Here is a 72,089-nt window from a genome sequence, read left to right as displayed (position 1 = left end):
TAAAACCCATCAGGTACAACATGGCTATCTTAAAAAGTTATCATGCAAACAAGAAATAGATTTTGGAATTCTACAGAATCTTTCAAATGAAGATATATGCATAGCTCAAAAAACACCTTCACTACCTGCAAATTTTCATTGGGAAAATTATAAACTCCTAGCAGAAGGACACTACTTACAAATTTGGTCTCATCAAAATTGGCATATGCTCTTGCCATTCAGCGGTGAAGGAGATACACTATTGAGACTAGAAGATATCATGAACAGTGAAGAACAGATTGACACAGAACCAGGATCACCGATTTCTATTGACAGTACTCATTGGGACTTTTAGCAAGTGATGATTTTTTAGCAAAGGATACAAAGTGATAAGTTTGAGCAAATTTAAGGGCCATTTGTGAAAGTAAGACAAGACATGACAAGTTCAAAGGCAATTTATGAAATTATAATAGAATTATTATCGTTGTCGTTTAGAATCATTATTTTCTACTTTATGTAGGTGTGCAATCGTTTTCTACTTTATGTAGGTGTGCAAGTCATTTTCTACTTTATGTATTTTCAAGTGTCTGTCTATTGAATTGTAATTCTTACGCTACCCTTTGCCTATTTAAAGGGTTGTAAACGATTGTAAAAATCATCGAAATCTCATACGAATAAAAATTTTGTTGTTATTAATTCTCTCATGTCTCTCTAAATACTTTCTTTCCGATTCTCTTAGCCTATCTCTTACATTCCTAGTTCTTTCAAGCACTTCATATTATATCCCTTATACATAAAAAAAAAAGAACTGCTACAACTCTGGTTGCTTCTCCCCTCGTAACCTTCCTTGTAAGAAAAAAAAAAGAACAAGAATTAAAATCAAGAAGAGTAAACTTACAAGGAAGGTTACGAGGGGAGAAGCAACCAGAGTTTTAGCAGCTCTTTTTTTTTTATGTATAAGGGATATAATATGAAGTGCTTGAAAGAACTAGGAATGTAAGAGATAGGCTAAGAGAATCTGAAAGAAAGTATTTAGAGAGACATGAGAGAATTAATAACAACAAAAATTTTATTCGTATGAGATTTCGATGATTTTTACAATCATTTACAACCCTTTAAATAGGCAAAGGGTAGCGTAAGAATTACAATTCAATAGACAGACACTTGAAAATACATAAAGTAGAAAATGACTTGCACACCTACATAAAGTAGAAAACGATTGCACACCTACATAAAGTAGAAAATAATGATTCTAAACGACAACGATAATAATTCTATTATATTTTCATAAATTGCCTTTGAACTTGTCATGTCTTGTCTTACTTTCACAAATGGCCCTTAAATTTTCTCAAACTTATCACTTTGTATCCTTTGCTAAAAAATCATCATTTGCTAAAAGTCCCAATGAGTACTGTCAATAGAAATCGGTGATCCTGGTTCTGTGTCAATCTGTTCTTCACTGTTCATGATATCTTCTAGTCTCAATAGTGTATCTCCTTCACCGCTGAATGGCAAGAGCATATGCCAATTTTGATGAGACCAAATTTGTAAGTAGTGTCCTTCTGCTAGGAGTTTATAATTTTCCCAACGAAAATTTGCAGGTAGTGAAGGTGTTTTTTGAGCTGTGCATATATCTTCATTTGAAAGATTCTGTAGAATTCCAAAATCTATTTCTTGTTTGCATGATAACTTTTTAAGATAGCCATGTTGTACTGTTCTTTGGGTGATGAAGATCCTTTTTCTAGCAGGTCTGTATGTATGTTCATCCGCTGCTGGAAAAGAAGAAAAAATTTTGCACCCAATAATTGGACTGATGCTGTGAGAGGCGATGTTTCCGGCTGTTAAAATAAATTTTTCTCCTAATTTATTAAGAAGACTTTATGTGCTGCTATTGAGGCAGAATTCTAAGTAATCTATCATTCCATTGTGATAAAAATTAATTATCTGTTCTTCTGGCATGTCTGTAGTTTTTAGGTTTATCTGTAACAGGAGTATGGGAGTCTCTTCACCTTCATCATTCAATCTTTGGATTACTGTAACTCCTTTATAATTGATTTCTTGAAAAGCAATCTGTACAATCTTCTGCTGTAATTCATATAGAATTGCTGGAAATTCTATACAAATTTTTTGAGACACCATTTGCTCAAATTCTTTAAACTGATCAAGTACTGGTCTCAACGTTTGTCTCCAAGGGAGATCCAAAATGCGAGCTTTAAAACATTCATAGTTTCTGTATATTGTTGTTTTTAATTTTTCATCTTTTTTCTCATTCCTTTGTATAAGCTGTACATTTTTTGCTTCAAGAATTTTTATTTTTTGTTTCAAAATATTATTTTCAATCTGGCTTTGTATATACTGTGTATCTTTTCCAGATTGCATAAGTTGTTGTTGTAACTTAGCAATAATTTCTTCTTGAGCTTTAATCATTTGCTCTGGACTAGTTTTTGCTATTTTTGAAAATGTTTTCACCTGTTCGGGTTCTATGAAAAAACTGTTTAACCCAAAATGTTCTCGAGCAATATTCATAGCTTCCTGGAAGCTACAACATCCCTTGTAAAGGGGATTTTGACACTGTATATATTTTATGACTGTTGCCCAATTATTAAAAATCCCAACTTTAGTGCCCCTGATGATAACATAATGCGTAAACTTCTTTATTTGTTTTTCTGGGGTCAATGATGACTGTTTATGAAAGTAAAAACTTAAAGCATTGAGGATTTGAACTTTGAATGATGAAGCTTGTGGAACTGTCTGAATATGCCATAAGTTGTCTAGCAAACATTGTTGGTCTTCTGTCAAGTTTACTCCAATCATGGGCCTAAACTTTTTACGTTCATCGAAGCAAATTGGTAAAGTGCAGTTACCAAATGCTATAACGGCTTCTCTATTCTGTGTATATTGTGTATTTTTTGAAGGTCCTGTCCAATAATATGCATGTTGAGTATTTTGAGATTGTGGTCTAGATCCTTGCAAGAGGTTATTACGTGTAGCACTTGCTATTTCCATATGTTGTGTGGGTTTATGTAGATATTCTGTTTTTATTGCTGAATCCAATAATTTTTATGTTGATATTGTGTTTCTATCTTCTTCTGAAGAAATGCTCATGGAAGAGGAACTCCTTTTTTGCTGTGTAGGGTGTATTAATTTGTTCTTTCCTTTGTTTCGACTATCCATCTGCAGAAAATAATCTGTTAATATTTCTGGATAGCATATCAGCTATTCCATTATTTTCTCCCTTTATGTGTTCAAAATTTATTTTATATCCACTTCCTTGTATTGTATTTTGTAAATTAATCCATCGTGTCCTATTTATTTTCTTACTTTGATCATTTTTAATAAAACGAACTATAGCTTCACAATCTGTTCTAACTGTAAATTCTTTATGTAAAAATATCTTAAATTTTTCTAAAGCATTTATTAAAGCTTGTATTTCGTAGTCTATAGAAGTCCAGTTCATTCCTGTCTTATTAAAGCTTCCACTAGCATATGAGCATATTTTTTCTGTATCTTTTGGGCTATATTTATCGGGTTTACAAAGGAGAACGGCTCTCCATCCTTCTTTGCATCCATCAACTTCTATTATTATGTAATCAGTAACTAATGGTAATTCTAATGATTTAATATTTTTAATTGCTTCTTTAATTACTTTAACTAATTTAATGTCTTCTTGGTTGAAATGTCTTTGTCCATTTTTTGTTGTTTTACTATATAATGGTCCTACTAACTTTGAAAGATTAAGAATAAACTTTCGTGCATAATTAACCAATCCTAAAAAAGCTTGTATCTGTTTTAGACTTTCAAACTTTTCTGGGAATTCTAAAATTTGTATCGATATATGACTTTGTAATTCAATTTTTCCATTTCCTATTTCTAAACCAAGAAATGATATTTTTCTTCTAAACAATTTCATTTTTCTTTTAGAAATAACAATACCATTCTTTTTTATTTCTTCAAATATTTTCTGTAAATGCTTCTCATGTTCCTGTACTGTTTCACTGGCAACCAAAATATCATCAATATATACTAAGCAAAAATCATATTTTAGAAAAATACTGTCCATAAACCTTTGAAATATAGATGGAGCATTTTTAAGCCCAAAGCTTAAAATATTCCATTCATATTGTCCTTCAGAACATGTAAATGTTGTCCATGGTTTAAAGTGTTCTTCAAGCTGTAACTGATTATATCCATATTTTAAATCAAATTTGCTAAAAACCTTTTTTTTGTATCAAGTTTATTAAAGAGTCTTTATTAGGGATATTGTAACCATCATCTTCTGTATTATCATTTAGTCTTTTATAATTATAAACTATTCGAGCTTTTCCTCTTTTTATTTCAGAATGATTTCTTACTATAAAAGTTGCTGACCTATGTGGACTTTCCGATTTTCTAATTAATCCATGTTCTATCATTTCTGGTATTTGTTTTTTAAATTCTTCTTTATCTAAAGGACTATATTCTATATTTGCTGTTCTTATTGTAATATCAGGATTTTTTAATTTAAATTTACAAATATAGTTAACTTTTGATTTTGTAATATCTTCTCCTATGAGTCCAATTTTCTCTAAGTGTAAAATTATAGGATGATTCATACTTTTGGTTATATCTTTTCCTTTTTCTAACTCATGTGTTAAAAATTCTGTTAATAGCTTAATTGTTTCATTTTCAACATTTGTCTTGATTTGATTATGTTTTAAAAAGTGTAGTTTACCTTGTCCACCGCGCTTTTGCGCAAACTCTGATGTATTGGTATATTTAAGTGCTGGAAAACTATATATATGTTTACTAAGTGTGATAAAATTACGTGTTAATGTGGTAGCGCCATTTAAGGCAAAAATAAAATTTAATTCGAGAATAAAATCATTAGATTTTACATATTCTAGATTGATATTAACATGTGGGATATCATATTTCATACTATAGTTACCTGCAAAGTCTAAAAATTGAATACCTGTTGGTTCTAAGTAATGTGTGATAGTTATTAATCTGTGTTCGATTGTTCTTGTCATTAGTTTATATGATAACTCTTTATGATATGGTTTTGGTGCTAGATAATAAGATATAACACTCTTAGTTGCTCCTGTATCTACTAATGCTGTTAAATCTAAAAATTTATTATTATCTAACCATAATCTACATTGTAGGTTTATCATGTTGGGTGATCCATCTGTTTGTATTAATGTAGGTTCATTTGTTATTTGAGACATTTGGTTTATTTCATTTACTTCGTTTTCCTCAATATTGATCTTTTTCTTTTTATCTAACACATCTTCTAAAATACTTACTTTATTTTCTAAAGTTTGTATTTTTAATTTATGTAATTCGGCTATTATATATATATATATATATATATATATATATATATATATATATATATATATATATATATAGAGAGAGAGAGAGCTAGGTTCAAATGTTTCTAGCAAGTATTGTGTGCATGTATGCACCAATGAGAATTCAAAAAAAAATCATTAATGTAAAAAAAGGGTAGATGAGTCATTTTGTTTTTATAAACCAAAAATAAATTCTTATATATTTGGTATATCCCTTAAATCACGTCTACTATTATTTGACTTATTTCAAACCATCATCTCCACAACCCTAATGCAAATCATCGACCTCTTCTTTTCCCTTTTTTGTCCAATGCTTCACTTAACTTCTCCTCTACCGCCTCTGTTTCTTGAAACCGAAGCCTTTCACCCCAAATATCAACTTATACACCCCAACCCCACTGAACTGAAGACTTGAAATATTCTTTATTTTGATTGTGGTTTTCCAGTTTTTTCTTCGACATCTCTGCTTTCTCCCAAATCGACACCTCTCACAGGCGATGGTCATAGTGGACGGAGGGTTTGTTTTTGCCAGTCTGATTCTGCCGTTTGTTCCCAATTTCACAGTCCTGGGGTATTGAAGGTTTTGTGTATATCAATAACAGGAGGATAGTATGACAACTATATCCATACTCGATCATGCTCCATCACTTGAGTTGGGATGTGCATCAATTGAGAAGGTTTTGTTTTCTTAATCTTGTTGTGGGTGTTATATACATTTCATATTGTGTTTATATTAATTGATTCATGTGGCTAATAATAGTACAAAATGAAATTGCTCAGCAACTTTCAGTTAGAAGGATGCATAGAAAAAGATGTAAGTTCGTATGGTTCCAGCTCTTGTATCAGGGCCTTATAATGTAAGTAACATTCTTTATTCATGTGTTCAAGTTGATGAGTTTCAATTTCTCTTATGTGGATGCTCTTCTTTCTTACAATATAATGTTTACAAATCTTATATGAAAACCACGTTTCTATGCAAAAACAAACCCTCCGTTCACTTAACTTCTCCTCTACCGCCTCTGTTTCTTGAAACTGAAGCCTTTCACCCCAAATATCAACTTATACACCCCAACCCCACTGAACTGAAGACTTGAAATATTCTTTATTTTGATTGTGGTTTTCCAGTTTTTTCTTCGACATCTCTGCTTTCTCCCAAATCGACACCTCTCACAGGCGATGGTCATAGTGGACGGAGGGTTTGTTTTTGCTAGTCTGATTCTGTCGTTTGTTCCCAATTTCACAGTCCTGGGGTATTGAAGGTTTTGTGTATATCAATAACAGGAGGATAGTATGACAACTATATCCATACTCGATCATGCTCCATCACTTGAGTTGGGATGTGCATCAATTGAGAAGGTTTTGTTTTCTTAATCTTGTTGTGGGTGTTATATACATTTCATATTGTGTTTATATTAATTGATTCATGTGGCTAATAATAGTACAAAATGAAATTGCTCAGCAACTTTCAGTTAGAAGGATGCATAGAAAAAGATGTAAGTTCGTATGGTTCCAGCTCTTGTATCAGGGCCTTATAATGTAAGTAACATTCTTTATTCATGTGTTCAAGTTGATGAGTTTCAATTTCTCTTATGTGGATGCTCTTCTTTCTTACAAAATAATGTTTTCAAATCTTATATGAAAACCACGTTTCTATGCTTTATTGGGTCTGACATATATTTTTTTTCTTTCGGTTATGGAATACAATTCTAGGTTGTTTGTGCCTTTTTATTTTTCATCAACACAAATTAATTTACTCCTTGAACCTTGAGGTATGCATTCTAAATCAAATATGTTGCTGAAAATTATGTTTATAGGTAAACTATTGCAAGTAAATCAAATATGGTTTTTGGCTTGTTTGATTATAATGCCTAACAGGTGTTTGTTGAAATGTCTGAAAGAGAATTTAAAGAATTTAACCTTGTGGTATGCATTCTGTCAGAATTACTAGCAAACACATGTTTTATGTAATTGTTTAAAAAGATAATTAACTTGTCTGTGTATTATTTTGGTTCAATTTGTGATTTTGAATTCCAATTTCTATTGTCCCTTGTTATTGTATATTTGAAATCTAAAATTATATTAGCACTAAATACAATACTTTTGAATGTATTCTATGTATTCTATCAGAATGTATTCTACCAGAATAAAATCGATGTATTCTGCCAGAATGTATTATATGTATTCTGTCATATTCTATGTATTCTACTAGAATATATTAAGTGATAGTTAATTGCAAGTAACATGTTTTTAACAATTATTAGTTTTTGTTGTATTTGTGATAGAAATGGCTGGAAGAAGGCGTTGAATACCTAATAGGAATAACTTGAAGAATGAATAAAGTTTGATCATACTCACAATTTAAGAATGTTGTTATTTTTTAAGAATTTTAATCATTTTTGTTGATAATCTTTTAGAATATATATAATTATATTAAAATGTATAAGGATTTTAGTCTGTAAGAATATGTATGAATTTGTATTTAAGTTCGGATGTATAAGAATATATTAGAATGTTTGTTATTTTTCAACATCTGATTCAAGAATTTTGTTTTTCCTTCAATAATATTCTATTAGAATAAAATTCTGAAAGAGCATCATTCTAACAAAAAATATTCTGACGGAATAAAATCGGTAAAAATTGAAATTGAATTAATTAAAAAATTCAGATTTTTTTAAATTAGGAGAATTAATCATCCCTAAAAATCCGAAAATTTCCTTTTATAAATGTAGTTAATTGTCCAAAATACCCTTTTGCTAAAAATTGTGTGATTATATGGTACATGTTACCCCATTGTAATATCATACACTCTCAAATCATGTCCATTGATTAATTTCATCCGTTGGTCCAGATTTGTGCATTCTGGCACACAATACTTAGTAAAAACAAAATAACCTAAGCCTATATATATATATATATATATATATATATATATATATATATATATATATATATATATATAATATGGAGGCAAAATAAACATTTTAACTTGGACTTAACGTCAATGTTTTAACACCGTTGGTTTCGGGGACAAACTTTGGAGCAAAAATATACTTTAATGATCACGGTGCTACAAATCAAACAAGTTGGCTATATTAACAACTTTTGGCATACCATAGGGAGTAAACTTGCATTATATTCTGTATTGAAATGCATGAGTCCATGTTATATAGTTAAAATAACAATTTTGGTCCAAGTTTTTCTTTTGTTACTTTTTTTTCATGTGGTTTTATTTTTTTACACGGTTGGCGCCAACAGCTAACTCCTTTATAAAGCGATCGCTAAATCATTGTAAACTAGGTCAAAGTCAAAGTCAACGGTCAAAGTCAACGCTCCGAGTTGACTCAACTCGTCGAGTCACCCCCCTGACTCGTCGAGTTCCCATGCTACTCATAGTCGCGAAACCACGAACCAACTCGTCGAGCCCCTTCACAGACTCGTCGAGTTCTTTTTGTATATAATCGGGACAAACCAACTTAACTAGTCGAGTCCCTCCCCGGAATCGGCGAGTTCTTCAGTCTGTTAAGCCTTTCTTAATGGATTAAGCCACTATTCTTCATATCTAAGCTCCAAACTTCGAATACACTCTGGAAATGACCTTAGAAGGGTAAAGTTTCCAACTTTACCCATTAATACCCTCACTTAATTGATATAACTCAAACATTAGTCCTTTAAGACTTAGATATTGATCCAAATTTCACCAAAACTGCAAGATAACTCATGGGGTTGTAGATCTGGACTCTAGGGGCAAGAAAATCACGTAAAGCTTCAAGCTTTATCTACATGCATGGCCTTTTGGAGCTAAAAAGACCAAAATAGAGGCTTAGAGGTTGCATGGGACTTCCATGGCCATAAAGTTGGCACCTTTATGCCATGAGAGTCCCTCTAGACACTAGATCTGAAGAGTTCCTTTCTTGGGACGTCCAAATCCCAAGAGTCAAGCTTCTTGGACCAAAACCCACTAGAAAAGGTGTTAAGAAGATCTAAGTACTCAATGAGCAAGGTGGAGACTTTCTTACCCAGAAATGATGAGAAAGGCAAGATGTTTCTGGATCTACTAGCTTCTTCTTTATTCCCCCAAGCTTCTCTTTCCTTCCCAAGCTTCAACACTCACAAGAACACTCAAAAATGGCTCACTATAGTATTAGGGTTCGAGATCTAGGGTTTAGACAATGGAGGCTGGTAATGAGGCCAAGGGAGGGAGAATAGGATGCTTAAATAGGGTACCAAGTCCCAGATTTGGGGTTTCCCAAACCCAGAACAACTCGTTGAGTTGGTCCTCCAACTCGTCGAGTAGGTCACTTAACCCGCGACCCCAAAATCCACTCCTACTCGTCGAGTCATCCCACCAACTCGACGAGTTGCCTTCTTGTCTTGAGGTTTTCCTTTCCTTTCTTGGTCTTCTGGATTTTGGGTGTTACAACTCTCCCCCACTTAAACTAGACTTCGTCCTCGAAGTCCGCTACAGCCAACTACCCTGCAACCTCTCACGACATTCCTATACGATGCATACTTTGCCTGCTTGTCCAATCCTCGAAGGACCGCTTCTATTGGCCTTCCGCCCTGCCTTCCTGAGCGAAATTCTAATCCTCGAAGGTATCATCCTGAGAACAGTCCAATCACTATAACCTTGAGTACATCGCCCTTACCCAATCGGCAATCCTTCTGGTACTCCCCGAGTACTGACACTGGATATCCAAGGGGTTCACCCCTTTACCCTGCACAATTGTTGGCCTTCCCAAGGAAACTTTCCATAAGTAACAAACCCTTCGCTGCACTAAATCTCCAGCCACTCCCAGTGTTGGTCCCTTCGATGTTACCCATTGCATGCTTCCACTTACTATGTCCAGATGTTGAACGCTCAACTCAGCGTGTAAACCAGATAAGCCTTCGAGTAAAAGATTCGTCTCTGCAACGGTTAGACTCAAACGAGAGTTGCGTAACAGAGTCAAACCCCTTACTCTGAGATTATGTAATCCTGTTGTGAACGACTTTGCATCTCCCGGTCAACTAGCTGCTCCACACCAGAGCTCTCTTATCACTACCTGTCCAAAGATCCTGTTGTCTCTTATCCGCTTTCCGGATGAACCGATACCACCCTGGTCCCCCACTGATCTGTTATTATCTGGAATACCGGATTCTCACCGGTTACTGAACTAAAGAACACTTTTTCAGTCGCTCCCAGCGACTTCCGAAGAAACTTCGGCTATCGAAAACTACTCTATCCACTTTTCCACTCTATCCACTTTTCCACTCATGGCTCCATTATTCCTGTTGATCCTCCCGATCACACCGTCCGACTACCCGTTGTCACCGAACCTACTACAAAAGGTGAATGCTACCAGAACCGTTGTAGCCTTACATCACTCCTGATCTTCAACGACATACTGCTTCCCGAATCCAATCATACGGTGGCCTACTCACATCCGCTCGGGCTATCCTGCCCTGGTCTAACCCATCTGAAGAACTCCACAAGTGAACCACACATCTGATACATTCTTACTGTTGATTAGGGACTGGAGAATGCTACGGGCCACCCCGCAGTCCTACGCTCCCATACTAACTGACCACTAAGGAATGCTACGGGCCACCCCGCAGTCTTACAATATCAATATACTAACGGCTAACTGACGAGTGCTACGGGCCACCCCACAGTCTTACAACGTTCCTACTCTATCTGCTAACTAGTGAACGCTACGGGACACCCCATAGTCTTACAACACTTCTACACTATCTGCTAACTAATGCTACGGGCCACCCCACAGTCTTGCCACACTTCTCATGCTATCTGGCCACTGGTGAATGCTACGGCTATCCCGCAGTCTTACAATACTTCCCCCGCTGACTGGGTACTAGTGAATGCTACGGCTATCCCGCAGTCTCACAACACTTTCCACACTAACTCAACCGCTGACCATGGTCTTTTGCTGACCACTAATCCGATCACACCCATAATCGAGCATTCATGCACGGTCTAATATCCTAAGCTGAACTCATGTCCTAACTGACATCCCCATCCTGATTTCTTAATACCTGCTATCAATTATCACAAGAACACGACCTCAATGTTGGCAAGTTTTCCGAACTCCCAACTTACACTATCCTCACTCCACACAGCCGCTTGGACCACCTTTCTTCCTATCTTGGATGCAAAACTTATCCCAGTTTCAAAACTGCTCATGCTTCTGTATACATGATTGTTTCTCCCCTACTTAGATTCGACTAAGTCTTCATGGCACGCGAGCGTTGGAGGATTCCCATTCCTCCTTCCTTAAACGATAGACACACTGACTACCCACGTTTAGTCTGGCTAGTGATCCATTACTAGCCCACTCTAAAGATCGCACAATTACTGGAGACTAGATGAACGCTTTCTGAAATCCCAATACTAATGACCCCAAAAACTTAACCTGATGTCCCACTCAACCTTAAAGTCATATCATTCGATGCTCAGAGCAACTTCTTTAGCGATAGATTGCTTCTCTTGATGCTTCCAAAAGCTATCCATAACACGAAGACTGAACTTCACCAAATCCTGACGATGGTGGATAACCGCCCTGCTGAACCCTGACTGCAGATCGTCACGTAATGCTCCAGAACCGGCCTCGACCGTAACCAAAATAATTCTAAACACTTCCGATCCAACATCAAGGGAATAACTCACACTAACTACTAATAATTCTCGGTATGCAATTGGCATATGACATTTCTTGAAAATATAATCCAAACACCAGCAGAGGGATAACTTATAGCTACACTACTCTCAACTAATGCGGGGAAAATAAAATCTCTAAGTACAGATAGAACCGAACCGAGTAAAAGATACATACCTGCCACATGGTCTGCTAGAATCCTAATCCCCCTCGTCTGTCACTGCAAGGCCCTATCCTCTCGCCCATCAGTAATCCTCAAAGTAACTGGAACAGACGCACTCCATGCTCCTCCCTTCATCGTCGGGCAATCGACCTTCTTGTGGCCCACCTGATCACAGTGAAAACACAATGGGTTCGCCCCTGAGGGCAATCCATGCTGACGTGACCAACACTACCACACTTGTAGCAGCCTACACCCTTGGAACGACAAACTCCCTTGTGCAGTTTCCCGCACGTGTTGTACTGACTCCAGTCCTGATGACCTATCGCATGCTGGTCAGAAGTATTTGGTCTCTTCCCGGGACCCTCCAAAATGTGCACCTGATCTGACTTCCTCTTCTCAATGTGCTCCAAATCAATCTCTCGCTCTCGGGCTCTAGAGATCATATCATTCAGGGTATCGCACCCTGAAATACTCATAAACTTCCTGATGTCATCCCGCAGCATGTCGTGATACCTCACTTTCTTCATCTCCTCGTCTGCTACATACTACGGTACCAATAACGCCCTCTCCCGAAACTTGGCAGTGATCTCTGCCACAGTCTCCGTAGTTTGGCAGAGATCTAGGAACTCTCGTGCCAACTGTTGTACCTCAATTGCTGGTGCAAACTCAGCTCAGAACCTGGTCGAGAAGTCATTCCACGATATAGCATCGATCGCATCATCTCCTAACTCACTACTGACCTCTTCCCACCAATCACGTGCCCGATCCTTCAACAGGTAGGAAGCATATCTGACCTTCGCCTCCTCGGGGCAGAAACTCGTCCTGAATGCGTTAGCCACCTCCTACTGATAATGGGATCCCTCTCCCCATGAAACGCAGGAGCCCCATAAGCACGAAACTCCCAGAAAGTCAGTGTGCGAGCTCCAATGATATCCATAACCTCCGTATGAAATGCGCCCAAGCTCTCATCTAGTATCTCTGAAACACAGCGAGAAATCTCCGATGAAATGAATTCTCGCAACTGCTCGCTAATCGGCTCAGCGTCTGCACCTGAGCCAGAACCCGAACCTGGACCATCTCCCTGAGAGCTCATCTCCAACTGAAATGCAGCATTCCAAAAGTCAAAACATAACCAAGGGTCCTTTCCCCATAAGCTTCTTAGATTCTCCAAGACTCTCACCGACTCGAGTATGGATCCTGTGCTTTCAGTAGTACGGGCCCAATACTACCTTCCACACCTATCCATATTTTCCTCAGCAATCATCCTGAATCCTCTAAGTCACTTTCTCAAATAAAAGCACCAAATCTCACTACACCGCACTGCTAGGCTTAATGAAGCATATCCTAGGCTTTCCTAGGTTCCCGAACCCACCCAGTCCTCAGCTGCTGAAAGACTTTTCATAATGCCATCACATGTGACGAGGCTCGGATAATCCTTCGAGTAAAGGACTCGTCCCTACAACGGTTAGACTCAAACGAGAGTTGTGCAATAGGGTCAAATCCAGCACTCTGAAATTATTCAACCCTGGTCACATGTGACTTAACGTATTCATCTAGTAGCTAACTCCCATCACTCGAAGTCCCACAAAGCACAAAGCAAGCAACATTCAGACAAACGGAAAATCTAACCAAACAAGTCATTCTATCCTCTTTTCAGGAATCTATACTAGCATGTAATTCAAAGGCTCGCACAATCAGGAATAACCTAAACAGGCCATCCTATCACTGGCTGATCAGTTCTAGCATGCAATTCTACAAGCTCATATAAACATACAAGGCATCTTTCCTAGATCCTTAGCTCTAATCTAGCATGCAAATCACATAATCATATCATATCACATGACAAACATGTATTGGTATTTTGGGAACCACTTACTTGAGCTCGGTCGATTGCACGCATCACCCCTTTTTCTCTTTTTAAAACTGTTTTTATAAAAATGATTCTCTTTTGAAAATTTTCATACCAAGTCCTCAGTTTCAGTTCAGACACACCCGAAAGTATGTCCGAATCCCTCAAACCAAGGCTCTGATACCAACTTGTAACATCCCAAAATTCAAAACCAAAAATTTTATTTGTAATATAAGAAAACACTTAGTAACTTTGTCCCAAACATTGAAAACATTTCATTTAAAATAAATATCATAGTCTAATCCCAAAGATCACGTAATGCGGAATAATATGGGTGAATGCGATGTGATCGTCCCGAGCTCATTATCTGAAAACTGAAGATACCTGAAACCAAAACTGTAAACCATAAGCACGAAGCTTAGTGAGTTTCCCCAAATACCACATACCATACATATCAATTGGGTCATACATGTCATACATACTGTGAGCCATACATATCAATCATATATCAAATAAGGTGTTATGTGTCGCACATAGTCTTACTGTTATGCCACAGGCCGCCACGTGGTCTTTCTTGCCAAGCCGAGGGCCACCCCCTGGGTCTTACAGAAAAGTGCCAAGAGTCGCCTCTTGGTCTTCATTGCAAGTATCACAAAGACAACTATCATACATACTACTCTACTTAGCTAATGAGCATACAGTGTTACAGGAGCCACTTCCTGGTCTTTCATACATATTGCCCAGTGCTAACCCCCGGGTCTTCCTATCATACATAATAGCATACTGTGTGCCAACACCCACCCATTGTCTTTCATACATAGTGCCTAGGGCTAACCCCCGGGTCGTCCTACCATACATAAACTAAATGGGCTGGCATTGTGGCCGTAGACCCATACAAACAGTGATGAGACTCATCTCACAAGCTGACTACCGAATCCCACGAATAAACCCCTCGCTGCTAGCTGGCAGATCCCTGAACTGTTGATCTCTCGACTCCCCGAGCTACCGATCATCATACAACTTAGATAAGTCTGGGATTCTTATAACTTGACCAGAAGTCCTCACTGGGGTAGAAGACCATTCCACCCCTCACATACTCTTGTCCAAATGCCTTCATAAGTCAAACTAGGTCAACCTTGGTCAAAGTCAAGTCAACAGTCAAAGTCAACGCTCCGAGTTGACTCAACTCGTCAAGTCACCCCCTGACTCGCCGAGTTCCCATGCTACTCATAGTCGCGAAACCACGAACCAACTCGTCGAGCCCCTTCACAGACTCATCGAGTTCTTTCTGTATATAATCGGGACAAACCAACTTAACTCGTCGAGTCCCTCCTCGGATTCGGCGAGTTCTTCAGTCTGTTAAGCCTTTCTTAATGGATTAAGCCACTATTCTTCATATCTAAGCTCCAAACTTCGAATACACTCTGGAAATGACCTTAGAAGGGTAAAGTTTCCAACTTTACCCGTTAATACCCTCACTTAATGGATATAATTCAAACCCTAGTCCTTTAAGACTTGGATCTTGATCCAAATTTCACCAAAACTGCAAGATAACTCATGGGGTTGTAGATCTGGACTCTAGGGGCAAGAAAATCACGTAAAGCTTCAAGCTTTATCTATATGCATGGCCTTTTGGAGCTAAAAAGACCAAAATAGAGGCTTAGAGGTTGCATGGGACTTCCATGGCCATAAAGTTGGCACATTTATGCCATGAGAGTCCCTCTAGACACTAGATCTGAAGAGTTCCTTTCTTGGGACGTCCAAATCCCAAAAGTCAAGCTTCTTGGACCAAAACCCACTAGAAAAGGTGTTAAAAAGATCTAAGTACTCAATGAGCAAGATGGAGACTTTCTTACCCAGAAATGATGAGAAAGGCAAGATGTTTCTGGATCTACTAGCTTCTTCTTGATTCCTCCAAGCTTCTCTTTCCTTCCCAAGCTTCAACACTCATAAGAACACTCAAAAATGGCTCACTATAGTATTAGGGTTTGGACAATGGAGGCTGGTAATGAGGCCAAGGGAGGGAGAATAGGATGCTTAAATAGGGTACCAAGTCCCGGATTTAGGGTTTCCCAAACCCAGACCAACTCGTCGAGTAGGTCACTTAACTCACGACCCCAAAATCCACTCCTACTCTTCGAGTCATCCCACCGACTCGACGAGTTGCCTTCTTGTCTTGAGGTTTTCCTTTCCTTTCTTGGTCTTCTGGATTTTGGGTGTTACACCAAGAGAGGATCGTGTGCTGCCCACGATCAACTACAACAAATACGCACAACATACTTGAACCATACATAGAAACATACAATATCCCTTTTTCTCAAATACTATAAATACCTCCTTCTTAGGAGGTATCATCAAGTAAAAATTTACTCACATGTTCTTTCTAAATCTCTTAAACACCCTCTCGAGTAAGACTCTCATAACTTGGACGTCGGAGCGCAATCTCGGGTGACACCCCCAGATTGCGATTGACCCTAGTCATTTCTGTGTGATCAACATGTCTTTAAGTAGTTGATCTAAGCAAGAAAACTATATCCCTCAACTCATATCATCTCAAGCTTATCCTTCCATGAACTGATTGCAACATAGTATATAAGAAACTATGAAGAGCATGTGGGACTTCTAATCTAGCTTGCAATTAAGGACATAATGGTGTGTTTATATGTATACATGTGTTTGTATAGATCTAAAACCAAAGCCCTAGAAAAAAAAATCCATAATTCATATATGAAAATAAGGATTCATATATATTTTCAACTTTTTATCTGATTCACTATTTGATTTTTATTTTCAAAAAATCTTTTCGTATTTCTATTTTTTTAGAAAAACCATTTGTATATATATTTTTTTTCAAAAGCATTATTTTTTTAAACAATTGTTTTTTTTCTTCAGAATACAACTTAATTTTTTTTACTATAAAACAAAGTTTGTTAACCACTAGGGGTGAGAATTGTTGTGTTTTTTTACTAAAACCTAAACTAAACGAAATTTTTCTTTTCTGTCTAGAAATCCCAAAGCATCGATTTTTCCGTTTTCAATTTCTCTTTTTTTAATTTTGTTTTGCTTTTGCAAGTTTTTGTTTTATTTTTATTTTTTATGGGTTTCTTCTTCAGTAATGTTGCCAACACCAAATCGAACAAACTAGTAAACCCATTCTTTTTATTTTTGAACGGTTGTATGTATTGAAAAGGCTAGCAACAAAAAAACCATTAGTTCATGAAGGATTTTGCATCCACTCATTTCAGTTCATCCTAACTTTACGATTTCTATTACAAAACCAATTGAACGAAAAAGAGACAATAGAATCAAACATATACTCTTTCTTATACTTCAAGGTGTCGAAATGTAACGCGTTTCAATACATCCACATAACCCAAATCAAAATGACGTCTCCATAATCACCATATGAAACCGAGCAGTTCCTTGGCCATCAATCCAAATCAAAGTGACACAAACTAGTAAACGCACTCTAACTGGTCAAGAGTGACTAAAGTGCAAAGTTACAAAAATTTCAATAGTTTTTTTTCTAAAAAATATAATGACTTTTAAAGTAAAATACGGTTTTTCTAAAATTTTCACTTTAATAATGTTGTATTTTCCATGACACCCCGACATATAAAGCTTATGGTATGGCAAGTTGAGATTTCTAACTCTAAAGATTAAAAGTAATTATTAGTATGGATGTTAACTAGACTAGTCATATTTTAAAGTTAGTATTAAAAAAAACCTAAAAAAGGTTTTTTTTTTTTTTTTAATGACCAATATTTTTGAAATTCGTTACTGCGGATCACTAACCAAAAGTTTTATTTTTTTTTTTTTTGACAAAAAAAAATATATTTCAGATTAATATTCCGGATTTCAGACATATATTCTGGTTTTCGACAAGTTCAAAATCCGATGAATAATTCCAAAATTTCAAAAAACTATTTTGTTTTTTATTAAAATCTAACAAAAAGTTAGGAAAACAAAGACACACAAGATGGTTGCAAAAAAAAATCAGATCAGCTAATGGCAACAAACGATTTACAGTTTTTGGCCTCTTTAATAGATTAACTATTCTTTTTATAAGTTCTTTAAAATTCATTTGTGCTCGAGAAGGATCGTGGTGGACATAAGATTTTTCCAGGCAAATCTAGACTTTAAAGAAGGGTTCTTTATTGTTCCTTTGCTTCAACTTCAATGGCTGATTGTGACATCTCCTATGACGTTGTAAGTGTTGGCCTCTTTGTAAGCCTTTTGTTACATATTTATATTTCACATATAAATCAGTTTGTTGTCATTAGTGATATTGGTGAGAGTCCGAAATGATCCATTTAAGACAAAATGGACATTTTTGCAAAATATAAAAAACTGTTATTTCTTTAAATACATCATTTATAATAGTTAGTTGAATCAATAGCCCTTATTGAAATCTATAAATTGTGCTACGCATTAGTTAGAATATTTTTTAGTGCTACACAAACACATAAAAACGTAAGTTTTATCATAATTTTGTCTTTGCATGGTTAGTTTACAATAGTCCAAACTACTGGAAAGAATAATTTTTATTTCTCTTTTTTCGTCATACAACTTATGTTTCGATTCTAAAAATAGTTTTTTTTTTCCGACTTTACAAACTAGAAATAACAGCTTTGTAAATAAACAATTAAAAGTGTGATATTATTCTAAACTTTTAAATAAAAATGGAAACCCTAAACAACACAAATTTGATAGCCATGTGTTTCTTACTCCTTGCTAATCAGTCTCTTTCTCAGTCCTAAAGGGTTGTTGTTGAGTACCCCGACGACCTCTCTCACAAAGTTTATTTTAATTATTATTTGCTTAAACTTATTTAACTACTTACAAATTATTTAATAAAACTTAAACAAACAACTTCAACATAAATGTGTGCATGCAAGTAACATTTTTTTTTATTGACATCAATGGATTACCTAGTTGTGTTGAAGAGGTTGAATGTTCCATATGTCTCGAGCATACTCATGAATTGTTCGATCACTACTAAACTTGTAGGACCCAGCTGAGTTCAAAATCGACATCCTTGTCCATCTCTGAAAAACATAATTAATGTAATAAAAAAAAAAAAAAAAACTTACCATTTTATATAAAAATTTACCAAGCATTAACAATAATGCATAATTAAATGGTTAAAACAAGTATGTTGTATATTAGTATATAGATTGGCAAAAGTGTGAAACTTTTCTAGCCTTATGATGTAACAAACTTATCACACAAAATGTATTATTTACTAAAAATGGTTAGTTTGTAACATTAAATGGTTAAAATGTAACATTAAATGGTTAAAATGTATGTCCCATATAGATTAGTAAAATTGTGAAAGTAGCTTGCAGTAAGCATTTTGGATATTTCTATGATACTTTCATTATTTTACCAATCTATACAACATACTTTTTATAACCATTTAATGTCAAATTTACTAAAAATGGTAAGTTTGTAACATTAAATGGTTAAAGGTATGTTGCATAGATTGGTAAAATGGTGAAAGTATATTACAATTTTTTGCAGTTATACATTTCTGACATTTCTATGTTACTTTCACCATTTTAATATTTTATCACTCTATACAACATACTTTTGTAACTTTTCTTTGATACTTTCACCATACTTTCAACCATTTAATGCTACAAACTTACCATTTTACCATTAATGTAAAGTGTAGATAAAGTTTACCATTTTTAGTAAACTTTACCAATCTATGCAACATACTTTTTTTAACCATTTAATGTAACAAACTTACTATATTATATAAATTTTACTAAAAATTGTAAGTTTGTAGCATTATTTAGTCAATGTCTGATTGAGTCAGACCTAAATTCTTATCAGACCCTGTAAGAAGCATATCAAAGGCTACAGGACCGAAGAAGAGGCTTCTACCAGACCCAGTAAGAGGCATACGAGACATCCCCTTAATCGTTTAATGTAACAAACTTGAGATATAATGTAAAAATTTACTAAAATTAGTAAGTTTGTGACATTAAATGCTAACCTTTTGGTCTCTATAAGCCTCATCGACCTTCTCTTGGCATTCTATGTAACTTGGGAAGTCCTTCCCTACAAGGAAGTAGTCCCCACAACCAAATCCTTCATTGCCTTCTAAAGATCCCATTAATTCATCATAATTGTAAGCCCCAAATACACCACTTCTTATGTATTCCTTCACTTCTTCGAAACAAGGATCAGGCACAAACTGCAAGAAATAGCAACATACTTTAAAACTGATAATAAATAATAATATTTTATTATTATAATAGGAGGAAATGAAATTATGAAAGTAGAAATACCTTTCCCTCAGCTCTTCCCTTTCGTAACCCTGATATCTCATGGGCTCGAGCACCAAAAAGGAAAAAGTTGTCTTCTCCAACTTCTTCCCTAATTTCCACATTTGCCCCATCTAATGTCCCAATTAAGATGCACCCATTCATGGAGAATTTCATGTTGCTAGTTCCACTGGCTTCCATTCCAGCAGTACTGGAATGGAATCAGAGCAAGTAAATGTGAAGTTTTATATATATAGGAATGCAACAACAATGGAATTGATATGATGAGAGTTGGAAACTTGGAATTGGAATATTACCTTATATGCTGCGAAAGCTCACTTGCGGGAATCAACAATTCCGCAACACTGACATTGTAATCAGGAACGAACACAACCTGTAAGGAATGGAATGGACAAGGTAGAATGGAATGAGTAATTCCATTCCTTCTTTGATTCCATCAGAGCATTAGCAAAAACTACCTAAACCATACCTTGAGTAAGTCCCCAATGTCAGGATCATGGTTTATGGTGGCCCCAACATCTGTGATGAGTTTCACAATTCTTTTGGCTTGTGCATATGTGGCGAATGCTTTCCCCCCAAATATACAAACCCGAGGGGTAAATTTGTCTTTTCTCTCAATGGGGGTCATTTCTTTCATCTTCTTGTATCGGTAAACAATTCCCAGGATATTTAACAACTGTCTCTTGTATTCATGAATACGTTTCACCTAAAATAATCAAAACTTTGAATAAGAAAGGAGCTAAAAAGGAAAAAAGGTTAGTTAAAACTTAAAATACAATGACTTGATAAAAAGAATTTGAAAGTACAAAATGAAAATGGCAAACCTGGATGTCAAACATTGCATCAGGACTAACAGAATATCCTGTTTTCTCTTTAAGGAATGACACAACCTTGATTTTGTTGCTCCTTTTTGCAGCTTTCCACTCACTTTGTAGATCCTCATTATCTGCAAACTGAAGAAAAAAAAAAAAGGTCAATAGTTCCAGATCACAGACTTTGTCTTTATCCAAATAGACATCATTTATTCATAACCACACTTAAAAGTTAAAACATCACATCAAAAAATATCATTATTCTAAAAATAAAACTAACATATTTTTTTTATTATTGTTACTGTTTTAAATTATAACATTTACAATGTGTAATTAGTCATTTCTTGATTCTTATATTAAGATTTGAAATATCATAATTAATAGTGGACTCGTTTTAAAGCTCCTGATAAAAAATTTATAATGATATGAATTGTGATGAATATATAGAAAAAAGGAAAAAGATAAAATTAAATTTATTACCTTACGCAATTCTGCCAATTTTTCAGTGTTGAGTACCCAATCTTCTCCACCAGTCCACTTGGTTATGATTTTACTGAGGGCAGGATTGCAGTAATATATCCATCTTCTTGGTGTCACTCCATTTGTTTTGTTTTGAAATTTCTCAGGCCATAGCTGCATTTGTTTTATTTTATATATAAGAATGCAACACCAATGGCATTAAGATGTGTGATATTAATCATTATTAGCAATTAAACAATCGAGTAAATTACATCAATGGTCCCTAAGTATTGATGTTTTCATCAATTTTTGTTTTATATATGAGAATGCAACAACAATGGCATTAAGATGTTTGTGACATTATTAGAAATTGAGTAAATTGCAAAATTGGCCCCTGTGGTATCCTTAAAAATGCAGTTTGAGTCCAAAATTGAAAGTTCCATGCAGATTTGGTTACTTGAGATTAACTTCCGTCTAAAGAAAGGACTCATACTGCACTTTTTGGGATACCACAGGGACCAAAACTGCACTTTTTGGGATACCATAAGGACCAAATGAGCATGAAAGTTTCAATTTTGGACTGAACATGTGAATGAAAAAAAATGGACTCAAACTGCACTTTTTGGGATACCACAGGGACCAATTTTGCGATTTACTCTTAGAAATTAGACAATAGAGTAAATTACAAAAACAGTCCCTGAGTACTGATGTTTTTTTTTTTTTTTTGCAATTTTGGTCCAAAATCTTTCCTATCGCAATTATGGTTAGTATTTGAGGTTTTTGTAATGTTTTGGTCCCTGTTCAAATTAAACTATATTACCATTTTATGATTTATCTTATAATTACTTTTTATTTAATTAATGTTTTATTCAATTATGAAATCAGATTAGAAAAGAGGCATGGCTTTCAGTCTTGTGGTGTTGAACAAGATGAAGAAGGTGGAGGCAGAGTCACAGGAAGGGGTGGTGGTGGTGGGTGGTAGGGCTAAGTCATTATAAACTTATAATAATATTATTAAATTAAAATAAATAACAAATATTTATTTAAACATCATCAGATAAAGGGCAATATAGTTGTATTACTTGAGACAGAGAGCAAAATTGTTATGATCCATCAAAATAAGGACCAAAGTTGCAAAAGGAAACATTTTATACCAAATTTTCAAAAAACAGCGATACTCAGGGACATTTTTGTAATTTATTCCAAAGAATATGTTTATTGTTTACCTTATAAAAGTCGTTGAAAACATCCTGTTTTACAATTTCACTGTGAATTGCAGCAACCCCATTGACAACATGGCCACCAACAACACATAAATTAGCCATTCTGACCAATTTTGGTGGAACTGGAGCTGCTTCCAAATCCACCACTTTCTCCTTTTCTCCAACAATATCATCTTCTTCATCATCAGCAGACACTTCACTTGTATCAAGGGCAGAAACGTCTTTTGGTTTGATAAACAGATCAGCTATGGAAGATGGCAGCTCAACATTTTCAAGAATTCTCATGGCATTCAACTTTCTTTCCAACAATTCAGGATCTGATTTACCAAATTCTGCTACTATCTCATTCACCAGCTGTAAGAATATATTAGCATGTCAAATATATTTATTATACAATTTTAATAAAGGGATAATCACAAAAATGACCAAATTGCGTGTTCTTGTTTAATAAATTGACCACCTTTTTACCCTTTTAATAAAATGACCATCAATTTCATAATGGGGTCAATTTTGTATTGCCAAATGATGATGTTTCATTTCGCAAAAAAAAAGTTTAAGTTTTTTATTTATTTATTTATTTTTTTTTTTTTTTTTTTTTTTATTTTTTTTTGCAGTGTTCTGTTAATAAAAAGTAATTTTGCAATTGACCTATTGGGAAATAGGCGTTCAATTTGTTAAAAGGGTAAAAAGTTATCAATTTGTTAAATGGGAGTATGGGACCCACTCATTTATAGTAATTTTTGTGATTATCTAAAACCCATTTTGGTAATTTTGGAAACCCATTTTGCTTTACCTCCTCATCAATCATCTCTATAATTTCAACATGTCTAGGGAGAAGTTTCTGCATGAGTTCTAAACTCCATTTCTCTAATGCTTCTGGTAGAACAGTATGATTGGTGTAAGCTACAGTTCTGACAAATTTCCAAGAGTATGTCAGAATTATCAAATCTTGATTATATGATGTTTTTAAAATAGAGATGAAAAGGTTATATACATATATATAAATATATCTATGAAAATATATCAATATTGTGCATGTAAAGAAAAGGAATACCTTTGGGTAATATCCCAAGCTTCTTTCCAGCTAATGCCCTTCAAATCCATCAATATCCTCATCAGCTCAGGAATGCAAAGGGTAGGATGGGTATCATTCATTTGAACAGCAACTTTTTCTGGAAACTCATTCCACATCACATTCACATTCACCCCAGACCTCTTCTCAAAACGTGTGATAATATCTTGAAGAGAAGCAGAGCATAATGTATATTGTTGTTTCAGTCTAAGAGTTTTTCCTTCCAAAGAATCATCCCCTGGATATAATATATAACATATCTGGTGGAAGGAAATATATATATTTAAATTTTAAATCAATATTCAATACCATGTAGAATATATGAAATGTACATATAATTTCATCAACCTTTTCTGCATTTGCTTGGGTTTCACATGCTTTAGTGTGGTCTCCAGAGTTAAAAGCAGATAAATCAAAATCTGAAGGTGGAACTTTAGTGTCCCATAAACGAAGGTTAATTGTAGTTTTTGTTTTGTATCCTGGAATTGGAATATCATTTGCAACTGCAATTATATCTTCTCCCCCTATCCAACGTTTCTTTCCATCAGAACCTTTCACAACTTTCCCATAGAATTTAATGGGATATGAGATGTCATTTCTCACAATCTCCCATGGATTTCCCATCTATAATCACAAAATTAAGTTTTCATAAGCTCATAAGCTCATAATCTCACATGGAAAACAAAAGGATAAAATGTCAACATACCTCAAGCCAGTTTTCAGCAACCTCCTCCTGCCCTTCTTTTGTGATTAGCTGTTTGAACAAACCATATTTGTATCTGAGCCCATAACCCCATGCTGGATAATTTAATGTTGCTAAAGAGTCAAGAAAACATGAAGCAAGCCTACCAAGTCCTCCATTTCCAAGAGCAGCATCTGGTTCCTGTGAATGTTTGACACAAAAGTTTAGTATTAAGTAATAAGTATATATGTCCTTTAAGAAAAAGAAAAAATAGAATGTAAGTTTGTATACGAGTGAATAAAGTATAAACTTTTCACCTGTGAAACCACATTCTCAAGTTTGTGGCCAAGCTTGCTCAGAGCTTCTCCATAAGCACCAGTTAGCTCTAAGTTACCAATGGCATTCAGTAGTGCTCTTCCCTACAAAGAATATAATTATAGTACAAATATAAATTAACTGCATACTCTAAATTAAATTAGTTTTGGGCTTTCATACTCTTTAGAAAATGTTTTGGCATTTATAAAAGAGACTAGTTTTCCTTGATAAAGAAAGTAACTGAAATGCGAATGATGGTCCAAGAAAGCATCTCAGATTTAGGTTTGAATGATAATGTAATGTATTTTCGTTGTGTTTTTTTCTGATATGTGAAAGATCAATGTAAATAAAAGGTTATTAGGTTGAATGATAGGGATTTAGATTAGATTATGTTGAGTAACCACTGTGACAAACCTGTAGAAACTCCATAGACAGATAGTAAGCTTGCTTTACATTCATCCTTTCGTACATATCATAAGTTGCATTCCAGTTGATGATGAGTGAGTCACGTATGCTTTGTGCAGTTGCAAAGTATGCCTTGGGGAGATCAAATCCATCAGGAGAAAATGATGGTGTGAACTCTGCATGGTAAGTAATTCTTGATGCCACAGCTTCAGCATCAGATTTTGATGTTTCAATATTACTCCCTGCATCTCCTGATCAATCAAGCAAACAACAACCAGTTGGATTATGTTTCATAGAAGATCACAATTTCAAACAAGTTTGATAGGATTTAAATATGAGAATTAAAGTAGTGAATCTACAGGTTGTCAATTCAGAACTCTCAAACATCATATAAATATACTAGTATTACCATGTCCATATTGATGAATCCAGTTTGTTAGAAAGCACACATTACCCTGTAATATGTTCATACACACACTGAATATCTTATATCTTCTTTAGATCCGCAGTTCTATATCTTAAATTTTAGCTCATCTAGTCCTAGAAAATGACATGAATGCTTCACAAGATATTTAAATACATGTTCACATATCACGAATCAAAGAACTTAACATTTACCAGATTGATCAACAATTCACATACAAACATAACATGTGTGGAACCATTCAGCTCGCACACAAGCCTCCATTGATGAGAATTCCAGAAATTGGGATTCAAGTTCAGAAAGACACACAGACCTGTAAACATACACAGACCACGAATTATAACTGGAGAAATGTAGGATGTAGAACCGGACCTTGTTCGACGGTGACCGGATCCTTCAGCGTAGGCTTTGCCTCACTCCTCACATAAAAACGCCGTTTTCTGAAATCCGCAGCGGTGGTGAAGAACATATGGTTCGACGTCTTCTTGCTGAGATTAAAATTGATCAACCTTGAAATTGAAGAACAATGCGGTAACGTCAGTGCTCCTCCGCCACCAGGGCTTGAAGCAGTAGCAGCACAGTACGCCATTCCCACAGACACTGTAGAGATCAGTGAAACCCTTGCTACTATCAGTAAAGCTTCTCTTGCTAAATTTCCAGTAATGACCGGTTTTTACAGGCAGAGAAATCGATTATCCGTGTCTGTATTCACTTTATCGCCATTTACGTGTGTTGCTGAGCATTGGAAGTGATCAAATCCCGAGAGTCATGTGCTGGGCGCCAAAATCGATGAGTTGCAGTCACATGTGGCTCGAGTGCTTTACAAGCAAATCCAAGCATTAACAAGAACATCCTTATTCCTGGAAGGATTAACGGAAATGCCACATGACAGACGTCTTGAATAGAAAATGGCTGAAAAAAATTCACTATAATATTATGGTTATTTTGTGTTTAACTAGTTCAGTTTGATCGAAAAAATCATCTAAATTTTTTATTTTTTTATTTATTATATCTATCATTTTTATCTTCATGGGAATGGTCACATGCAAGCCACCGGAAAAACGTTATCAACTCAGCGTCACTTCAGCTCCACCATCAACCCACCACCAACTCACTACACATTGGAAATGGTTGTCACTTCATAATATTTTATTTTTATTTTTTTATGATTAAATTAAATAAAAAATATAATAAAATATTTTGCATTAATTAAAATCACATTACATTAATTCAAAAACATAGAAAATTAAACCTAAAAAAATAGAAAATTAAAGCTAAATTACTAAAAAATATAGAAAATTAAACCTAAATTACTAAAAAAAAACATAGAATCTAGTTGCGATATTTGTCGAGAACTTGTTGTTGAATTTTTAAAAATGCGCTTAAATTTTTCGGGTTGAGATTCAGAAGCGGCACCGTGTTTACAGTTTGAAGATCAGTGAGTGTCATTTTTCGCCGACGAGCTTCCTCCGTTGATTCAAATTTTTTTTCTAAAAAACTTAAAGTTTTGTCTATTTTCTCCGCTAGTACATCCTCGTTGGTTGATTTTTCGCTTGAAGACGCCCCCTTTCTCGCTTTGTCCCTTCCCGGTGGTCGACGAAGTTGGACGTCCGGTGGACCCTTCCCCTCGACGGCGGCGAACTCATTATTGAGGTCGAGGCTAACACCAATGTCCGACTCGGAAGTTCTTGCCCTTTTGTTGGAGCCGGTGGTAGATCCTGAATGTGTCGTTTCCGGATAAAGGACCCATTTTGAACCATTACGACAAATTTCCTACACTTTTTGGTTGGCGAATGGTTTACCATTGTTGGTAATTTTGTATTGGTACAACGCGGTTGATAAAATGTTGAAATTGTTGCTACTACTTCTATGCATATTTTTAAGGTTGTCAAATACGCCGTTAAACTTGGTGCAAGTCGCTTGAAGGTCACGTCATTTTGCATTAACCGAGTCGTATGTCTGGTTCGTTTGTCTTCCTAATAACGTGTAGAAGTGGTCTAAAACACGATTCCAAAAACTTTGACCCGTTTGCGCGTTGCTGTAACGACGTAGATTTTCAAACCAAAATTTTCAATTTAAAACACATATATCGCAATAATAAAATTCCAAAATGTCACAAAGTCAAATCATCAATTCTCATAATTAAAACAGTATGTATCAAACTCCAGGATCCTCTCAAACATAACTCAATCTCTGATGTGTGTACAATTAAGCCGACGCCCTCCCGCGATCCAAATAAGAACCTGAAACACATAACACGTAACACGGTAAGCACGAAGCTTAGTGAGTTCCCCAAAATACCACATCACATTAGCCACTCGAGGCTATAACATTGTAAGACCCTCCGGTCTGTGTGTCTCAGTGGGACTCTCCAGTCTCATAGCTTGTTGGACCCTCTGGTCCGGTCTAGGTCGTTGGACCCTCCGGTCCAGTCTGGTTGAGGACCCTCTGGCCTCATAAATCGTTGGACCCTCTGGTCCGGTCTGTAAAGCTCCACATGGCATAAATCACAAAGAAATAATGCACAGCATAAAACATAAGGCAGGATAACATAATACTCAATGTAAGCACATAAGACCTTCCGGTCACACATAACTACCACTCAAGGTAAGGTATAGTGAGAAGACTCACCTCAAATGATGAACAGCCCCTATAAACGCTGCTGCTACGCACCGGCCTCTAACTCTATGCCAAACCCACAATTATCCCAATTAGGAACTAAGTCCCAACTCTCACTCATTAGGTCTAAAGGTAGTCCACCAACCGACCCATCAATTACCTAAAACCCATTGGGCCCACCACGGCCCAATAATAAATGGGCTCTTCCGAGGCCCAACTCCCTCACATCTAATGGCAAGCCCAACTCAAGGGCCCAAAGCACATATATATAATCTTCTGGTCCAATACTCTATTGCACAAGTCCAAACTCCTGGCCCAACACTCAAGGCCCAAAATGAGACTTAGCCCAAAAGTCCACAGTGAGGTTACGCGGGGCGTACCTCTCTTGGTACGCTCAGCGTACTCACGAATCCATATTGGCCATCGGGGACACTGGGGCAGTACGCGGGGCGTACAGGAATTACGCTTAGCGTACTCCCCAGATTCACTCTTTCTACTCATTTGGTCTTAAACAGTTAAGACATTACCCAAAACCCCAGATCTGGACTCCCTAATGGCACTTACTCCATAAAGTCAGTGACTTTAAGCCTTTGCATGGCTGGGAAGGTCACAAACACCCAAAACACTCGCTTCCTTATCTCAAAAACCTCCTATCTCATGTATGGCTTGATTCCAACGACCAAGATTGGATTTTTTATGACATAACACCACTAAATATACTCAAAGGGACATATATTAGGCTCTGGAGTTCAATCAACTCATAAAGCTTCAAGCTTTGGGACCAAAAACCCTAAAATGGACCCAAAACAAAAACTAGCACAACAATAAGCAAGTTCAAAACTTGATACCTCTGGAAGATGCACCAACAAGAGAAGAATATAGATCCAAAAGCTAGGTGCTCAAGTTATTCTCTTTCAAAGCTCCTTCTTCTTCAAAGGCCAAACATAACAAGTGATCACCCCACTAGATCCACATGAGAAAGCCACCAAGATTCAAACTTTATGCTTTCTGGAACTAGATCAACATGATTAGGGCTTGGATCTACAAGCTCCAAGCCAAGCAATGCTTCCTCCAGGAACTCCTTCTTCCACAAATATGCACCAAAAACTCACTAAATCACCAAAATGCTCAAGAATCACTCAAATGGAGGCTTAGGATCGATTTCTAGGGTTTAGAGGGATTGAGGCTGAAGATATTAGGGTTAGGTTATGAGATAAGGAGCTTAAATAGGGTCCAAGACCCTAAAATAGGATTCAGGTCTGATCAGCGTACGCCCAGCGTACATATGGTACGCCCAGCGTACTCCAAAGAACATTTGCGACTACCCCTGGTCAGTACGCCCAGCGTACTTGCTTCTGCACTAGTACGCCCAACGTACGCTTTGTGTACGCCCAGCGTACTCGGCTAAGCCTGCAACCACAAAACTTCTGAAGGCCATAACTTCTTCGTTATAAATCCGTTTCCGACGATCCTTATATCCAAGAAAAGGTAACGAGAAGCCCTACACTTCTATCAACTTTATTCCTCCTGAAGCCCACTCGAACTCAGATCCAAAATTCATGAAAAGCCCGCACCAGCGCCTTTAATAATACATTTGGGCTCTAAAGCACAAACCGAACTCTTTTATCACACAACCTACCTTACCCATATCCCAAAAAGGCCTAAACCTTTATCTTTCAAAGCCTCAAATCCTTCTCATACTCAGATTAAGGCCCACGGGCCCTAAATCACAAAACAATATGGAACAGGATGTTACAATTCTCCCCCACTTAAATTAGATTTCACCCTCGAAATCGTTCTTTTTCTTCGCATAGATCGAAACAAATAACCCGAGATGCACAACCAAAAAATCTCTTAACATTCAACGATTCTTCTCTCGAGACATCCGAAACCAAATAGAAATTCCCAAGCCGAAGAAGGACGGACCCCTTTTTTCCGTGGAGGTATCTGCTCTAACTCTCCCAAACTGGAAAACTATTGTGGTCTATCTCCCCGTCAGACCGTCCATGCACACCTTGAAAATCGCTCATCGAATAACAGACTATGATAAAACACTCCCAACTTCGAGTACCAGGTCAGCTCCCGACCCAACAGTTGAACCCCCAACGGCTACCCCTTGCACACCCAATAAAATGACTTTACAACCCTCCTGTTCACAATAGCTATCTCAGCTCATCACGACATGCAAGTCACGTAGTTCTCTTTTACCCCAAGCGAATACTACAACTTATCTGAAATCGTCTCACCTTCGACCTTTGTCGTCTACCAACCACTGATTCCATGCGTTTCGCGGTCCTTCCCATACCGACGAACTTACTCACTCTGGTCTAATACATCTGATGGAGAACAATACTTCTCAAAATGAACCCATCTACGAATCTGAAACCTCATCTTGCCTACTAAACACACGGACGAATCCAGACTCAAGCTCTAGAGTCGGATTCAACAACAGAATTGGAACCACTCAATTCCAATCTTGAACTCAACTCATGTCCCAAGATTCGCAATCCATGCGTACACCACTTCTCCTATTCCTTTCGGTTGCGACAACCACAACTCGATTCAGAATATAACGATTCCCGGCAAATATGGAGACCCCAGTCTTGCCCCTGGTTCGACCATCAGGCTCCCAAAAACTCAATATAAGGGCTACCCAAGCCTAAAACTCTTCTGCGTCATGCTCTGGTCAGAGGGTACTTCATCACAACACCCTCTCGTTGGCTAGTGAGTACTACGGCTCCCCGCAGCATCACAACAACCTCCCGCTGACTAGTGAGTACTACGGCTCCCCACAGCATCACAACAACCTCTCACTGACTAGTGAGTACTACGACTCCCCGCAGCATCACAACAACCTTTCACTGACTAGTGAGTACTACGGCTCCCCGCAGCATCATAATAACCTCTCACTGACTAGTGAGTACTACGGCTCCCCGCAGCATCACAACAACCTCTCACCGACTAGTGAATACTACGACTCCCCGTAGCATCACAACACCCTACTGCGTCCACTAACTCATGCTCAGCGGACCAACATCGATAGGTGCTCACACTTATCCAAATTATGCATCATAATTTCTGACGGCAACCGTCACGACCAAACCCCTTTTCTCGCTGCAATCCATATCCTTAAATAACCCCATTAGCCGAAGGGCTCCCACTGGAACCATAGATACTTGATACACCACTTGCCGTCTCAAACTCAAAACCCAAAATAATCTGAAATCCAAGGCATTAAACTCGGATACCTCGGTACACCATCACAGAACCTTACGATGTCTTGCCTCAGCCACTGATCTCCTACCTACGACATCATACTCTGATACGCAACGCATCTGTGACAACCCGAATTTTTTTTTTAATTTTTGCCTTGCAAAGCTCATCCAATCAAGTCAACTGGATGTCAGACTCATTTTTGCTATCATTTAGCCTCATTGGAGTCCGTTTAAAGGTTCAAAGCTCAGTACATTCCAGCATTGAGCATAGAAATGGATCGCGTAAACTTCTAGCATCAAATTCGGGCCTTAAACTCCAACATCAGGAGTGTACGGCCGCACACTGGGTGTGCGGCCGCACACCCCTCTCCTGGCAGCACACTCTCGTGTATATAGGAGGGACTTAGCCTTCTTTCATCTCTTTTCACCCTCCCAAGCCTAGAACTCGATTTTCTCTCAACTACCATCCGATTTTGAGCTTAGATCTTCGAGTTGGTAAGTGTTCTTCTCCCGATTTGTTGTTAATCTTCATAAGCTAGATACATCCTTTGATTTCATCCATTTGAAATCATGTTTTGTCTAGATCTTCAAGTTACACCAAGAACACATACTTGTTCTTGGCGATTTTGGGCCTCCTCGAGCTTCCGGATCGTAAGTACTCTTCCCTTAAGCTTAGAACTTGTTAAGAACTCGAGATTAAGGCCTTGAAACTGCCCAGAACTCAAGAACATATGAGTGTGCGGCCGCACACACTCATGTGGTCGTACACCCTCCAAACACCCTCAAAACACCATCAAAACACCCCTAAAGGCTTGTATACTGTAAATACCATTCCCCAAGCTTGTTACTTACTAGATATGAGCCTTAGAAAATGTCCAAAACATGTTCATCAAGGAGTGTGCGGCCGCACACACTCATGTGGTCGTACACCCCTTTGTTTAGTGCTTAAGGGCCTCCAAAGTGCCTTTCTAGCTTCAACACTTGTTGAGAAATTGTCCCACAAGCCTCCCCACCTTTGGATAACGTTTTTGTGCACTCATTACCATGAGTGTGTGGCCGCACACTCCCTGGCCGCACACCCATCAATATGGCCATACACTCCCATTTAGTGAATCACATGTGATTCCAACACTTGGACAAAGTGTTTCCTAGTCTCGTGAGGTGTTTCCTTGCATTTGGTTGCTTCTAAGCACTATAATTATGTCAATATATGACAATGTATATCATTTAGGACTTGTTGTGTCTCGGGACTTCATTCGTGGAACTTCTCATCCCTACACGCATATTCGTTGAATCACCCACATCAGGTGAGTTCATACCCCGTAATGAATCTTTTAACGGTTTTCAATGTTTTAAGGGGGGGAATACAAGTTGAACACAATGATAATTGTGTAATTGTTTGTTTCAAACATCTTTCAAAATATTGTTTATGCCTTTTATAAGTGATCAAAACATTTCAAAAACTCTTTTAAAGTTATGTTACTTTATAGTTTCACAAAACTCCGTTCTTTTTAAAGTACTGGCATAACTTGGTAGATAAAAGAGTCTTTTCAATATCAGTTCAAGGAAAATATTAGTAAACTATAATAGGTATAGTTTAGGAAAAACACTATTCATTTCCTTCTAATACAATAAAGCATGCAAGGAGTCAGTTCAAGTACATTAAAAGTAAACTATAATAGGTATAGTTTAGAAATCCAGTTCATGCTAGATACAATACACGATAATATAAAGAGAACCCACTATAAAGAGAAACAGGGAGGAATACACCATACTAAGTACCGGGAAAAATCACGTTAATATATCTTGCCGGGTTTGCATTGACACTGGTACGATTTCACGTACCAGGACTAGCAGACGCGAGATGATAAACCTAATAATATATCTTTCCGGGTTTGCATTGACACCGGTACGATTTCACGTACCAGGACTAGCAGACGCGAGATGATAAACCTAATAATATATCTTGCCGGGTTTGCATTGACACTGGTACGATTTCACGTACCAGGACTAGCAGGCACGAGGTGATAAACCTAATAATATATCTTGTCGGGTTTGCATTGACACTGGTACGATTTCACGTACCAGGACTAGCAGGCACGAGGTGATAAAACTATCATAATATATCTTCCTAGTTATATACTAGTTCACATTTAAACCTTTAATTAACCGACTTAGGACTAAAGGCTACTTTAGACTCCCCGAGGTGTATCGTTCATTTAATACTACCTGGAGTCTGTATTTTATTACTTTATAACCAGTGGTGTCATTGCTGAGGTAAAACATTATTTTCCCTATTACATTTACTTGTGATCTTCTCACATATTCATTAATGTATAAACTATATTTAGTTAAAGATAGTCTCACTTGGGAAAATACCTACTAATACAAGGAAAGAACACCCATAACATTTGATGCCTTGGTAGAAGGCTACGTTTAGTAGAAAGGACCATAATGCTAACCTTATGATTCCCTAATGTATACATCAAAGGATACATATATATCAATAGGATCCGACGGGTAATAGGATGTGTGCTTTCCGCTTCATTTCCTGTTCCTTGTTTGGTTGTGGGCTTGGAACAGATTCACCCAGTCTACTATCTATCCGATTCTAGATATATATGTCCAGTATACATTGAGTCATAATGAGGGTACCAGGTATGGGTCAAGTCATAGGACACAGAGTCAATGCACAGTTTTCTAGTACCGAGCATACTTTCCAAATCAGAACTTTGAGTATGCAAAACTAGAAACTTACTAGTTAACGGTTTTCATTTTATTAAACCAGTATAAACTTAAAGGACCTTATGTGATTAACTCTATAATACTTTAGTTTATACATCACGGATATATATATCATTAATATCCAGTAGGTAGTTGGATGTGTGCTTTCCGCCTTACTTCCTGTTCCTTGTTTGGTTGTGGGCTTAGGGCAGATTCACCCAACTAACTCTCTATTCGATATTAGATCATATATAGCCAATATAAACTAAGTGATTATAGGAGTAATCACTGTGGTCACCATTTTATTTTAGGAAATAAGAGTTTTCCTTAAAGAATATTTTCATTAAATATAAAGGAACCATTACAATTAACTCCATGAGTAACAAGTGAATACACCGGGGTTATATACTACAATGATCAAACAAACAATGGGATGTGTGCTTTCCGCCTTAGAGCAGATGCGTTCAATCGATTGTTTGTTTACTCTGAATTGTATATCACTTGTATACATTTAGTACTCATAGAAAGGACTGTAGAATCATTTTACGTATCTTTCACCAAAGTAGAAAATATAGGATTTTCTAAGAGGAACTAGCGAACTTTTCTAAACAGAATTTACGATTTATTTATATCACTAAAATCTTATGAACTCACCAGCTTAATTGCTGATCAACTCTTTCAAATAACTTGTATTCTCAGGAGCCTAGTAGACAGGTACTCGCACTGGGATTCAGAAGATGGAGCAGTATAGTTTCAAGTCTTGCTTGTTATTTGCTTATGTATTTTATGTTGTGTGATCACACACTTTGTAAACGCTTTCTTTCTAATGAAATGGTTGTTCATTACTTTGCTTACTATAATGCATGCCTTGTGATACTAAACATGACGTCCTTCACCCCAGAACGTTTCCGCCGTTCCGGTTTTGGGGTGTGACAGCATCCCCGCAGAGTTCCTTTCATCACTGATCTTCCTGACACGCAACCTGAAATTTCGGAATATTCCAATTCTCAATTGAAACACGGATAAATGGTCAATGACTCAGAAAATGTTGACGACTATCCAAAACTCCCTCCTATAATGCTCAGAACTCATGCAAGCAAACCCATAACGACCCGAAAGTTGGTTTCCTAATCAACTCCTGTCCTTCCCAACTGCATATACCTTGCTCTGCACCTCGCCTCGACCACCAATAACCCTGGTCTCATGAATCCGTTCTGCAGGTCTCTATATTCAGTTCTCTAACCGCCCTTGAACAAATTTCTGATCCCCTCAATAAAATACCCGGTTCTCCCCCACTTAGGGTTCGACCCATCACCGATTGGCGCATTAACAATCTATCCCACAGACTGTTTCTACCAGTAACATCGCACCTACTCTTGGAAGGTGCTACGCAATGCTCGATGATCTCCCCGCTAGAGACCAAGCAACTCCAAATACCCCGAGTCTCAGATGAAATCTTCAGAAACTTCTCATCATGACTGCCTCTGGTCATTCAGAATCTTATACCATCCCATTACCGGACATCTCAACTGCCCAAAAGTAAGCCCGACTCTTAGTCTGGAAATAATGAACTATCATACTCCTCATCCTCGACTCCTCAACCAACGTTCCATCATGTGAATTATAATAAGAGCGGAGACCTCATTACCATACTCGATACTCATCATAGACAATAAGAGCCACCACCCTGACATACTCATCTTGATCGTTCGACGCTGCAGCTAATACATGCCCTACTATACTCAAATAGGGTGTATCCTTGTCCTTGACCATCTCAGTCCCCACTGACAACCTGCTCATGCTATATCATTATCTCGCGGCAGACATACTGCCCAAATACTCCTATGGAAGATCGCCATCAATACGGAAATAGCACAACTCTGGTCACAGAAAGTGACATCTCCTCTGTCGGCCGATTGCTCAACTCAGACCGTACTCCTCCATAGATCACCATTTTCTACTCATCCCTGAGTCTTGCGACTCCAACTGGCATCTTATCAAACATCCCTCGGAAACTAACTCGATTTCCCTCTCAAGGTATGCTCCATCGAAACTCATTCAACATGGCCCTCTGGCCCCATACTCTTTCACGTCTGATCTTAATCTGACCTACCACATTGGAATAACTGGTAAACCATAAGCACTAACCGTCACGAGTCTTGGTACTCAAACCATGTGACCACCTCTCGATCTGCTATGAATCATGGTACTCGAACCATGTTATCGCCTCTTAATATGCTACGAATCATGGTACCCGAACCATGTTCTCTTTTCTCAATCCGCTACGAATCATGGTACTCGAACCATGACATCGCTTTTATGAGTTTTAAGAAACTTTAATGTGACTTTTCATATAACTTGAGGACAAGTTACACAAACACATTTTAGAATCCACTCTTAGATTAAAATGGATCAAAGACACATAATCAATCAATCTTTTCTATTAATCTAAGCAACTCATATGAACAAGATAATTGGAATCAAACTTTTTCATGTAATTAGCATAACACTTAAACTAATACAAAACATGAATCTATTGGCAATTATCTTTGAAATTGGATTAGCATGAACATTACCACATCAAAAACAAGTTTACAAGTTCAAAAACAGCTTAGGGTAATGTTCCTAGTCCAACTCCAGTCAAAAACATCAAACAGCAAGCTGTCAGCACCCAAAACTCGTCGAGTTCCTTAAGGAACTCGTCGAGTTCATGCCCAAAATGATAAACTCGTCGAGTTTTTTGCATAAACTCGTCGAGTTTTATGGTCTGGACAGTTTCAGCTTTGAAAAAACAAGTTTGCATCAAGTATAAGTGAAAACAAACCTGGCTCTGATACCACTGTTGGGTTTTGAGCATTCTAACACTCCTAAGTGTACATGCAACCCTAAATACCTTGGATCTATGTTTTCTCCATTATACATGCAAATATGAACTTTCCAAGGTATTCATCCTAACTAGCATAATAACATTGATTCATATGAATATATCAAGTTAGAATTACATACCTCTTTGATGTAGAATGACTTCATGAAGCTTGAGTGCCTAGTGCCCCAAGTGTGACACCTCAAATGGTTCACACAACACCAAATACACTTGGAATAACTTGAGAGAATTGGAACACTTCATCAAATCGGCTAGCCCTTTCTATCACACATCGTCGCTTATTTTCTCCAAGAATAAGATCATTATATAGTTAGGGTTACACCATGTAAACCCTAATTGTCATGGCCTTTCATTTCCATGATCCATGGGTACAAATACACCATGGAGCATCCATGGAGCATCTTATGGGTTTTAGCCCAACTTGACAATCCATGGAGCATTAGCCCACTATATAAGTATGGATGATTTACACAATCAACCCATATATTTAATTAGTCTTCTTTTGATCACTTAATTAATACTAGATTAATTCTTGATCAATACTAATTAAATAATCTTATTAATATATTAGAACTTATAATATATTAACCAACCTTAAGTGTTATTTCTCTCATTATAGTCTATCCAAATGCATGATGCCATGCAACCCAAATGGACCATGACGGGTCGGGTCAAGTCTTACCAATTATAGTTATGGACTTAGACATTAATCCAACACTTCCTAGGTCCTCACACTTCTCTGCCATCAGCTGCTGAAGAACTCCTAATGATGCCAGCCCTCTACCTCCTGAATATCGTCATATTCACTTGGTAGCTGACTCCCATCATCGAGAGTTCCACAAAGCACGAAGCAAGCAGCATTTGGGCATCGAATAATCTCTACTAACACGTAAAAACCCCTCTAGGCTATTATCCTACTTGTTCTCCTCATACTCATAGGATATCACCGAAACTCAAGCAACTTCACCCCACGCGGGCATCCGACTACCCTCTCGGTAGACTCCACAAATGCTCATCTAGGTATCTCTCCTAGATTATTCCTCTACTCAAATCTCTCTCTAAAAGGATTCCTGCTGGATACTCTTACTCAACACATACTCGAAAACACATCATAGATAACAACAATTCCTAGGCTAAGGCATCACAAATCAGGCTACTCTAGTCCTAAAATATGAAATATCTAGCCTATCTCTAGCATGCATAATATCTCATAACATATCTCATAAATATCTCATAATACAAAAGTAAGGGTATTTTGGGAAATCACCGTTCGGGCTCTAGCTGATTGTACACACTGCTCTTTATCGTCTTCTCTTAAAACTATTGTTTGCTTTAGAAAAATCATTTTCTTGAAATTTTTTCTCAAATCCTCAGTTTGAGGCCAGATTTACCCAAAGGTGCATCCGAATCCCTCAAACCAAGGCTCTGATACCAACTTGTAACGACGTAAATTTTCAAACCAAAATTTTCAATTTAAAACACATATATTGCAATAATAAAATTCCAAAATGTCACAAAATCAAATCATCAATTCTCATAATTAAAACAGTATGTATCAAACTCCAGGATCCTCTAAAACATAACTCAATCTCTGATGTGTGTACAATCAAGCCGACGCCCTCCCGCGATCCAAATAAGAACCTGAAACACATAACACGTAACACGGTAAGCACGAAGCTTAGTGAGTTCCCCAAAATACCACATCACATTAGCCACTCGAGGCTATAACACTGTAAGACCCTCCGGTCTGTGTGTCTCAGTGGGACTCTCCAGTCCCATAGCTCGTTGGACCCTCTGGTCCGGTCTAGCTCGTTGGACCCTCCGGTCCGGTCTGGTTGAGGACCCTCTGGCCTCATAAATCGTTGGACCCTCTGGTCCGGTCTGTAAAGCTCCGCATGGCATAAATCACAAAGAAATAATGCACAGCATAAAACATAAGGCAGGATAACATAATACTCAATGTAAGCACATAAGACCTTCCGGTCACACATAACTACCACTCAAGGTAAGGTATAGTGAGAAGACTCACCTCAAATGATGAACAGCCCCTATAAACGCTGCTGCTACGCACCGGCCTCTAACTCTATGCCAAACCCACAATTATCCCAATTAGGAACTAAGTCCCAACTCTCACTCATTAGGTCTAAAGGTAGTCCACCAACCGACCCATCAATGACCTAAAACCCATTGGGCCCACCAAGGCCCAATAATAAATGGGCTCTTCCGAGGACCAACTCCCTCACATCTAATGGCAAGCCCAACTCAAGGGCCCAAAGCACATATATATAATCTTCTGGTCCAATACTCTATTTCATGTGACATCCCCAATTTCACGGCCAGAAAAGACCGATTTAATTTATGCTTTTAAAATAATTTCAGAGTAATCATTTGATTAAAAGTGTTGCGGAATTTATTCCCAGATAAACATGATAACTATGTTATCAAATCATTTCCGAAGAAATGAATTTTATTCACTTAAACCATTGGGATGTCATTGTCAATACAAAAACATAAGCATAAACTCAACTTACATTCATTTACACTAGTGATCTACTTCTCTTTTAATCTCTCAGTGTAAAGCAACTTCGTATCGATACCTGTGATACAAATAAACTGAGTGGGTCAGGATTGGGAGCCTGGTGAGCATATAGGGTTTTCAACCCACAATAAATAATAAACTTATTAAGTTCTCAGTCAATAATAAATTTATTAATTTCACCAACCAAAAATAACCCTAATTACCCATTCCCATTATCCTCACTTTACGTCCCTAAAACAACTATCACAAGGGACCTAGCCTAAGGATTATCACTAAGGGTGACAACATTGCTTTGGGGGTTCCTTAGCAAGTTATGTCAAATAAAACAAACATCGGGGTGACAACATTGCTTTCCCTCAGCAAGTTATGTCAAACAATACATCTTAACATAAAACAACCAACAAGGTGACAACATTGCTTTCCTTCAGCAATTTATGTCAAATAGGCACGAAGTCACATCGTCACCATGTGCTAGTCCATAGCTCTTATTCATCGACGGTATTTCCCACGGGAGTTCCCCCCCTCCCCCCCCCCCCCCCCCGCAATACATGTCAATGGGTTTTCCATACAGCTGATGAACATACTTAAGGGGTTTCCCCAGCCTTACATGCCCTAAAGGCACTCATGAGGGGAATAGAGTATAGTGAATGAACATTTAAGTCCATTAACACCTACAGGTTACGAGCCTGCTAGTGTTCCACAGACCATCAAAACAGTCCATGGTTGTCATCCATACTCTGCTGAATGACGGGGGTCTTAAAGTACAACGAATGAACACTCAAGTCCATTAACACTTACAGGTTGCGAGCCTGCTAGTGTTCCGCAGACCGTCTGATTACTCATTATTCATTGTTTCGGTTTTATCAACTTTATACTTGAATTAAAAACACTAGTTGTCCTATGCTCCAAGCATGTACACTATGTTTTTCTTAAACAATAGCTTTGCCATACACCAAGTATGCACTCTATGTTTGTCTATGATCCTTACTTTGTGAACTAGATCGATTGAACATACTTTCAATGATTCTCTTTTCACACTCCCAAATCCTTATCAAAAAATGTAAGAATTCCAAATTCCTATCATTTATCGAAATTTGTTTAGATTTTAAACTTACATGCACTGACCTCTTGTAATGAAAGTGTACAAAGTTACAAAGACTTGTCAACAATCATTATAAGGTATTCCAATGGAGTTCAACTCCATGGAAACTAAGTCTCATATTCAAGGTACATTGCTTTGAACATGCTTCTTGCATTAAGTTTTCTAATCTTACACAGAGAACTTCCACCTATGGAGACAACTCCATATTCTCATTTTGACTATCACTTCTGAACAAGAGATGCCTTTTTTCAGAATATGTCAATATGGTCCTTCCAAAATTAGCACTATACTTCCAACTGTCCCTGAGCAACCAATCTTTGGTAAACCTTAGATTGTCCTCGACAATTGCTTAATCCTTTTAGTCATATCCAATCCTAGACCTTTTCCCTTCTTAATGCCCCAGGCATTTGGAAAATTTTAGAGAGGACAAATATTATAGCACATGCAATCGATCCTGTACCCAAAGCAAATGGGGCACGATTCATGATGTCTCACATAAAGACATGATTCTAGACTAGTCTTTTGCTACAATATTTTTATTTGCCATGTTCTCTAAATTTGACTATGAAGAGGGGTGCCGTAATTATAATCGAATTTTGAGAACGCAATATATGGAATTTCCTTAAGTTGAACCAATCCAACATGAAATTCATATAATATTCTTGACTAAAGATGATTAAGGTCTCAATCTAAGCCTTTAGAACTGAAATGAAGTATATCCTCTCCCTTAATTATAGCAAAACAACTTTTTCAACCCCTGCAACTTCACGAATTGAAACTTTTGTTTTCTATAATTAACATTGCTAACTTGCAATATTTATCATAATTATCATGCTCCTACTAACATGATGATTATTAGCATAACACTTATGTTCCCACTAGCTTTGACATGTACTCAGAAATCAGCTGGACTTCTAGAAATCAATACTTTATTGACTTTCTTACCAAAGTTCAGACTTCTGATACGAGATTGCTTTGATAAAACTTTATCAAAATCATACACCTATCCTTAGATAGCATGCATGTGTGTCTAAACAATTTCAGAACTATGAAAAGGGATGCCATAATCATAGTCTCAATTGTTTAGACCTTTTGCCATCTGCTTCAAATCTAATTGATGGAAGTGTTTCCTCACCATCATTTTCATGAATCGGAGAGAAACCTTATGACCCTTAGATTTTATGGTGTATGTGTTCTTATCCATGTGAATCTGTCAAAACCATAATCACAAGACACGGTTAATGACAAATCCAAACTCATATGGACTGAACTCAATCTGAATTTCTTGCCACCTGGCAGCTCAAGGGCCTGCCATTGCTTCCAAGTTGTTATGCAACCAATTGAGAACTCTAAGAACTCATATGCAAAGCCAACTTTAACTGGAATGGACACAGAAATAGAATTATGTCAACAAGATAGGTTATAAACCTCACGTCGTGTGCTAGTGTTAAACTACAGGTTATTATTCTTGATTAGACCTTGAAGCTTTCAGAATCTCTAAGACTCCCACTGTCCTCTTGACATATAAGACTATCTTGCCAAATATTCAAGAGATAGTGCAGCTTCTTTATCAAGACAAACACTTCACACACTTGGCCTAAGTTGGTCTTTGTTTAACCCAAAACATCACAACTTACCAATTTCAAATGTACAAGAGTAGGACACTTTTACTCTTACATTTGACAAGTGTTTTGAACCTTTCTTTAAGATATGTCACTCAACTTACAGTCTTGGAGTATGACTCTAAGACTTGTTTTGAAACGAAGTATGACTCATCTTCTTGATTTAACCATTTCAACAATTCATGACTCCTCTTCTTAGTCATAAGAATGCACTAAGATGTCCTTAGAAGATCAATTGTGATGTGGTTCTTTAATCATTAAGATGATCACAAAACATGATACTAAAGTACTCTCCCATCTTTTCAGATTTGAGAAACTTTTATCTTTCTGCCTAATTTTATTCTTCTCATTCGTTCTGCCATACATTGAGACTTTTCCAATGTTTCAGAATTATACTTAAACTTGTAAGTATAACCATATTTACTAAACTTGAGTAAATCATGACGAATAGTCTTAACGAGCTTTGTGGTGGACATGACCAGTGCACAAGAATGTGTACTCGATCCCTTTAGTCCTTTACTTGACTCACATATACATGTGAACAAGGAATTAGTCTTAATTTTCCAAAGCTGAAAGTTCTCATTCATCATACTATACAACTTGCATGATTCCAAGTTTCGGTCTAATTGAGAACTTGGGTGATGAGAGTCTTTCCTTATTTGGTAAATTTAGACACTACCACAAACGAAAGAATCAAGTCCATTTTTTTTCAAATATTGCTATCAATGAAATCATATAAACAACCATTTTTCACAAATGCCACTTGTAAGGATATTTAAAATAAATATAAAATTAAAACCTTTTATTTTATTTCAAACCTTTGCGGAAAAAACTTATCCTTACAGTGCAAATGCATATGAAAAACTTGTTGTTATCTATTCCTAAGCAATATATCATAACTCCTAAGTAACAGCTTCAAAAATTCTGATCACCGAACCATGCGATCGAAATCCATCTTCGCGATCAGAATCAGCATATACTTCCTTTAAGTTTCTTCACTTTCTTTGATTCTTAAAGCCTCAACATGTGACCTAGTCACATCATGTAATGAGAATCTCATAATAGAAACTTAACAGAGTTAGATAGTGGACTTTTACCTGAAGAAGAGTCAAACTTCTTGACTTTAACATCCTTAGGTAAATTTGGCAGCTTTGCAATCAACGCCCCTTCCTTTGGCAAAATAAACATATGGACCCTTTGGTAATGGGACTATCTCAGACTTAGCCTTTCTCTTTACCATTTGGTCAACCGGGTTGACTATGGCCAATCCCTTTCCATTGGGAAGAGAATGCTTTTTCTGGATTTCCAGTGTCACCATTGTCACTGTCCATAAAGTTTTTGGGAAGTTGATCTTCTAATCAAATTTGCTTTACTATCGTTCCAAATCATTGTTGATTCAGCAGCACCAAGCAAATAGATATGATCATTAAGGTTCATGTCATAGTCTGTTTCATAGTAGTCCCAAAGGAACTCACTACGGGACTTAGAAAGTGATTGAACATCCAACTTTCTCAAGACTTTGACACCCAACTCTCCCGGCTTGTCAATATGTGACTTCATCTCTAAGATGTGATCACACATAGACCTTGCTTGACAATAGGGCTTGAGTGACCTTAAACTTGTGGGTTAGGGAGAATAATTGGAGGAGGTGGAGGAAGTGAAGTTCCATGAGATTTTGGAAGATCATAGATGTCTGAACTAGACATCTTTTGGGAGATATTCAAGATAGTTGATTTAAAGTCTTTAATATAACACCCAACATGAAATATTAAGGCTAGGATCCAACAACCTATTTATAACTGGAAGAGGGATGTCGTAATCCGAGTTATAAAATAGTTGAAGGTAGGTAAATGACGATTTACCAATTTCCGCCATGAAAAACGAAATATAATTAAGTTTTAATTGGATTTGAAACTCCTAGATCTTTTGAGATTCATTGAAGTTTTCAATGGCATGTTTCAATCTCGAGTGTGCCCTTCAGGTTTTATGACTGGGATGCCGAGGATCACAAAACAAGGTGTGAAGTAACCATGCAAATATACTTGGTACCCTTAATATTTACCCCTCAATCGATGTGTCGGTTAACCACACGAGCTCCACCGATACTATGATAAATATTAAGTTACCATTTGCCTACCTTGTTAAATCCAGGTTAGTGTGCCGGTTAACCAAACACGCTCCACTAACGGTTTAAGCAAAGTGCAAAGTGTAATTTCATGGATTAGCACCTTATTCACATTTTCCTAAGTAACTAAGATTGGGATTTATAAGTGTTTAGTTACTTAGTATTTATCATTAATACTTTTAATGAAGGGAGAATTATAGTCCTTGTCCTACCTGTTCGGCTAACGACCCTCCACCAGTCAAGGAAGCGGTGGGTGAGAGTGGACACCCATTAAGCTGCCATTTTATAGGCAACAACCTTATACCCCCCCTTATAGACCGGCTTCGTGAATGAGGCCTACTAATGGTAAGACTGACTTGCTCTTATACATATATATATATATATATATATATATATATATATTATTAACTTATAATATTATAAAGTATAAGGGTTGAATTTTAACTTTTAAAACTCTAAGGGCTTAACTTGGAATTAAAGTATTCTTGAGGGAAACTTTACATATTCCAAAACTTGAGGGCAAGTTTTGAAAATATTCAAAACTAATTAATTCCATAACTTATGTCTTTAAAGTCGTTTTAATTAAAAAACTCTTCAAGTTCCATAACTTGAGGACAAGTTATGGAAGACTTTAAACTAATAAAAGAATGTAACTTTTCTTTATTTTTGTAACTTATGGAACTAATTAAGGTTACACATTTTATTACTTAATGAAGTGACTCTTGAACCTCCATAACTTGAGGACAAGTTATGGAGTCATAAAACCATTCAATGAAGACAAGACTCTTCATTTTGTAACCTTTGCCAACTTTTATGAGTTTTAAGAAACTTTAATGTGACTTTTCATGTAACTTGAGGACAAGTTACACAAACACATTTTAGAATCCACTCTTAGATTAAAATGGATCAAAGACACATAATCAATCAACCTTTTCTATTAATCTAAGCAACTCATATGAACAAGATAATTGGAATCAAACTTTTTCATGTAATTAGCATAACACTTAAACTAATACAAAACATGAATCTATTGGAAATTATCTTTGAAATTGGATTAGCATGAACATTACCACATCAAAAACAAGTTTACAAGTTCAAAAATAACTTAGGGTAATGTTCCTAGTCCAATTCCAGTCAAAAACATCAAACAGCAAGCTGTCAGCACCCAAAACTCGTCGACTTCCTTAAGGAACTCGTCGAGTTCATGCCCAAAATGATGAACTCGTCGAGTTTTTTGCATAAACTCGTCGAGTTTTATGGTCTGGACAGTTTCAGCTTTGAAAAAACAAGTTTGCATCAAGTATAAGTGAAAACAAACCTGGCTCTGATACCACTGTTGGGTTTTGAGCATTCTAACACTCCTAAGTGTACATGCAACCCTAAATACCTTGGATCTATGTTTTCTCCATTATACATGCAAATATGAACTTTCCAAGGTATTCATCCTAACTAGCATAATAACATTGATTCATATGAATATATCAAGTTAGAATTACATACCTCTTTGATGTAGAATGACTTCATGAAACCGGGCTCTGCGAAGGGTCGGGCTTCAAAACCGAAAAGATAAATTTTCCGGGCCTTCGGGCACTCCGGGACGTGTTCCGGGCGTTGGAAATGATCCCGGGGCATCGGGGGAGGTCAAAATGCTAAAAATATGAGTTTAGGGCTGAAAAAGGGCAAAATCCCAAAATTACCCGGGAAGTCTCGCAACCCTCTATTTATAGGGGGAAGCTTCTGATCGGACGGCTGAGAAGCCTCCAGGTGGCAATGATCCGAAGCTCGCATGACATAGGCTCGCACGTGGCTGCGCATGCGAGGCCCTCGCTGGCATGATCTGATTGGACCGAAGTCCGGGTCCGATGAGGGAAGCTTGTGGCTTCTGCGAGGGTTCGGACACAAGGAAAAGAGGGCACGTGTCGGATGACTCAGCAACATTCCGGACAGATGGCACATGCGAGGCGAAGACACGTGCCCGAAGTCCACGTGTGCGAAAATTCCCGGTTTTGGCATTATTCCTCGATTTTCGCGCCAAAACTTCTAAAATCCATAACTTTCGCATACGAGCTTCGTTTTTTACGTTCTTTATATGCGTGCGTAGGTAAAATTACGCTCTACAACTTTCGTTTAAACTTCGTCGGCTAATTTTGACTTTAATTTTTATATTATTATTTTTAACAGACCGGGACAGAAAATCCGTTAAAAATTCATAACTTCTTCATCCGATGTCCGTTTTCGTCAGACTTTTTACCGTTGTGCTACTAATGACGAGACCTTCAATTCTCGTTTAGGTCGTGTCGGCTAAAAATCACTCGATCTAAAATTCGAGTTTTTAGTTGTCTACTACTAAGCTGAAACTTCGAAAAATCATAACTTCCTCATACGAAGTCAGATTTGGGAGTTCTTTTTATACTTACTCTCGGTTTAACGAAATCTACAAGTTTCGTTTAGATCACTAAGGCCAAAAAGTAGTTTATCGAAAACTCACTTTTTACGACATTCGGCCCCGTGCCGGTTTTGTCGCGAAACTTCGACAGGTCATAACTTCTTCGTTATAACTCGGATTTCGGCATTCTTTATATATCCGTAATCCTTGTCACGCCCACTACAAGTTTCTTAATAGATATCGGCTTTATCTAATATTTATTTTTGACGCTCATTTTTATTCTTTAATGAAAATCGGGCAGCAATTCGTTTCCTAAAACGATCGTTTCTAATAAAACCGGGAGTTTTATTGAGAAACCGGGCTCTGCGAAGGGTCGGGCTTCAAAACCGAAAAGATAAGTTTTCCGGGCCTTCGGGCACTCCGGGACGTGTTCCGGGCGTTGGAAATGATCCTGGGGCATCGGGGGAGGTCAAAATGCTAAAAATATGAGTTTAGGGGTGAAAAAGGGCAAAATCCCAAAATTACCCGGGAAGTCTCGCAACCCTCTATTTATAGGGGGAAGCTTCTGATCGGACGGCTGAGAAGCCTCCAGGTGGCAAAGATCCGAAGCTCGCAGGACATAGGCTCGCACGTGGCTGCGCATGCGAGGCCCTCGCTGGCATGATCTGATTGGACCGAAGTCCGGGTCCGATGAGGGAAGCTCGTGGCTTCTGCGAGGGTTCAGACACAAGGAAAATAGGGCACACGTCGGATGACTCAGCAACATTCCGGACAGATGGCACATGCGAGGCGAAGACACGTGGCCGAAGTCCACGTGTGCGAAAATTCCCGGTTTTGGCATTATTCCTCGATTTTCGCGCCAAAACTTCTAAAATCCATAACTTTCGCATACGAGCTTCGTTTTTTACGTTCTTTATATGCACGCGTAGGTAAAATTACGCTCTACAACTTTCGTTTAAACTTCGTCGGCTAATTTTGACTTTAATTTTTATATTATTATTTTTAACAGACCGGGACAGAAAATCCGTTAAAAATTCATAACTTCTTCATCCGACGTCCGTTTTCGTCAGACTTTTTACCGTTGTGCTACTAATGACGAGACCTTCAATTCTCGTTTAGGTCGTGTCGGCTAAAAATCACTCGATCTAAAATTCGAGTTTTTAGTTGTCTACTACTAAGCTGAAACTTCGAAAAATCATAACTTCCTCATACGAAGTCAGATTTGGGAGTTCTTTTTATACTTACTCTCGGTTTAACGAAATCTACAAGTTTCGTTTAGATCACTAAGGCCAAAAAGTAGTTTATCGAAAACTCACTTTTTACGACATTCGGCCCCGTGCCGGTTTTGTCGCGAAACTTCGACAGGTCATAACTTCTTCGTTATAACTCGGATTTCGGCATTCTTTATATATCTGTAATCCTTGTCACGCCCACTACAAGTTTCTTAATAGATATCCGCTTTATCTAATATTTATTTTTGACGCTCATTTTTATTCTTAATTAATTAAACCCTAATAATTAAGCATAAAACACATAATATTCACATAATTCCCTTTCATTTCTTCCAAATGAGTTACAAAGGTTAACCTAGACCATTATGTCAATATTAATGCCTAGCCTAGAAACACGGGCGTTACAACTCTCTCCCCATTAGAATGATTCCGTCCCCGGAATCACACATCAGCAAACAAATACGGGTAGCGACTCCTTATGTCACTCTCCGTTTCCCAGGTGAGATTTGGCCCATTCGTATGTTTCCAATGCACAAGCACTAAATCGACCATTTTGTGTCACAACTCCTTAGTCTTACGGTCAACGATTGCCTCAGGTTCTTCAATCAACCTCTTGTTTTCATCCAACCTTAATTCAGAAATGGGAATTATGTCGGGCACATCTCCCGTAAATTTTCTTAAATAACACACACGAAAGGTGTTATGAATACCCTCTAGTTCTTTCGGGTTTTCTAGCTTGTAAGATTGATTCCCGATTCTCAAAAGAACTTTAAATGGTCCAATAAACCTTGGACTCAATTTTCCCCTTCTACCAAACCTTATATGTCTCTTCCACAGCGAGACTTTAAGTAAAACCGAATCTCTAACTTTGAATGATATCGGTTATCTTTTCTTGTCAGCATAGTTCTCTTGAGCAGCTAACATCTTTTCCCTAATCACTTTCAACTTTTCAGCAGTCCGATGGACTATTTCAAGTCCCATAAACTACTTTTCCCAGCTTCCAGTCAACATGACAGCATTCGACACGTTTCCCCATACAAAGCGTGATAAGGTGCCATCTTGATGCTTGAGTGGAAACTATTACTATAGGAAAATTCTACTAGAGGTAAGTGTTTACCCCAGTTACCTTGGAATTCCAGGGTACATGCTCTCAGCATATCCTCCAATGTTTGAATTGTTCGTTCGCTCTTACCATCGGTTTGTGGATGGTAAGCTGTATTCAAACACAACTTGGTACCCAATTCCTCTTATAAACTCCTCCAAAACCTTGATGTAAAACGGCTATCACGATCAGATACAATAGTTAACTGAACACCGTGAAGCCTCACACTTTCCTTCACGTAAGAATTCGCAAGTTTATCCATAGACCATTTCTCGTTGGCTGCTATGAAATGCGCACTCTTAGTGAAGCGATCAACGACCACCCAAATTATGTCGTGACCGTTCCTTGTTCTGGGCAGTTTAGTCACAAAATTCATAGTGATACCTTCCCATTTACCTATGGGTACAGGTAAAGGATCTAAACTCCCATATGGTTTCTGATGTTGTGCCTTAACCCTAGCACAAGTTACACACTCAGCCACATACTTAGCAACATCGAGCTTCACCATCGGCCACCAGTAATAGGGTTTTAGATCCCTATACATTTTCGCACTGCCGGGATGAATCGAGTACATGGTTTTATGAGCTTCTTCCATCAGAAGACCTCTTACTCCTCCCATCTTAGGTACCCAAATCCTACCTTTGAATACCTTCAATCCTTGACCGTTTATATCAAACACTAACGTTTTTCCCAAACGTTCCTCCTTTCGGTCATTTTTCTCTAAAGCTTCCTCTTGAGCTTTCTTTATACTTTCCACAATTGTCGAGACAACTTAAATTCTCAACGCTCTTGGCCTCTTCTTTTCAAGATTTACCTTCTGACTGAGAGTATCAGCAACAACATTTACTTTACCAGGGTGGTAAAGTATCTCACAGTCATAGTCCTTGAATAACTCTAGCCAACGTCGTTGCCTCATGTTCAATTCCTTCTGATTAAAGAGATATTGAAGACTCTTATAATCAGTGAAAAGTTTGCATTTAGTACCATAAAGATAGTGCCTCCCTATCTTTATGGCGAATACTACCACTGCCAACTCCAGATCATGAGTAGGGTAGTTCTTTTCATGCTCCTTCAATTGCCTCAATGCATACGCTATCACTTTATCCCTTTGGGTCGTAACACAACCTAACCCAACTTCTTTAACAACGAACGCGATACTTCTATTGATCGCTTTGATCATCCTTTACTTCAATTCGGCTTAAGTCAACTGCTACATCGAACTTGGTTCTCTGAACCACATAACAAACTCATCGTAGTCGGACTCAATTTGATATGACCACTAGGGTCGGAATAACAATCATCTTCTTAGTCATTACCGAAACGATGGTAACGACAGACTAGAATAAGACGGAATCAATTACGAGTTCCTTGGTAACCTTGTGACTTTCCCTGATCCAAGTGTGAGTCCTGTGCTTCCAGCAGTATAGATCTCTACTACTATTCACATCTACTCATACTCGTCCCAAGTACTGTCTCGCAGTCCCCAAGTCCTAAAATCACAAAACAGTTTAACACATACAAATGTGTCCAATTAATCATAGAATTTTCCTAGGCTCTACTAGGACTTCTTCCATGCGTATCTTCAGTCATCAATTCTACTTCAACTTGGTTGGTGATGGAAATTCCAGACGATGGGACAACTTCAAGAATTACACCAACCATTCATCATCCTGCCAATCGAAGGTGTACTTCAGACGTACCGTACCCCTCTAAACGTTCTGTTATTTTATCAGACATATTCTAAAGGCAAGACACCACTCTTATGATATCTTCTGATAGGTATCATTCACTATCATAAGCTTTTCATTTTCTCCGTCTACTCAATTCTCTACGAGTCTTCATCATAACGTTTTGTACAGCCAAGCAAACGTTCGGTGTACTGGGCGAGAATTTAAGATAAGAAAGCTTTATTTACGATAAACGTATAAATCTCCTTATCACTTTGAAACGTTTACATGTTAGTTCTAATCTCGTAATCATACGCTTAGAATCCTACACACATAAGGTTTCCAGATCCGGTCGGCAACAGACCATAGATCCGAACAAATAATAGCATATAAGGCATCCTTATAGCTATAACATAAAATATTTAACACATAAAACATTTTAGGCATCTTTCCTAAAATAAATTTGTGCTCGTGTCTAAAATATAGCAGACACTCATCTCACAATCATCACTTAGCATCCTAAGTTTAAGTTTAGAAATCCTACAAATTCCTAGTTCGCTTAAACTAATGCTCTGATACCAACTGTAACATCCCCAATTTCACGGCCAGAAAAGACCGATTTAATTTATGCTTTTAAAATAATTTCAGAGTAATCATTTGATTAAAAGTGTTGCGGAATTTGTTCCCAGACAAACATGATAACTATGTTATCAAATCATTTCCGAAGAAATGAATTTTATTCACTTAAACCATTGGGATGTCATTGTCAATACAAAAACATAAGCATAAACAAAACTTACATTCATTTACACTAGTGATCTACTTCTCTTTTAATCTCTCAGTGTAAAGCAACTTCGTATCGATACCTGTGATACAAATAAACTGAGTGAGTCAGGCTTGGGAGCCTGGTGAGCATATAGGGTTTTCAACCCACAATAAATAATAAACTTATTAAGTTCTCAGTCAATAATAAATTTATTAATTTCACCAACCAAAAATAACCCTAATTACCCATTCCCATTATCCTCACTTTACGTCCCTAAAACAACTATCACAAGGGACCTAGCCTAAGGATTATCACTAAGGGTGACAACATTGCTTTGGGGGTTCCTTAGCAAGTTATGTCAAATAAAACAAACATCGGGGTGACAACATTGCTTTCCCTCAGCAAGTTATGTCAAACAATACATCCTAACATAAAACAACCAACAAGGTGACAACATTGCTTTCCTTCAGCAATTTATGTCAAATAGGCACGAAGTCACATCGTGGCCCAAACTCCTGGCCCAACACTCAAGGCCCAAAATGAGACTTAGCCCAAAAGTCCACAGTGAGGTTACGCGGGGCGTACCTCTCTTGGTACGCTCAGCGTACTCACGAATCCATATTGGCCATCGGGGACACTGGGGAAGTACGCGGGGCGTATAGGAATTACGCTTAGCGTACTCCCCAGATTCACTCTTTCTACTCATTTGGTCTTAAACAGTTAAGATATTACCCCAAACCCCAGATCTAGACTCCCTAATGGCACTTACTCCATAAAGTCAGTGACTTTAAGCCTTTGCATGGCTGGGAAGGTCACAAACACCCAAAACACTCGCTTCCTTATCTCAAAAACCTCCTATCTCATGCATGGCTTGATTCGAACGACCAAGATTGGATTTTTATGACATAACACCACTAAATATACTCAAAGGGACATATATTAGGCTCTGGAGTTCAATCAACTCATAAAGCTTCAAGCTTTGGGACCAAAAACCCTAAAATGGACCCAAAACAAAAACTAGCACAACAATAAGCAAGTTCAAAACTTGATACCTCTGGAAGATGCACCAACAAGAGAAGAATATAGATCCAAAAGCTAGGTGCTCAAGTTATTCTCTTTCAAAGCTCCTTCTTCTTCAAAGGCCAAACATAACAAGTGATCACCCCACTAGATCCACATGAGAAAGCCACCAAGATTCAAACTTTATGCTTTCTGGAGTTAGATCAATATGATTAGGGCTTGGATCTACAAGCTCCAAGCCAAGCAATGCTTCCTCAAGGAACTCCTTCTTCCACAAATATGCACCAAAAACTCACTAAATCACCAAAATGCTCAAGAATCACTCAAATGGAGGCTTAGGATCGATTTCTAGGGTTTAGAGGGATTGATGCTGAAGATATTAGGGTTAGGTTATGAGATAAGGAGCTTAAATAGGGTCCAAGACCCTAAAATAGGGTTCAGGTCTGATCAGCGTACACCCAGCGTACATATGGTACGCCCAGCGTACTCCAAAGAACATTTGCGACTACCCCTGGTCAGTACGCCCAGCGTACTCCAAAGTACGCCCAACGTACTCCAAAGTACGCCCATCGTACTTGCTTCTGCACTAGTACGCCCAGTGTATGCTTTGTGTACGCCCAGCGTACTCGGCTAAGCCTGCAACCACAAAACTTCTGAAGGCCATAACTTCTTCGTTATAAATCCGTTTCCGACGATCCTTATATTCACGAAAAGGTAACGAGAAGCCCTACACTTCTATCAACTTTATTCCTCCTGAAGCCCACTCGAATTCAGATCCAAAATTCATGAAAAACCCGCACCAGCGCCTTTAACAATACATTTGGGCTCTAAAGCACAAACCGAACTCTTTTATCACACAACCTACCTTACCCATATCCCAAAAAGGCCTAAACCTTTATCTTTCAAAGCCTCAAAGCCTTCTCATACTCGGATTAAGGCCCACGGGCCCTAAATCACAAAACAATCTGGAACAGGATGTTACAGTTGCCGACATCCCCGTCTTGTGATATGAAAATCCAAACTATAGCAAAAGCTTCTTCCTCCTATTCGGTCCATTGCATAGTTTTCTTTTTTGTAACGCCCTGTTCCGAATCGATTCCTAATTCAAGTTTGTGGCCCAAAGATCGGTCATCATAAGGATTAGGGTCTTTGAAAATGTGAGATCTAGGCCCATTCGGGTGCGAGTGATGTATTTGAAGTGATACGGGTGTTCGGTTCATGTTTTGGAGCCTAAGGGTATTTTGGTAAAGTGTCAGTTCGAGTTTTTGTGGAAATTGGATTTTTTTTGTTCAGAAAGTCTTAAGGATGGTATGAGTTGATAGAAGTGTAGGGCTTCTTGTTACCTTTCCGTGGATATAAGGATCGTCGGAAACGGGCTTATAACGGAGAAGTTATGGCCTTCGGAAGTTTGGTGGTTTTAAGGTTTAGCCGGGTACGCAAGGCGTACACAAAGGTTACACGGGGCGTATTAGTGAAGAGAGCAGTACACGGTACTGACCAGGATGGTCGCTGGTGCTCTTCGGAGTAGGTTAGGCGTACTCCAATCAGACCCAAACTCTATCTTAGGGTCTTGGCCCTTATTTAAGCTCCTTAGCTAATAACCTAACCCTAATATCTTCAGCCTCCATCCCTCTAAACCCTAGAAATCGACCCTTAGCCCCCATTTGAGTGATTGTAGAGCTTCAAAGTGATTTATGTGTGTTTTGGTGCTTAAGGAGGAAGAAGGAACTTCTTGAAGAGTCATTGTTTCACTTGGAGCTTTTGGATCCAGGCTTTGTGCACCTAGATCTAACTTTTGGAGGTATAAAGTCTCATCCTTGGCAAATCTTTCTTGTAGATCTAGCTATGTGGCACTTTGTTATGATTTTGGTCCCTTTGTGGTGGTTCATGTGAGTAGAAGTTACTCCAAAACCTTTGAGCTTCATATTTGGCCTTTGTTAGGGTATGGAGTCATAAAGTTTGGATATTGATGAGCATAAACCTTCCATGCATGATTTGGTAGCCTTTTGGTGAAGCTTGGGACTTATGGTTTTGATTTGGTTCCCATTAAGTCATGCTAAGTCATAAAGTCAGGAACTTTATGACTTAAGAAGTCCCTTTGTAACACCCGTAGATTCGGCTAGTCAATTTAGAGACGATAAGCGTCAAAATGACTTTTTAATAGAATATTATTTAGAATGAATAATCTTAACCAAGTCATAGTATATGTTACAAGGGTTCTGTACATATAAAGAACGCCGAAATCCGAGTTATAACGAACAAGTTATGGTCCGTCGAAGTTTTACGGCAAAACCGGCACGGCACCGGGAGACGTAAATAGTGAATTTACGATAGAAGACTTTTTAGCCTTAGTGATCTAAACAAAAGTTGTAGTATACGTTAAACCGATAACATACAAAAAAAGAACGTCAAAATCTGACTTCGTATGAGGAAGTTATGATTTTTCTAAGATTTGGCATAGGAGTGCACAGCCCGAAATTCGAATTTTAGATCGATCGATTTTTGGCCAACGCAACCTAAATGAGAATTGAAGATCTCATTAATAGTAGCGCAACGGTAAAAAGACAGACGCAAACGGACGTCAGATGAAGAAGTTGTGAATTTTTAACGGACTTTTCCTGTCCCGGCCTGTTAAAAATATAACTTTAAAAATAAAGTCAAAATTAGCCGACGGAGTCTAAATGAAAGTTGTAGAGTACGTCTCCACCTACGTGTGGATATAAAGAGCGTCAAAAACGGAGTTCGTATGAACAAATTATAAATTATAATAGCATATTTACGTATTAAAATAAAGTATAAATCATATATACGTATACATATATATACAAATGTATATATCATTAGAAAGGTATCGACGATGCGGTCATTATAAGACTAGTTTTGAGTACTTTCGACATTAGTTTAGTACAAATATCGTTAAATCTATTTAAAATAGTACTATGAATGGGTGTTTAGTCGTTTATATAACTATAAGGTCATTAAGTAATTATTGAGGGTAGTTTTTGTAAATTCAATTAGTATAAATAAGAGTCTTGGGCTCTCATATTTCTTGAACCATTCTCTTGATTCAAGAGTCTTTCTCTTCTTATCCCCCGAGCATTTCGGTCCCTCGTGATTCGACTTCTCTTTCTGTAGTTTTAGTATAGTAAGGTGAGCGTTGAAGCGCTGCACGAATCTTTCCCAGAAAGATTCAACGACGAAGTTCTGCCCCTGCAGAGCCCGAATCCTAGCTAAAACCCCCTTGTAAGTAAGTTATGTTTACCCTATTTTAATATAGCTTATATTTAAAATTAGTATTGTTATTATGAACTTATAATAAAGATTTGGGCTATTATTATGACTTATATAAGTGTCGTTATAATATCTTTTTAACTACTCGCGGTACGAGAATCTGGTTTAAAGGGCCGCATAGGGTTGTTGGATTTCAGAAGTGTTATATACCAAAATGGTCCTGCCATCCAGTGTTTTATGTCTGGCCCCTGTCTGTACATAGTGGTTGGAAAACATTGTTTAAACGCTTATATAATAATAATAATAATGCTAAGACTAATAATTAGTCACGGTAAATATTAGACTAAAATCTAGTGGTAATAATACTAGGTTTCGTCGAAGGAAATTATATTGTTAAGAAGCGAAGCGTTGTCCGAGTTTGGAATCATCACTGTAACAAGTGAGTGCATAGTTACTTTCATCTTACACATAGATATGAAGTATTTAATATAAATTACGTGTTGTGAGTGCATAGTTACTTTCATCTTACACATAGATATGAAGTATTTTATATAAATTACGTGCTATGTGTGCATATAACCTGTATACTTGCTATCTATGCTGGATGAACGATTTTATACATGTTTTAAATAATTTAAACTGTATATGTATTTTATATCTACGAATATGTTGGGTAAAACATGGGTAGATGAATGATGAGAGATGAAAGATGATATGAGTGAACATTGGCAGCTATAGACCTAGTGCCTAACAAATAACATCGGCAGCTATGGACTTAGTGCCTATCGAATAAACATTGGTAGCTATGGACTTAGTACTTGTTAGATAAACGTTGGTAGCTATTGACTTAGTACCTGTTAAATAAACGTTGGTAGCTATGGATTTAGTACCTATTAGCTGAACACTGGTAGCTATGGATTTAGTACCCGATGAATGAACTTTAGCAGCTATGGAATTAGTGCTTTACGAACAAGCATTGGCAGCTATGGACTTAGTGGCTATCATATAAACCCTGGAAGCAATGGGCTTCGAAATGAACGAATGTAGGATAGATGATTCTTAGGGTAGATCCTTAAGAGTAAGGAAGATAATGGGGATGGGTAATTGGGTTGATTGTTTGATGTTTAAACATAATAATTATATTATTGTTGGTTGAAAACCCTATGTACTCACCAGGTTTCCCAACCTGACCCACTCAAGCTTATTTGTATCACAGGTGTCGATATGAAGCTACTTTACACTGAGGGATTTAAAAGAGATGTAGATCACTAGTGTAAATGAATGTAAGTTCTGTTTATGCTTATGTTTCTGTATTGACGATGACATCCCAAGGCTTTAAAAGGAATAAAATACATTTCTTCGGAAATGCTTTGATAACACATTTATCATGTTTTACTGGGAACAAATTCCGCAACATTTTTATCAAAAGAAGTACTCTGATTTTTATAAAGCATAAACAAAAATCGATCTTTTCTGGCCGTGAAAATGGGGATGTCACAGCCTTTGAATCAGATCTGGAAGTTTGGACTAAGCTCTTAAGGTACTAAGAGGTTTTTAAGACATTTTGGAGTAATTTTGACCTTTGGAATTCATCTTTGGTGTTTGGGCTTCATTAAGCCATGCAAAGGCTTAAAGCATTCGACTTTATGTGTAACATCCCGACTTCCGAGAATGAGATTTTGAGGATTTCAAGCAATTAAAGAAGCATACTCGACGAGTTGGAGGCCCCAACTCGTCGTGTAGAGATTAGTCAGCCTGCGTGTTTTATGAGGTCTACTCGACGAGTAGGAGCTGGAAAATGAAACCCTAATTTTTAGGGTTTGCACCCTATTTAAAGGACCTTAAGTCCTTTTCTCTAGCCCCGTACTACCTTTCTGACGGCCAGAAGAACCCTAATCAGTCTAAGCTTTGTTCTTGAGTGTTTTGTGAGGCTTAAAGAGTGTTTTGGTGGATTTTGTGAAGAGGGCTTGAAATCTAAGGAGCTTGGAGCAAAGAGAAGCTTGTGGATCTGACTCTACTTCATCTTGGCATCATTTTGAAGGTAACAAGTCGTTACCTTGACTTCCCTCTAGCTAGATCTCTCCATGCTTAAGTTTAGGGCCATTTTAGCATATATGTGAACCATTTTGGGTATTGGTCATATGATCTGAAGTTGTAAATTCATATATGGACTTATCTAAGTCCCTATAGCCATAAAGTTATTAGATTTAGCAAGCTTGGGCCTTTATCTTTGGGTTAAACATTTCCCTTAGCTTGGTTTTGGCATTTAGGACCATGCATGTACGTAAAGTTTGCTACTTTACGTGGAAACCATGCCATAAGAGGTTAGATCTGCAATATGGAGCTTTGTGGTGGCTGAAAAACGTCTGGATAAGAAATGGACTGCATGAACTCGACGAGTCGCGTGGCCGACTCGGCGAGTCGGATGAAGATTGCCCGTATTTTATTCTGCATGAACTCGACGAGCCAGTAAGAGGACTCGACGAGTCAGTTAGGGTTTTCCCCGACATCTGGACACGCATGGACTCGACGAGTTGGTTGGAAACTCGGCGAGTCAATTAGAGTTTTGGTGATTTCTAAGTTCTTTAGGAACTTGACGAGTTGCTAGCTACACTCGACGAGTCGGGTCAACATGGACTGTTGACTTTAACCGTTGACTTTGACTTTGACCAAGGGTTGACCAGTTTGACTTCTGGGGGTATTTTGGTGATTTAGGAATTTATGGAAGTGGATCATTGATGGATGTAGGTGTTGGACTTGGAGCTGCATTTGGAGGAGTTTGACTTTATCACTTCGAGCTACTTGTGAGGCGAGTTCTTCTCACTATATCAACAGGGTCTAAGACACCTTAAATTTTCAGTATACAAGACCATCACTTTAAATTTAATGTTATCATTATTTCGAATAGAGAAATGATATCTGTATTCCCAAAAAACTTCTCTTATTTGAGAAAAATTAATGACCCTCTTTAAGAAGATATATGATTTGATGTAACTAAGACCATGTTTTTTACCAAACAATATTGTTCATATATAGAAATATTTAAAGACAATATAACATATTATTATATTTTTTTCAATAAATTATATTTTTTATCCAAAAAGCCAAGAATTTTTGGATTTTCAAAAATGTCAATATTACCTAATATATGAAAATGATTTTGTCACTTGTCTTCTTCTAATGCATTATGTTTTTTTGAAACAACAAACTATTTATATAAATCTACTCTTAAATACCACATATGTCTCCTAAGAGACTTGAACCCATGACCTGTCATTTGAGAGGATCACTCCTTACCGCTAGGCCAAAGGCCTTTTGGTTCTAATGCATTATGTCACATGACTTTTTCTTATTATTTTCATTTTTTTTACATGTTATTTTATGGGTTTTTTTTTCATTTTATTAAATTCCATATATATTTAAATGTAATAATAAATGCATATCAATTTCATTGATGAATTTTCCTTATAATTTCAAAATTACTAAATTAAAGTCTCGTTAGTTTCTTTTGTTTATTTATCTAAACCATTTGTTTAAATTTAAGAGATAAACATCACTTTAATTTTAATAATTCAATATTTTTCTTATTATTATTATTATTTTATAAATTCAAACTTCTTAAATGTTTACAATTTCATATTTAATTTTTGTAAATAAACTCATGTAATACATGAGTCTCACACCTAGTAAATAATATAACGTATCCTCTCCCTATACTAATCAAAAAATAGTTTTACTCTCCTTTTGTCATGTGTCACTCTAATAAACATTTTAATTAATATTATGGCATGTGTTACTCACTTTATTGCTTCTCGATTTTAAATTTCCCTCCAATAAATCAACAATAAATGTGGCTCAAAAAACCAGGATATAATCTCATAAAATCAGCATTCCGTTTTCAAAATGGTATAAGTAAAAACTATTGAAAACCTAATCAGGTTATATATTTTTAAATGATTAGATGTACAAATTATATAAAATAATATTTGTTTGCATGATTAATGATTGTTATTCTAATAGTCTTTATGTTGTTTTATTAATATCAATCAACCGTATAGTACACGGGTTATCACCTAATATTATTGTATTTCTTTCAATAAATTATATTTTTTATCCAAAAAGCTAAGAATTTCTGGCTTTTCGAAAAAGCCAATAAGTTGTTTCAAAAGCGCTCTCAAACACCTCTTTACTATCCCATCAAAAACAATACCTAAGTGGTAATCAAAAGATTATTATTTGTTAGGTATGGTGGATTGAAATATTTCTATCTAGTTAGATCATACAACATCACTGACCAATGGGCATATGTCTATTCAAGTAAGCATCAAGCAAAATCTTATATGATTCAGATTTACCGAATAAGACCTTCAATCCATTAAGCTTATCAAATCACATTATACACAACTTACTAATCCCTATGGTTTTAACGTGCAATAACTTAAAAAATATACAACAAGACTAACAATGAATCAAGTCAAAATATCGATGAAGCTAAATTCTATATTAGAACTCAATTAGGACCAAAAAAACATAACCTAAGTAGCTACTAACAACAATGGCAATCACACACCAATAAACAATGAAAACAACAGCCTAACAACAATGGCAGCAGAAACAATCAAATGTTACACACAAAAATCAGAACTAAATGCCTCCTTCTAACGATGTACAGTCTGCTTCTTGTTTGCCGAGTCAACTCGGTACTCCATTTTTGCAGGCAGTGGAGCAGAAAATACAAAACTATCTTCTTCTTCTTCTTCTTCTTCTTCTTCTTCTTCATCATCATCATCATCATCACCTCCTTGATCAGGCTGATTCTTGTTGGTTGTATTATCGATTCTGGTTCCCAAATTCTTTCTTGGATCCATCTCATTTTCACTCATTTCTGAAGAATCTTCTTCTTCGATTTCAGGTTCTTTTGAAGAAACTCCAATTTCTTCGACTTCTTCATCATCGCCATTACTGCTATCACTCTCACCACTTGAAACAGGGCTATGTTTTCTGTTAATTACTCTATAAACATTGCCTTTTTCATCAAAGCTTACATTTTTCTTCACTTTAGGTTGACTTTTCATCAAACCCCCAATTCTACTTTGGGAAACGCCATGTTTTCTAGGGTTTTCGACCTCAAAGATTTCTACCTTTTCTTCTTCCAATATGGGAACCGAAGAAACCCTGTTGGGTTTTTTTATTTGTGTTCTCAGATTTTCAGAGGATTTTCTTTCGTCGTGGTTATCACCTAAAGCCCTAGAACCAGAAGCCCTGGTTTTGTGTTCCCGCTGTAAGATCACGGATTTCTTACCATTTTTACTGAATCGGATATTCTTGACTGAAATTACACGGCTTTCTGTGGAGATTTCATCAATGAACTCCATGAATCGAATCAATTCTCGGCTAATTGATCGTTTACCATCTCTAATCATCGGATCACTACCCTGCAGATTAAAAACCCTAATCAGATTACTAAAGTGCCAATCCAATCACTTCCAATGCATATTAGTTGCGTATTACCTGAATAGCATCGAGCTTGATGAGCAAGTTCATGGATTCGCGAGAAAGGAGGTGAAAATCAAAGTGGGTTTTATTGGACACGGAGGCTTTAAGGTTATTGAGAGCTGATTTGATACATGCGAGATCCTTTAAATGGCGTAGGGTTACGGATCTCCGTACAAGAAATGCTCTGAAGTGGGTTTGTATAGTACGGGCAGCGGCGTCACGGAGAGAGGATGATCCCGGAGACTGTTTGCGGCGGCGAAGGGAGGATTCGAGGGCGGCGATGCGTTGGATGAGGGAAGAAACAGTTGAATCAACTGATGGTGGATTTTCTTGAACATTTTCTTGTTGACGGTACTTTTGAAAAAGCTTATGTTTTTTATGGATGTCAGCGGGAGGAGGGGGAGGATAGTAGTCGTGATGCTGGTTATGGATGTTGTTGTGGTGGTTCTGCGGTGGCGCGTGGAGATGGATTTGAGGAGGGGGATGGTGGTGGAGGTGGGAGGAAAAGCAATGGGCTAGTGGGTCTGGTGGAGGAGGTGGTGGAGAAGGATAATGAGTGGTGGTGTAACACATGGTGCAGTAGCAGGTGGTGGTCGGTGGGGTGGGGTTGGGTGGCTGGCAGTGGCATTGGTGGTGGTGGTTGGAGGCCATTGGGAGGATGGGGAATCTATATTTGGGAAAAAGAGATAGAAGACAGAAGTAGCATTGGGTTTTATGCAGTTGCATAGAAAGGGTTTTTGTCACTTTCTTGCTTGCTTTTAAGATGAGTTTGATGAGTATGCCGTTGTAGTCATCTTAATTTTTTATACTTTTATTTGTACAGTTGACATATCTAGTGAATGTGCTAAAACTAATAACTTAAAAAGATTTGTTTTGAAAATGATGTGAGATATCATTTTCACAAATAAACGTTGGAACATATAGTAACATATTATTTTGATCCACAAGATGGATCCAATAATCTCATCACCTAGAAAACACATCACACACATGTAACCGATGAACAACCGTGGAAGCAACAATTTTCGGAAACGTAGTGGGTAAATGTTGGAAAAGTTATAAGGCAAGGTTTACGTTTGACATTTAGATAATGAGATAATCAAAACAAATAATGATAATAATAAAGATGATAATGTTGTGTTTATAATTGATGATATATGCTATTCAGAAATATAAATTTCAACAAAAAAAACTTTAAGAGTACTCAGTCTTACACACAATAACTGTGTTTTATTTATAATGGGCAACGCCTTATTTATAGACTTTTTAAGAATCCTGTACAAACTGATTTACATTATTGACACTTACACTATTGCTATTCTTACCTTATTGACATATAATTCTTAAACGACAAACATGTAACTATTACATTATTGACGAACATATAAATTGTAAACGACAAACAACTATTTATAATGAGGGTTGGGGGGGGGGGGGAGGAGGTGAGGGACTTACATACTTTATGTTACATCACAAATAATACAACCGACACTTAATAATTATCCTACCGACACTTTTAAACAATTACATTAATAAAAATAACAATCTCTTCCACATTGAAAGGACACGTGTCTTCAATAATAATGGTTTTTTACGTCATTGCTTTCGTCATTCCTCCCGCCACCGAAAGGACATATATTTTTGAATGATGTGTGCTTTGGTCATTGCTGATGTTAGTCTTCCATGAACGGGCTTTCTTCCGTATTTTCTTTACAATGACTGCAATTATGTCGTGGTGCATGCATGATGTGTTTATAAAGTTGTTTCTTGAGATCAACGGGTAATTCAGCTAGATGATGAGAAAGCTTTTCGAACTTAACGACATGACGGAATTAATAAAAAGATTAGGATAGGATTATACCTGAATGATGCGTCGGGATGGATTGACGATGGATTGTTTAGATTATATGAATGATTATATGAATATGTTTGGATAGGGCTCTGCTATTCAGAAATAAAACAACTATTTCAACAGAGGAAGAACTTTGAGATCAACTCAAGTCTTAAACACTCAAACTTCACTTGTTTATTTCATATGGGAAAAGGCCTTATTTATAGACTCAAGAGAGCCGGTTACATAATTGAGTTGCAATCGTTTGATTGCAGTAGGGATGAGCGTTGAATGTTTTTTTGACCGAAACCAAACCAAAAACTGCAAATATATGTTTTTAAGGGATGAGAACCGCACAATTTGGCTTTTGAATAATAGATGGTTATTAGTTTTTTCTTGCGGTTTGGTGTCAATCACTTTAGGTTTGGATTTATAGTCAAATTTGTATGGTTTTTTTTTCTTTTTTTTTGTTGGGTCGGTTTTATAACCAAAAAAGGACGAAAAAATACAAATAACAAGATGTTTCGTAATTCGATTTGGTACACTATTGATTTTTTCTCAATATGGGCTTGCTATGTTATTGTTTGAGCTTATTTCATGACTATGTTACATGGGTCAATGGTGCAAAGATTTTGGTACTAAGTAAACTTAAGGATGCACTTGATGCATAACTTAGAAATAGTTTTACGTAGAAAAGTTTTATTATTTTTGAGAAAAATTTTAATAAAGTCTTAAATATTTTTTTAATAGAAAAAATCTCATTATTTTGGAAAAAACACATAATTTGTTACCTGTTAAAATAAAAAAATGACATTTTCGTTAATTTGGGCAAAATATTAAGGGCGTGTTTGGCAAAACTAGCTAGTAGCGATTAGCTTGTAGCGGATAGCGTGTAGCTTGTAGCGTTTTGTTTAACCTAAACGCTAGAAGCTTGTAGTGTCAAACAAGATTTTTTGTTCAAAACGGAGCGTTTTGTCAAACGCTAGAAGCTAGAAGCTCTCAAACGCTCCTAAACGCTACGTGCCGAACACGCCCTAAATAATTAGAATTTTTCTGTTAAAAAAAATAAAATTTAGGACTTTATCAAATTTTTTCCCAAAATAATGAGATTTTTTCTATATAAAATCCAACTTGGAATCCCATTTTCTTGGTTTTTTTAAATGTAATATATTTTATAAATTGGTAATATATATTATTTAAAATTTTTAAAAAGTATATTGTGCGGTTTTATATATGCATTTTTCCTAAATGGGATGGTGTGGTTTTTTTGGGTGCAGACGTGCAGTATATTATGTAAAACCACACTGCAACACGATTGTTCGGTTTTTACTAAATAAAAATCCACGCCAACGAATTTTGTTTCGAGTTGGGTTTTTTTGTTTCGATTTTCTTGTTTGGTTTTTGCTCGTACGTACACTCCAACATGATTTCAGTGTAACCTGGAATGCCAAACTCTCTTGTCCTTTAGTAATCAGCCAAAACGTTGATCATTTCCAATAGGGACGATAGCATAAAAGCCATTGTAATTTGGCCAAAATATGATTTAAGTACCATATTTTTTCGTTCTAAAAAAACCATGTTTGAAAAAATAAGCTAACGCGACCACTATGACCTCATATTGTAGTTCAACATGTTACCATGATAAGATGATTTTTTTTTTCATAAACCCATCCAACTTTAACATATTTTTTGATTTGATTGCTACAACATTTTTTTTTTGAAAGTTTGATTTTTTATTGTTTAAAGACAATATTTAAAAAAGTTGTTAAAATTATAAAAAGTTATTAAAGGCGTATTATGTTGAATTTTTTATTTTATTTTAATTTGTGTATTTTTTTCTATTTTAAGGATAGTTTATTTGTTTTCTAAATAATACTTTTAAAAAAAAATTGAATTGCTAACTGAAAATTCTCAATTTCGTAACCTCATGAACAAAACAAATTCAAATGAATGAATTTTGTTAATGATGGTTATTTCGTTTTGAAAAAATTGTTAAAGAAGACATTTTATTGCATTCTTTTTAAAGACCAGCCAACTAGAGGCTATCAAGTGTTGCAAGAGGGGAGGGTATCGACCGAGACACGTGGCGCAAGGGTGGGGGACCGATTTTCCATTTCTTTTCCTTTTGTTTTGTTTGCCTGTCATTTTTGCCTCCAAACATTTAACTTTCGCCGAAAACCATAAAATAAGAGTTTATTTTTCAAAGAAACTAAAATTGTTAGTTGTGGCATAAGTGTAACATCGCAAATATTTTCACATTGCCTTTCAAATATGTGTAGTTGTTGGCACAAAAAACTTAATGTCACAGACAAAAAAACTCAATGTCACACACAACTGACGATTCACTTGACACTAAAAATTCATTGATTTGAATTTGTTTGTTATGAGGCTATAAACTTGAAAACTTCCGACTTGCAATTCAAAAAAAAAAAAAAAAAAAAAAAACCCTTCTATTCCGAGTGCTGAAAAATCATTTTTAAAATAATACGAAAATACAAAAAATTGAAAAACATCCAACAAATACCATCTTTAACTTTTTTTAATTGTAACAACTTTTTCTAGCAAAACGCTTTGTCTTTAACATGTATTGGGCCTTTTTTCTTACGGTCAGGTCTCGTCGTGCTTGACATATGTGGAATTAAAAAGTAGTTTAGAAGTGATTAGATTGGAGACAATAAAATGTTTAAACCATAATTTAGTCAAATTAAAGTAACTTTTATCTTATTATATTTTTCAAATATAATCGAATAACAATTAGTCGCATTTGTAAATATAATATAATTTTTTTAAAAAAAAAATTATTGAGAATTTAAAACCTCTCCAAAATGCTTAATGTACCCCATGTGAGTGTAATCGTGATTATACCCTATGATTCGGCGATTTATGTGAGTGAGGGGTTTTTATAATGATTATCGTCACTGGAGCCCAACAAACTTTCGTATATTGGTTTAAATGGTCCCTCGTGACTATTTTTTGCATTTGAGGGGCACGTACTTGTGTTTTACCGTTTGAAAATGTCTTTTTACCCATTTTAGCAGGTATTCCTACCAAGTAAGCAGGTTAGTGAATAGATATAACCTGGTGATTCAGCACAAACTCACTAATGAGTCGACACGACGATAGACTTGCAGGAATAGGGTCAACCATCCACATTTCTTTGACCCTTTCTTCTTAACCTATACTTACACGCTTTTTGTTTTGATGGCCTTTTTTCTTCTTCATGCGAATATGCACATGGAGTGTTTGAGTCATGGATTCATCCATGTTGAGAATATTTATAGGTACAAAGACCATGAATGCAACACATGATAAGGGTTTCGCTAAGGGTTTCAATTTTGCTCATAGGGTAGAGGAGATCCGGCGAGTGTACGCTTCTACCGTGTAACACATGTTCCAGGTATTAATGTAATTTTCAGAATTTTAGGGTTTTGGTGCTGGGACTCGACGAGTTGGGAGCCCCGACTCGTCAAGTAGAGGCTGTCAAGAGGACGCGAAAGTTGGGTCCTAGTCGATGAGTAGGAGCTGCAAAGAGAAACCCTAATTTTTAGGGTTTGCACCCTATATAATCTCCTTAAGGACTTTGAGGATGACCTTACATCATGCTCCAAACCCTAAAAACGTATGTGCTAAACCCTAATCCCCATTCTCTTCCATTTTGTGAGCTAAGAGTGATTTGTGGAGCTTAAGAAGAAGAAGATAGTGAGAAAAAGGAGGAGATCCAGCAAACCAAGCCCTCACACTTGAGCTTGATCATCTTATGGACTGTTGTAAGTCTTCAAGACTTGATTTTTATCTTAGGAAATGGCTACATCTAGAGTTTACTCTTCATTTTCCCATTATGCTTGTTGATTGCATGCATGGGGTTCATAAAGGTTGCAACTTTATGAATCTCCAGGGAAAAATAGCCCCAAGGTGGGCTAGATCTAACTTTTGGTCAAGCAAGGATGTCATGCAAGAGTTCTAGAGTATATTTCCCTTTTTTGGCCATTTTGACTTAAAGACATGCATTAGACATGTATGTCCATAAAGCCTTCATCTTTGGAACATTTTGAGGACTATAAACTCTTCTGGGAAGGTGGGATTCCAGATCCCTATGGTATTGGACCAAATGGCAAGGCTTTGGAGCTTTTTAACCTTTGATAAAGACCTTATAGCATTAGGAGTGGTTCTGGAAGGTAAAGTTGGAAACTTTAACCTTCTAGACACCTTAGAGTTTCAAATCAAAGCCTAGGAGTCCCTGCATTCGATGGATTATCATAATAAGCAAACAGGGAAGGGGACTCGACGAGTTGCCCTGACAACTCGACGAGTCGGGACGAGTTTCCCCGTTGATTGGATATCAAGTGAACTCGTCGAGTTGATAAACCAACTCGGCGAGTTGGCTAGGGTTTGTTCAGGTGTTCGAGACTCTACAGGAACTCGACGAGTCGCTAGATGCACTCGACGAGTTGAGGTCAACATGGATTGTTGACCTTGACTGCTGACCTTGACTTTGACCAGGGTTGACCAGGGTTGACTTTGAGGGTAATTATGGGATTATGACAAGTTAATCACATAATGATTATAGGCGGTTGAGTCGGAGCAGCATGTGGGACATATCTGATTCTAGCTTGTCAGTTCAGCATCCGAGAGGTAAGTCTCCTCACCATACCAATGGGTCTAAGGCACCAAGGTCGGCCCATTTTATGTTGTGTAGTATCCTAGCTAAGATTGTGTTATGTGACATGTTAGTTGGTATGAGCTAGGTGAAGGGTTTTGAGCATTCTAACACTCCTAAGGTGTACATGCAACCCTAGAAACCTTAGATCTATGTTTTACTATGATACATGCAAAATTGATTTTCCAAGGTTCTTAACCTATCTAGCATACGTTGGGGAACTTTCAAACATAAATGCTAGAAGAAGAACATACCTTTTGTAGTTTGGATTCCTTGAGAACCTTGTGAGCCTAGCACCTCAAGTGTGATGCCTCAAATGTCTCACACAACACTACAACTCTTGGAATAGACTTGAGAGAAGTTCACTTGCACCTCAAAATCGGCTAGCCCTCTATCTTGTACAAGTAGTGCCGATTTTGCTAAACTCGGGGTCTTTATATAGTTGTGGCACAAGTAGGTTACACCATGTAAACCCTAATTGTCATGGCTTTTCATATTCCATGATCCATGGGTTTGTAACCTCCATGGATTATCCATGGAGCACCTTATGGGTTTTAGCCCAATCCACACAAACCATGGATCATTAGCCCACTATATAAGAATATATTATTTACACAATCAACCCCATATATTTAATTAGTCTCTTTTTGATCACTTAATTAATTTCAAATCAATTCTTTGATCAATACTAATTAAATAATATTATTAATATATTAGAACTTATAATATATTAATAATCCTTAAGTGTCCTTTCTCTCATTTAGTCTATCCAAGTGTTGCAATGCCATGCAACCCAAATGGACCATGCCAACCGGGTCAAGTACATCCCAAAAATAGTTATGAACTTAGACACCTAATCCAGCAGTCTCCCACTTGGATAAGTCTAATAACTATATCTGCAAGAATAACTTCAGGAACCGATCAGCAATCGTAGCTCTTTCAAGGTCTTGCGGAACTGAGATGATGATGATACGCCATTTAAGATAAGTGATCATATAATCCTCTGTTCTAGATATCAGCCGGACAAATACATGGAACAATGTCTTACTTATTTTCCAACAGTTTGTTTCCCGATTTCCGATTTGTTTGACATAGAGCTTAATTGAACACATCAACTTAATTTTGACCGGGCCCGGTACATGGGTCAACACAAAATCATCGAGGGGCCCAGATATCGCTTCTAATCCAAGAAGGAACAGATAAACTTCGACTCATATGCTTGTTCTACTACTTGTTGAATCATACACAAAGGCACGTTTTATAACATCGAGTTACCAATGCGTTTTCGTACAATCAATGTATAACCAACTCATAGGCAACAAGTCATATCTCTAGGTTTGAAGACTTATATGATATTACCGTCTCACGATCACTCGAGATAAATTCTATGAAGTGATACCAGTGAGCGTGGGTTGAATCCAATACTCATAACTTATGAGCACTCATGAATGTTGCAGCAACTCGTGCTATGTCCCATACCTTGGACATCTACAATCCAGCTTCATGACAGTCTTGATTCATATCTACTTCCAACATATGACCGACTGTGGATGGTTTGAATAACTTAGTCATTCGGGAAGAATGACCTAGTTATTCTGGAAGTCAAAATATGCAAAGTGAAACACAAGAATAATCAAATCAAATATGGTCTCAGAACTTATGAATATAAACAAAACATCTTTTATCTATCACCATATTGACTACACATTATTCATTGCATACTGTTTCAAACTATCAACTTTATATTTGAATTAAAACAATAATTGTCCCATGCTCCAAGCATGTACACTATGGTTTTTTTTCTAAACACTAGTCATGTCATACACCAAGTATGCATACTATGTTTTTCCAAACATTAGTTATGCCATACACCAAGTATGCACACTAAGTTTGTCTATGATCTTTACTCTGTGAAATAGATCGATTGAACATAATTCCAATGATACTCATTTCACAATCCCAAATCCTTACCGCAAATGCAAGAATTCAAAATTCCTGCCATTTACCTAAATCTGTTAGATTCTAAACTTATATGCATTGGTCCTCTTGTAATGATTATGCACAAACTCACAAAGACTTGTCAACAGACATTACAGAGTATTCCAATGGAGATCAACTCCATAGAAACGAAGTCTCATAATCAAAGTTCATTGCTTTGAACATTCTTCTTGCAGTAAGTTTCCTAATCTTACACAGATTTAATGAATAACTTCCACCTATGGGAACATTTCCATATTCCCCTTTTGACTATTACTCCTGAACAAGAGTTGACTCTTTTCAGAATATGTCAATATGGTCCTTCCAAAATTAACACTATACTTTCAACTGTCCCTGAGCAACCAATCTTTGGTAAACCTTAGATTGTCCTCGACAATTGCTTAATAAAATTAGTCATATCTAGTTCTAGTACTTTTTCCCTCTTAATGCTCTGGGCATTTGGAAAAATTTAGAACAAATGAATATTATAACACATGCAATCGATCCTATATCTGAAGCATATGGGACACGATTCATAAAGACATGATACTAGACCAGTCTTTTGCTATAATATTTCTATTTCTATTTGTCAAGTTCTCATAATTCAGATTATGAAAAGGGATGCTGTAATCATAATCGAATTTTAGAACGCAAATAATGGACCCATATGTAGAATTTCCTTATGTTGAGCCATTCCAACATAAAATTCATATATATATATATATCCTTGACTAAAGATGATTAAAACCTTAATCTAAGCTTTTAGAATTGAAATGAAGTATAATTTCCTCTCCCTTAATTATAGGAAAACAACTTTTTCCTAATTGAAACCTTTTGTTTTCTATAATTAACATTGCTAACTTGCAACACTTATTATAATTATCATGCTCCCACTTGCATGATGATTATTAGCATAACACTTATGCTCCCACTAGCTTTGACATGTACTCAGAAATCAGCTGGACTTTTAGAAATCAATACTTTATTGACCTTCTTACCAAAGTTCATATTTCTGATACGAGATGCTTTGATAAAACTTTATCATAATCTGTAACACCCAAATTTTCAAATAATTTTTCACATTTTATAAAACACATTTTCATCCATAATTGTTATAAAAACACCATTGTATCACATAGTCAAATCATAACATCACATCCCAAGATCATAATATAAAAACTTCTCGTGTGTGTACTGATCAAGCCCGCGTCTTCCCGCGATCCTCACTGGTACCTGAAACACATAACACAACACTGTAAGCATAAATGCTTAGTGAGTTCCCCAAAATACCACACACAACACATATTAGCCACTCGAGGCTATAACTCTGTTTGACCCTCTGGTCAATGTGTCTCAGTGGGACCCTCCAGTCTCATAACTTTGTGGGCCCTCTGGCCCTAACTCTGTGGACCTTCCGGTCCTAACTCTGTAAACTCTGTAACATGCATAACATACATCACATAGAAATCACATCATGCAAAAGCATACAAAATACTCTGTCACATAACTCTAATTACCACTCTAGGTAAAGTATAGTGAGAAGACTCACCTCGGGTAATTCGGTAAAGCTCTAACTTTGTAAAATCGGGTCTAGCCTCCGCCTAATCATATAAAATAAACACTCTAAATCAATACGTCTCTCAAGGCTAGACTATTCCTCCTCTTAGTACTCTCAGAAGGGTAAAAGACCATTTTACCCCCTCCATGGCTCAAATACCCTAAAGTTGACCAAACCCTAAAAGTCAACAAAAGTCAACCCTCCGGGTTACGCTGGGCGTACCCGGCGTCCTCACAGAAATGGGGTGCGCGACCCCTTACGCTGCGCGTACTGGGATTACGCCCCGCGTAACTCCCAGTTTCAGTCCTTCAACTCTTGAGGTCTTAAACAGTTAAGACTCACGTCCAACTTCTAGATCTGACCATTTCTAAGCCTCTTAATCCATAAAGTCGATGACTTTAAGCCTTTGCATGGCTGAACAAGTCACTAACACCCGAAATATTCCATTTCTAGCCCTAGAAAGCTCAAAACTCTAGCATGTCCTCATATCAACGACCAAGATGGAAACTTTATGGATCTAAAACACAAATATCACTGAAAGGGGACAGATCTCGGACCATGGAGCACCTTACACTCATAAAGTCTCCACCTTTGGGACTTTTAACCCTAGAAATGGCCCATGCAACAACAAACCAAAAGAAGGGGAAAGTTTTGAACTTTATACCTCTAAAAGC

The 72,089-nt window shown here is 37.1% G+C and overlaps 2 protein-coding genes across 2 annotated transcripts; both read right to left on the bottom strand.

Moving 5' to 3' along the window:
• Positions 1–18,591: 18,591 nt before the first annotated feature.
• On the bottom strand, positions 18,592–26,513 carry LOC145167021 (alpha-1,4 glucan phosphorylase L-1 isozyme, chloroplastic/amyloplastic-like). Its single transcript, XM_079086100.1, has 15 exons — positions 26,035–26,513; positions 25,248–25,489; positions 24,836–24,937; positions 24,543–24,719; positions 24,185–24,460; positions 23,819–24,096; positions 23,558–23,675; positions 22,768–23,118; positions 21,563–21,715; positions 21,095–21,223; positions 20,740–20,976; positions 20,567–20,643; positions 20,274–20,460; positions 19,979–20,179; positions 18,592–19,022 (listed from the first exon to the last, which is right to left on the bottom strand). The coding sequence occupies exons 1-15, from the start codon at positions 26,249–26,251 to the stop codon at positions 18,906–18,908; spliced, it is 2,862 nt and encodes a 953-aa protein (XP_078942226.1). The 5' UTR covers positions 26,252–26,513; the 3' UTR covers positions 18,592–18,905.
• A 33,863-nt stretch (positions 26,514–60,376) lies between these two features.
• Positions 60,377–62,150, bottom strand: LOC145167020 (uncharacterized). Its single transcript, XM_079086098.1, has 2 exons — positions 61,408–62,150; positions 60,377–61,331 (listed from the first exon to the last, which is right to left on the bottom strand). Exons 1-2 carry the CDS (start codon positions 62,116–62,118, stop codon positions 60,555–60,557), a joined length of 1,488 nt encoding a protein of 495 aa, XP_078942224.1. The 5' UTR covers positions 62,119–62,150; the 3' UTR covers positions 60,377–60,554.
• Between the last annotated feature and the right edge of the window lie 9,939 nt (positions 62,151–72,089).

Source organism: Lactuca virosa, chromosome 3 (assembly GCF_052849685.1).
Source record: "Lactuca virosa cultivar CGN04683 chromosome 3, Lactuca_virosa_CGN04683_v6, whole genome shotgun sequence".
NCBI classification, from domain to species: Eukaryota; Viridiplantae; Streptophyta; class Magnoliopsida; order Asterales; family Asteraceae; genus Lactuca; species Lactuca virosa.
This window is presented reverse-complemented; position numbering and strand designations above follow the sequence as displayed.

What these genes read in the sequence shown, in the direction of transcription:
- LOC145167021 (XM_079086100.1), bottom strand. Translation starts at nt 26,251, where the DNA reads ATGGCGTACTGTGCTGCTACTGCTTCAAGCCCTGGTGGCGGAGGAGCA. An exon ending in TTGCTGAAAACTGGCTTGAG is followed by an intron (nt 24,461 to 24,542) that starts GTATGTTGACAT and finishes TTGTGATTATAG; the next exon opens with ATGGGAAATCCATGGGAGAT. An exon ending in TAGAGATGATTGATGAGGAG is followed by an intron (nt 23,119 to 23,557) that starts GTAAAGCAAAAT and finishes ATATTCTTACAG; the next exon opens with CTGGTGAATGAGATAGTAGC.
- LOC145167020 (XM_079086098.1), bottom strand. Translation starts at nt 62,118, where the DNA reads ATGCAACTGCATAAAACCCAATGCTACTTCTGTCTTCTATCTCTTTTT. An exon ending in TCAAGCTCGATGCTATTCAG is followed by an intron (nt 61,332 to 61,407) that starts GTAATACGCAAC and finishes TTTAATCTGCAG; the next exon opens with GGTAGTGATCCGATGATTAG.